At 38.1% G+C, this 72,089-nt stretch overlaps 1 protein-coding gene and 2 long non-coding RNA genes across 4 annotated transcripts in view; 1 reads left to right on the forward strand and 2 right to left on the reverse strand.

Annotated features, from left to right (window-relative positions):
• Positions 1–4,006: 4,006 nt before the first annotated feature.
• Positions 4,007–41,502, reverse strand: LOC121389739 (aggrecan core protein-like). Of its 2 annotated transcripts, XR_005960106.1 has the most exons (7): positions 41,198–41,502; positions 35,978–36,068; positions 31,343–31,513; positions 19,819–19,983; positions 16,785–16,976; positions 6,406–6,810; positions 4,007–4,406 (listed from the first exon to the last, which is right to left on the reverse strand). XR_005960106.1 is itself a non-coding variant. In XM_041521424.1 (6 exons), exons 1-6 carry the CDS (start codon positions 41,480–41,482, stop codon positions 6,599–6,601), a joined length of 1,116 nt encoding a protein of 371 aa, XP_041377358.1. In that variant the 5' UTR covers positions 41,483–41,502; the 3' UTR covers positions 4,007–6,598. The 2 variants fall into 2 exon arrangements, 1 of the variants encoding a protein (XP_041377358.1); XM_041521424.1 differs by having other exon boundaries at positions 4,007–6,810.
• An 11,740-nt stretch (positions 41,503–53,242) lies between these two features.
• On the reverse strand, positions 53,243–66,738 carry LOC121389875. Its single transcript, XR_005960117.1, has 4 exons — positions 66,589–66,738; positions 63,730–63,893; positions 58,827–59,035; positions 53,243–53,329 (listed from the first exon to the last, which is right to left on the reverse strand). It is a non-coding gene; the product is annotated as an uncharacterized LOC121389875 (long non-coding RNA).
• Positions 64,921–72,089, forward strand: part of LOC121389936 — a 25,611-nt gene continuing 18,442 nt past the window's right edge. Inside the window, exon 1 of the long non-coding RNA XR_005960131.1 lies at positions 64,921–65,101. This is a non-coding gene — a long non-coding RNA (uncharacterized LOC121389936). The remainder of the gene's footprint in view (positions 65,102–72,089) is intronic.

Genomic DNA, 72,089 nt, shown 5'->3' on the forward strand with positions numbered 1-72,089 from the left:
AGGCAGGTACTAAATATAAATTAATGTTTGTGGATTAAGTCGGTACATTATAACATAATGTATTAATACGTAAAATAACTTCTGCAAATATATTTATCTAAAGTAATTAAATGACAGATGAAGTATATTAAATTAGAACTGTCTAAATGGTAATGTAATTAACATTATGATTTCTTATCACTAAATACTAATGGGTTTTAACGTTAAATTAATTATGGTGTGATAGTTAACTGAGAGTAAGATGTTTGCACAGTTTGTATTATCTCAGAAGAGAGTTTATTTTATACTATGACTATTATTGCTATTAATATAATTATGGACTTTGGATCATAGTGTTTGTACGATACTTAGTGTGTTTTATTATTTTATTTAGATCGCTATTTCTGAATGCGTGTGTCCGTTACCGGCCAGGTGTTACAACTTTAGTTACACACACTTGGTATGTACATGACTGTGTTGTTATATGTGTATATTTTTATGACGTTGTAATGTATATGAATGTGTTAAACATTAGTAGTGAATGTATTAGGAAAGTATGGATTGTATAATTGTATTAAGGAATAAAAGATGGTGTCATGTCATGTGCATTGTGAATGTATTGTTTGATCGGAACCATGTATTAGTAATATGTGATTCGATACATAAGTTTAATTATTTATGACAGTCTAGGAAATGTCATGTTTCATATATATGTATTTCTGATCGTAATGTCATGTATTATATTCTTGTTGTATTTTAATTTAATGTTTTGATTGTTTCAGGGATTTAAAAATACTTTATGTATGATGTTAAATAAAATGCCATTGTCCTGAACCTGCAGCTGTTTGTCGTCTTTTGGGGAACAAATCTAATGCTGTTACATATGTATGTATGTATACATATATATATATATATATATATATATATATATATATATAGATATATATATATATATATATATATATATATATATATATATATATATATATATATATATATATATATAATATATATATATATATATATATATATACAAAGATAAAAGTGTATATAAATTCTCTGTATTGAATTTACCTTTATGGATAGGATTGATGTGGTCAGTTATCTGTATTCAACACGTGTCCAATATTTAACAATATGAATGTTCTTACTTATATATAAAAGGTGATGTACCTAATTCAAAATAGACCGTCCTATTAGTAGTGCTTGTTTTCACACCTTCATACCTTCTGAGCGGTATTAAATGTGCCATTATAATGAAGACAGATACCAATATAGTTATACCTGTCAGCAATTTCGAAATCGTGTTCGTGATAAATTCACCATGTTCGTCCAAGCCGGAAAGAAACAGAAAATAATGTTTTATTTAACGACACACTCAACGCATTTTATTTTACGGTTATATGGCGTCAGACATATGGTTAAGGACTACACAGATTTTGAGAGGAAACCCGCTGTCGCCACTACATGGGCTACTCTTTCCGATTAGCAGCAAGGGATCTTTTATTTGCACTTCCCACAAGCAGGATAGCACAAACCATGGCCTTTGTTGAACCAGTTATGGATCACTGGTCGGTGCAAGTGGTTTACACCTACCCACTGAGCCTTGCGGAACACTCACTCGGGGTTTGGAGTCGGTATCTGGATTAAAAATTCCATGCCTCGACTGGGATCCGAACCCAGTACCTACCAGCCTGAAGACCGATGGCCCAACCACGACGCCACCGAGGTCGGTCATCCAGGCCGGATTGGTTTCCCCATTTCTAAATAGGCATTGTTTGTGAAAGATAGTACAGGATTTTAAATAGTAGTTCCTTGTGTCTAAACAGACATTGCTAGAGATGGATGTTAATTTTTTCCTTCCCACTGTTAATGCAATATTTTAAATATTTTCCCATGTCTAAAGTGAAAGATTCCCTATGTCTAAAGTGGTATTGTTAGTGCAGAGTTTTCAAACGTTTCCTATGACTAAAGACTCTTTACTAGAGTAGGATTTTACTGTTTGCTATGATTGTAAATTACCTTGCTTCTGTAGGCTTTTGACCAATTCCTTCTGTCTGAAGAGACATGTAAAGGCTAAATCTTAGGACTAGGTGTAGGACTGTCTACCGTTCCCTGTGTCTAGTGTTCCATTGTTTGTGATGGGGTAGAGTTGAAAATGGGCAGAATTTTGAAAATAGCAATTAGTAAAAAAGTTAATAAAATAAATTTAAAAAAAAACAAAAACAAAAAAAACTTACAAGCCAAAAATAAAAAGAATTCACTGCTCGGCCGAATAATATTTATATAATTTGGAGCATTTTAGAAGGACGGTCCAAAATTAAATAAGAGAAAGAAGAGAGGATCGGACTATTTAATAATAATTTAAAAAAAAGAGTAATTTCGACGTAATCTTTTGAACGCAGATCTAAAAGTTTAAAGTCCGATCGATATGTCCACGTGAGTGGCCTCGTTAAGGCCGTTTGGGTGCACAGCTTATAGGGACGAGATAGGTTGCATCCCGTCAAGAAAACCCCTAGATTGACAGTCGATAGACGTTGAAGGTGTAGTGCTGTGCTGAAATACAGATCTTGAGAAGCCGGATCCGTCTGAACGAGAGAGAGTATCAGACTAGGTTATAGTCCAGTCGTCATGGGTTGGTATAGTGGTGCGGACGGGCCCGACTCCGGAGGATACGAGATGGTATCACTATAAAGCAAATCAAGTCTAGAAAAGAGTAGTAGGGGCCGACCCCGCTTCCTATTTCTTCTTAGAGTGGGGCGGTCAATCTTCCAGTGCTGCTAGGACAGGCTCGGACATGTAGAGACTAAACGCGAACAACCGTGGCGTTCTGCAGAATGGCCGTCATACGAGTCACGAAAAAACAAGTCAACATAGTCAGACGAAAAAATTACGTGGAGGCGAGGAATCACGCTAAAAAAGAATCCAACCTGGTGGTGCAGACTGTCGAAACGAGAAGCGTTCCTGCGTTCAATCAGTTCCAATGGCCGCATACATCCCAGTAGAAAACTTCATTTCGCTGACAAAAACAACAAAATGAAGGATCCCCAAGTCGAGCACACGAATGCCCGTGCAGTGTGCACCAGCGAAACAAACACGTCTTACCGCGTGGAGCTCCAGACTGGGAATCCTACGCTAAGGAAATATAATTTACTGACTCATTCAGAGCAATATCAGGTTTTATGGACCTAAGAAATTGATATTGACCAAGGCCATCAGCCGAGGTCAATATCAATTTTTCCGGTCCATAAAACTGTATATTGCCCGAAATATGGTCAATAATTGATGTATTACATAATGATATCCATAAGACTCGAAGATTCCTGGGTTTGTTTTATCAGAATCAAAATACGACGATTCTTGTAATTTCCGCATTGCGTTCTATCTGATGAGATTTAATGACGTCATGTAATGCGGAAATAAATGGTTAACACATTACCAAGACAAAAATTAAATTAGAGAAACAATGACCGATTGAGTGTTAAAATCATATGAATAACAAAATAGAAAACAAAATATGATAAATATGAACATACATTTATTTTTTATTTGTAACATAAAATCCATGCTGTGCCGAATCCATATTCGTACCAAGTATCCTGTACGTTTCTAAATCTGCGAGATATTCCTTACAAAATGTCACGAGTACTGACCTTTGTGGAATAAAATTCAGTATGAATAAAGTTATCTTTTTTTGTGGCAGAAGAGCAAAGAGTTTTGTCACAATTTGTTTTGTTGTTTACATTAAAATTAGCATTACTTTACCTACACATTAATTGGATATTTTTGTGTGTGTGTTTTCATTGGTTAAATCTCCCAGGGAAATATCACTTTTGACCGCACTGGTGGGACCGACTGAGGGCAATATCATTATTTTGGGAAGGTCATGTGACTGGTTTTCTACCAATAAGAATACATATATATTCTCATTATGTAGTAATATATATATATATATATATATATATATATATATATATATATATATATATATATATATATATATATATATATATAATTAGACAAAACAGTTTAGCAATTTGGTAATTTTGCGTAAATAAAAGAAACCCTGTGACTTACAAAATAAAACCAGGCAGTGCATTTAATTGAGGCACGGTGTGTTAATATAAGTTATAGAAAATGTTCAACACAAACTGAAATGTGTGACTGTCACATCGTTAAATGGTGCTTGTGGGTCCATATGCGAAAATCAAAAAATTGTCGGTAACGTGTCTCATCACACTGGACACTGACAGTGGTACAGCGTCCCTCATGCTCTGAACGTGACCGATGTGGTGGTGTTTGCGTCATGGTGTGGGCAGGAATTCGTGACATCGGACAAAACTACTTCATTTACATCGATCCATGGGAATCTGAATGTTCAGCATTACAGTGACATCGCGACACTTTTGCAAGATATGAGGCGGCCGCTAAGAAAGCAGACAAACAGAAATTTACATTAAAAGCAAATGAAACTTGTATTTAAAATTCTCTTTATGCATTTGTTTTTATTATTCTTGGTAATAAAATGTTTTAAAGTTTGAGTTTGCTGTATGTAAGGTGTTTTAAATTATAGAAATCCAATATGGCCAATTACTGAAATAAAATAGGCCAAATTCTACAAGTGTGTACAACAATCTACTACTATAACAATACGTACTATAACAATAATGTACGTGTGTGTGTGTGTGTGTGAGAGAGAGAGAGAGAGAGAGAGAGAGAGAGAGAGAGAGAGAGAGAGAGAGAGAGGAGAGAGAGAGAGAGAGAGAGAGAGAGAGAGAGTAAGTATGTGTGTGCGCGTGTGTGTATATACTGACGGGCAAAAGAAACTATACCGTTGATTTATAAAAGGAAGTTGAAATAACGAAAACATTTTTGTTATAACATTTAGATTTAATGAAAACTTGTATACATTGTTAGACTGTCACATGTAATATAACAGTTGAACACTACATAGAGATTGCATGATAATAGTCGACAGACACGTGGGTTCAATTTGTTAATTAACACAATGTGCTGAAATAAACACGGTCAACTTGTTCAATAATTGTGTGGACCATGTGTGTTTAATAACGGGTATGGCCACCCTGAACATCAATAGACACCACGACAAGACGTCTCATGGAACAGGTCAATCGTCTGATGACGTCATTGGGTATTCTTCTCCATTCTTCAGTCAGAGCATGTGTATGCTATTGTCTGTTTCCTGCGGGGTTCGGTCATCGTTTGATTCATGTGTAAAGTTGATCCCACACATGCTCAATCGTAGACATGTCTGGGGATCTAGCTAGCCAAGGTAAAACATCGATGTTGTTAGCGTGTATGAAGTTCTGTACTATCCAAGCAGAATGGGGCCTGGCGTTGTTATGTTGAAATATGGTTCCATGTTGCTGTTGTTGAAGAAATGGAAGAACCACAGGATACAGGATTGCATCACGATATCTAACACCGTTTAGATTATCCTAAATGACGATAAGTTCCGTCTTCTGGTAACCACTAATCCCGTCACACACCATTACACTGCCTCCGCCAAAAGATTCAAATTTGTAATTACCGGCTCGTGCTGGGGGTTTTTCCTCCTCTGCGTCTGTAAACTCGAACTCAGCCGTCGGACCTGTAGAGAGAGAACCTGCTGTCATCTGTAAACAGTACTCTCTGCCACTGTTGAAGTCGCCATCGAAGGACCTTTCTGGCCCATGTTAGCCTCCGGACGCGATGTTCAAGTGACAGAACTGTTCCTCTGTATTGTCTGTAGGCACGAATTCCATGTGTTGTGACACAGTACGTCGACTTACTACACGACCCAAAGCATTGGATGCAGATGACGTCACTGCTAAGAACCTATTCCGTAGATGTGACGTTCTCAGATAACGGTCTTCCCGCGGTGTTGTAAAACGTACTCGTCCGCTGCGTGGTAGGTTAGTTGCTTTCCCTATTTGCCTAAATCGTTTCATTAGTCTCGCTGTCGTTGTTTTGGTGCAAGCAAACCGTCGTGCAATATTGGTATTACGCCGTACCAATGGCTCGTTCCCTGTTCTGCGGTTAGATGTTGCATATTTTTTGGTGATTTTTCGAACAAGTGGTCTCTGCATATTCATATGTCTGCGTTTTTGTACACATTTTGCACACGTGAATTAAAAGGTCCGTACAAAACGTTAAAATCGATTTCCACAATTCATTGCGACAACAATGGACAATGCCCGAACATGGAGTGGTGTTAATATTATCCATTTTGTATTTTATGCACTTTGGCTATCGGTCTGATATAAAAACATATTTAAGAAATCGTCGGTATACTTTATTTTGCCCGCCAGTAGAGTATAATTAAATACTACTACTACTACTACTACTACTACTACTACTACTAATAACTATAACAATAATAGCAATAATAAAAATAATAGCAATATATTTTAATAATAGTAATACCATCAAAAATAATCATGATATGATCAGCGTTGTTTCTCACAGATGTATTAATTAAACAAGGCATGGTTGTTACCACCTTGATCAGGGTTGTTTCTCATAGATGTATTAATTAAATAAGGCATGTTTGTTACCACCTTGATCAGGGTTGTTTCTCGCAAACGACTTAAACAAAGCATGGTTGTTACTATCATGATCAGGGTTGTTTCTCACAGATGTAGTTCCTTGGTGTTGCGCACAAGGTGTCGAACCATGACAACGATGCCGATTTCAGCACCACGCAGTTTTCGTAACCGTTACGATTGTTTGGTTCACCAGGCTCCCACTTTGTGAATTCAGCGACAACTCCGTTCTCCCAGACAAACACTCCTTCTTTCTGTTTGTCGGTCAGGCCAATCAGGAAATAACCTGAACAGAAAATATTCACGCACAATGTAAGAACATTATTTTAAAAGTTCAATGGATTATCCTGAGTGTTTGTTACCCCCACCCCTCAATAAAATAAACACACACTACCTGTTTTTCCTTATTTAGTTCTGTTGTTGTTGTTATTTTTATTTCGTTTTGTTTGTTGTATTTTGGGGGTTCTTTTGGAGGGGAGTATTTATTTTGTTTTTGTTTTTATTACTTTTTTGGATGGGAGTGTGTGTGTGGGGGGGGGGGGGGGGGGGGGGGGGGGGGTTAAACACTATATTTCCTTAAACTTGTTTTAAATTTAAAGCATTGTACGGATAAATACATTTGGAATGTCCTTTGACCGAATTATTTTAAAAGAGTGGAATAGATAATGAATTCGTACCTACGAAATTAGTTTAGAGAAACATCGACATTGACATATTACAAAACGTTACGATCTCGAGAAATACATTTGGTTATCGAAATTAATTGTAACTTGTATTTTAATAATTTAAACATATTTTACTTTTAGAATGGCTACAAACTATCTTTAAACTATAGAGAGAAAAATATATACGTCGTTGAGTGTTGTTTTCTTTTACTGTTGTTGTTGTTGATGATGCACACACACACACACACACAGAGAGAGAGAGAGAGAGAGAGAGAGAGAGAGAGAGAGAGAGAGAGAGAGAGAGAGAGAGAGAGAGAGAGAGAGAGAGAGACATACATACATGCATACATGCATACATACACACATACATATATACATACACACATACATATATACATACATACATACATACATACATTCGTTCTATTTCTAAATCTCTGTTTAAAACCACAAATTAAAACTCTCAACGTTTCGTCAATTACATGTTGACATCGTCAGGAGAAAACTAAACATAAAAACAGGAGTTCAGCCTTTAAAACCAGTAGGATAAAAACAGTTCATGTGGAACACCTTTTTGACCCCAGATAATAATAATTATATCAAATCAACAATAAAAAAATAAAACAAACACAACATCAACAACAACAACAACAATATACATAAAGTGTGTTGATTATATCTATTCGTGTGTATATATTTCGTCATTTATATGTATGTATATAAAACTATGTATACCACATGTAATATAAAACATGCTGTGAGACAGTGAGCTCAGGGCACCCCAACCATGACAATGCCACTCCATATTCTGGGGACAATAAAATATTTAAAAACAAAAACAAAAACAAAAAACACGTAATGCCAGAATACATTTCCTGCCCATTTTACACTGACACCTAGGTGTGATATGAGCGTGATAATGCCACATACTCCCATAGTGGTTGTTTTCACTTATACAGACAGAGGAAAGAGCATTTCGTATACAACCGTTGGGGAGAATATAATTTGTTATTGTTATAACACACATGCGTGTGATAACAATTTAAAAATACACGATTGACTGCTCCTAGGTAACGACCAGATCGCCGTTGTCATGCCATCCACTGGGAAAAAACACACCTTAAATCGATTTGATGCGTACGTTGACCTGCAAAGACCTGAAACGTTTTCTCTGTGATGCACAAGCGCTAGTGCCGTAAATAGTTTTTAGTTGGAAAAGACGTTTTAAATGTATTTCACTAAGAACGACAAAATTATTATCTATAGTCACTGCACAATAGATTTTTGTGGATATGTAAGATATAGCAAACTACATTATTGACCGTTAGATATCATTTATTTTACTTTTGAAAACAACTCGTTGTAAGATAAATGAAGTCAAAAGGCCACTCATGTAGTATTCCCAGTAACAAACTAGCAAAGTATCAAACCTTTACAGGCACTGACCTAATTAGTGACCCAACAAAGTATTATCTGAAAATATGTTCATTTGATTTGTTACTATTTTATTTAACCATCTACATGACCACCATATCCCACATATTACTGATATTTTGTAAAAAAACAAACAAAAAAACAAACAATTATTAATAGAATTATGTTGACGGTCCATAATTCAGGGGAAAATAAAGTTTATTTGGAGCCAGAGGTGTGACGTATTATTTTTATTCACGTGACGGGTATCCCCAGAATAATCGTAGTGTCAAAACGATTTGCCAAGCTCATTAAACGAGAACACTTGGCCATCCTCTGCAAATCGAAACAAAAACAATAAAAATAAGTTATTAAAAATAATAAAAATATGTACTGCATCATAATAAGCTTATACATTAATTTATTTTAGTACAAGAGGCATTTTAAACGTCGACAATCCTGACTAGTTAGGTATTTGCATTTACAGGTAAATTTATCATTAGTCGTACACGGAAAAATCTCAACATTGGGATCAAACATCTTCCTTTTCCATCTTGTCAAATTCATATTATTCAAAATATTTCATAACCCCATCAGTTATTACAGCTAGCTTAGGATAGGAATTATTACATTTTAAAGAATACTGTGAACCAGACGGTGTTTATACACGAAATGGATATATATACGACGGTCGTGTAACGCGGAACATTATACTGTGTATTTTAGCAAAAACGATTGCGCCAGTGTTCTGCTGTGGGTGGAGCATGTCTCGACCTCACCCAACCGCAAACTTCGCTCGCCGCAGTCTAGACGCCCCACCCCCTGCTATCATCCCTGTGTGATACTGTATACGGTGAAACAAATACGAAACCAAAATGAAAGAAACAAACAAACAAACTTTAAATACAAAATAAATAACCCATGCCGCTCCCCTCCTCCTCTCATCCAAAAAAATAAATAAATATATATATATATATATATATATATATATATATATATATTGACACTCACACCCCTGTACACTTCGCTCGGCTCAGTTTAAACTCCCTAGCTCCAACAAAACCCTAAAAACCTAAAATAAAACAATAATAATAATAATAATATTTTATTTCAGCGTATTCACCGCTATTTTGTCATGAAATAATATATTTTAATTATTTGCCATGTATATATTATAGCCGTCCCTCTTTTGCTAAGTCTCAATACACAGCTGTTGTTTATATAAAATCCAAGGGTACATTGCACGGCTATTGTATTATAGCATCATCACTACTCGGGTTTGCCGCACCTTTTAAAAAATTTCACAAAAAGATTTAAACAAAAAACAAACAAAAAACGAAGCGTGCTCTTTGGCTGTCATGGGATTCGTTCGATCGTTGTTCAATCAAAAATATTTAGGATGATACATTAGCGAGGCTTGGTAATCCAAGTGAATCTAATGTCCATTTATAATCCATACTTAGAGAAATAAGGCCCATTAAATCAATGACTGAATGCCTTTGAAACTTCGTTTAATATGACTGCAGTAAAAATACAAACGTCGTGAATCATTTTCAGAAAATTCGGAGTGGTCATGGGGGAGCCAATTTTAAAACAATATGATGTAATCAGTAAAACCAGTAATAAGAAGCACTAGAATACACTTTTTATTTTTGTTTTGAAAAGTTTTGAAAAGAAGTAGGGGTGTGACGATGTCATATAATTGATGTCATAGAGCTTTCACAATTCATGATATCCCGTGCATGCAGTTATCTTCCCTTGATTGGTAATTATTTTGTTATTTGTTTCTTTCTTTTTGAGAGATGGGAGTGTTTTTGTGCGGCACGGGCAAAGTGGGGGCACACACACACACACACACACACACACACACACACACAGAGAGAGAGAGGAGAGAGAGAGAGAGAGAGAGAGAGAGACAGAGACACACACACACACACACACACACACATACACACACACACACACACACAGACATACATACATACATACATACATACATACATACATACATACATACATAAAATTTTTCCTCTCAGGCTACATGGAATTTTATTAATGTGTTGATGAATTCATTACTCAATAAAATTAAACTGTAAGATCAGATTTCAAAGATGTCTCTAAATGTCAAGATCGTGTGTGTGCCCTCCACGTGCGGCTTTGTAAAGCGTACATCATCTTCTCATAGAGGTGACATGGTTTTGGAAGAATGTCTGTGGAATTGCGTCCCATTCTCGCACCAAAGTGTCCTGTAACTGTTGCAGTCTATAACTGCTGCCCTCTGGACAGTTGCCTCCCAATTTCATCCCACGCATGTTCAATGGGTGACATATCAAGTGCCATTGCAGGCCATTGCATGACGTTGATGTGACTACGTTGCAAAAACTGAATGCATACACGTGCAGTGTGCGGACGAGCATTGTCTTGCTGCAAAATGTGTAATACTGAATGGGCACGAAAATGGGGGATAACTATCGGCAGCAGAGCGTTATCTCTGTAATTCACAGCAGTAACGCGTTCTCTTCAAATATACTCGGGGGTTCAGTGATGGTAGCTGGAACCTCCCCAAACCATTACGCTGCCGCCTCCACATCTGTTGGATTCTAAAACACAGCAATCTGCAAAACGTTCCGCACGTCGTCTCTAGACGCGTTGACGACCGTCAGCATGATAGAGATGGAACTTGCTTTCAGTTGTGAAAAGGATTTGCCTCCACTGCAATCCACGTCAGTTGTGATGTTGCTGTGTCCACTGCATTCGCTGATGACGATGCCTTTGAGTCAAAATTGGTCCAACATAAGGAAGCAGCCGTATACGACGGTCTTGGGTTTGTGTTGTAACGCGTTGTGCACCTGGTCTTGGTTGATCCTGGCTACGTCCAGTCTGTCTATACCTTACATCTAATCGTGTAATTGTCGTATGGTGACAATTAAATCGTCTGGCTATCTCTCTGGCAGAAATTCCTGCTACTAAAAGACCTATTGCTTGGTTGCGTTGATTTTCAGAAAGTCTAGGGATCGTGGATTTGTTACGGCGAAAGTTAGGTAAAGTAACGGCATAGATTCTTGATTGTGTTATTCTGTAAACTAGAATGTTGCAGGAGAATCTCGGATTGCCACATGAACTTGTGTTTTCAAGTGAAAAATACGCGTGTTGCCCTTTTGGCATCTTGCACTATTTCCACGTGCATTTCCATTAAAAACAATTCCGAAACAAACAAAGGTGAATTACTGAACTGCATTCCTAGCTTAATAATTTGCTTAAAACAACATATATCCGCACAAAAATAGGCGGTGCGATTTCAGTCTTTGTGTGTGTGCGTGTGTGTGTGTGTGTGTGTGTGTGTGTGTGTGTGTATATATATATATATATATATTAACATTTCATCTTTCTATTTAATAATTATTTGCCAATTAAATTGTTTTATTGACTCTTAGTTATTGTAATAGATGCGTATTCAGAGGCTTGAAAAAAATAATATATTAGAGTTCGTATGCTGTCAATTGTGACGTTACATCACTCTGTTATAAGTGGCATCATATTGAGGTATGACGTAAGTGAGTTATTTAAAATTTTAAACAAAGTTTTTGTTATCGTGTGTTAGAAGTTGAACACACCATCATTGTTGGAGAAGTGTTTCAGTTAAAAGGGAATAGTCTTTTGAACAAAGTGAATTCCAAACGAGCGCCGAAGTCATCTTTATGTTCATCAGATTTATTTAATTTTTTCCCACGACACTGATATTTATTTTACAGGTCTGGATTTCACTCGGCGTTTTTTTCCTCTCAGGCTACTCCCCAAGTTGTACTCAAATAGCATTAACTATGATGTTTTATTTCCAATAAGGTTTATAAAATTATTCAAAATTTGCAAAAAGTAAATGAACCATTGAATAATTACTCGTCCGTGTTTTTTCACCAACTGCGGTTGTGTTGTGTTCAAATTGAAAAAAAAGAAGATAAAAAATGACGTCACATCTATTTTCGAATAAACTTTGATATGTCTATACCGTACATGTAGGTATTTTGTAAATTACTTTGCGGGGCTTATGTGGCAGAAAGGTGGGATTAGTAATTTTCTTACCCGTTATTACAGCTACAAAGTAGGCCTACATGTACAGTAAAACAGATTGAAACAGTATATCACTTAGAGTAGGCATAAATAATGATGTATAACACAGCCCGTGTGTTTGAGAATTTGAGAGTCCGTGTATCACATATGTATCAGGCATAAACTAATGGTAACTTACTCTTATCTAAATCTACGTTCCTTGAAGATAAAAACATATTTTTAAGTGATGGGCACATACATTTAATAGGACGTTTACATATATTCTATGCAAGTATTTGAAATGTTATACTTTTAACAATGCTGACACCTGTTTTAAACAACAGGTATCTCCAAACAATAACGTCAGATATGTTATAGCTAGTAACGTTATATAATATTTATATATGTAACTATAGCATTTGTATTAGGGGTTTCTGTTTGAGGGTACCTGTGCTCCAAACCAATTCGTTATTACAAATACCTGGACTGTTCAGCTAATCATCTGTTTATGAACTGGTGTCAAGAAAACAGTTCTATTATAAATGTAATTCAGATCGGGTGGCATTACATTTTCCGTCACTTTAGCAAAATACAGTCTTCTAACCACAGAGTAGACCATTCCGTTCAACAGGCGGCATACATACCTGGTTATTTGTGAGAGAAATACTTCATTTTACACCACCAAGGTTAAACTCAACTCCAAAACTCAACTAATTGTAATAATCTATTATTTGTCCACACTGATGAAGTATCAGCCTTTCAAAAAAGTGCCCATAGAGATATATGTAGAGTTACCATTGGTGAGCCAATAGTTAATCGCCCATTACAAATTTAAAGCTATCTCCTATAGGTTTACGATCAAAGAAAGATGACACCTACACAGTATAAAATGATGACTGTGAAACGTGGGCCTCATTAAGTCAATCGTCACGAACGTGTACACATGCAATTCTGTAAACAAATCTTAGATGTAAAACGAAGCACATCACACATGATGTTTTTGTATTAAATTGGTTAAAACCAATAAACGCCGATAACTTGTTGATGAATGTATAATAAAAGTACACACAACTATATCTAACTGGGTCAGTCAAGTGCGGGATTTATTGTTCAACATTTGCATCACGGTTAACAGAAGTGCTGAGAAATATGTTTCTTCACAATTAAAACAGAGGATTGCAGTTCAGTTTATCTGGTCTGTGTTACTGTCGTGTTGAGAATCGTATTTATATCAGTTCCATCGTCTGAACTGTAGGAACAATTATTGTTAACATTTTCCGCGACAATCGATTATGAATTTTATAATATATCATCACATCGGTACAGCCAAACCGATCAGTTTTCAGTTATAATCAAGCACTGGAACTTCATTAGTTTGCTGTACTAGATACGTCACCGTAATGAAGTTACAAACATATTGCCTAATAGTTTAAATCCTTTAAATCTTATCTACAGACGCCTACTGCATTTAAATACAAACAGCTTTTGTAAATACATGATACCTGCATGTAGCCTTTCTGTATAAACAGATATAATATGGACATAAATGGTAGAATCAACTCTCTGTAATATCAATCGTGTAAAGAACAATTACCATTTCATCATAGTTTTAAAGTATTTATGAGGCAGATACATTAAACCAAAACAAATCATACCTCTGCACAACGCAGTCGAAAATATATTACGCAACGTATTTAATAGATGATTGCTTCCATGATCTAATATCAAGTGCTCATCCTTAGTAAATCTTTAGAGATTCGTAACATGTAGGATTACTGCCACTCCCAAGAATAGCTTAGAAAACCCACATTTCCTTTACAATAAACCATCAATATATAAATTAAATCAACTACTGCCCATTGATAACACGACAGTTGATTAAATTATGTGGATTTCTGATTAAGCTACCAAATACAAAACGGATCATCACACGTGAAAACGGAGTGTATACATGTGTAAATATTACATAAATGTAAGCTACACATTTGCTATTGATGTACAGTACATTAATTTATATATATTTCTTAGTGTATATCGTACCCGTTTGTGAACATCATTATAGTATATAATATGTTCATGTCGCGATCGAGATCGGGATGGACGTGCACGAACCTTCAGTCGAGTTAGGCACGTAAACACAGTTTTGGTTAGTTGGTATACATGTCTATCTTACGCCTATAAACTGAGGATCCAGCCTGGATGAGAGTTTAATCATATTTTCTATGTAACGAACCGGCAGTTTCTCGCTCAACAACAGTACCGTTTATTTATTTATTTATTTGCCTATTTATTGAATTGGATGAATAATTTCATTTACCCAGATCGCAGTTCCTATAATTATTGTACATTTTAATAAAGCAATCGAAATGGTAAATAGTTTGAGACATGGTACTTTAATAGGCAAGAGGGATATCAAATCAGCTTTTAATACTTTCAAAATTTCCATCAGATTTTGAACTTTTTTCAAGTTACTTGAACACATATTTGTTGATAATATTATATGTTTGCCAATAGGCTGTTTATTATGTGCCTTGTTCTTCATATTTAGAATGAATATTTAAATTCCATTAACAAAAGGCAACTGATCGATTATTTATATGATTATTTATTTGATGGTCGAAAAATACACAGAACCAATGGCGTAGCCAGCATAAGGCAGACAAGGCGCTTCGCTCTTCTGAAATTTCCTCAGATTTATTTATTTTTCCCATAACACTGATATTTATTTTACAGATCTGGGTTTTCTTCGGCGGCTTTTTCCTCTCTGGCTACGCCCTAGAGAACATATTTCATTGATTTTTAATTATGAAATTGAGGTTTGATGTACTTGAGAAAGCCAGAATTAGGGTTGCAGAATTAATCTTATGGATGTATGCATAAAATACCTTGAAATTATAGCATCCAATTCTAATTTACTTTCCCCGACCAGGTTCATTTATCTTCTCCTGGTAACAACTGCACATGTTTGCAGTGCTTTGTAACTACCACCGATAATGTGTTTCATTCATGTGGAGAAGTCGGTCCATTGCAGTTTTGTGGGTAGCCGCTGGCTGACATGGCATATAAACAATTGGTCACGGCGCGGTTCTGTTGGCCGTGGGTGAGATCCGCATGATGACGCTAGATCTCGCCATGTGGCGGTTTCTCGCTCAACAACAGTAACGTTTATTTATTTATTTATTTATTTATTTGGATTTTATTTGAATTGGATTTTGCTATATTTTCATTGATGATTTATTTGCATATTTTCGACATGTGTATATCTGGTTCCAGTGTACACTGTTGCTCAATTTATCTGTGCCCATTTATTTATATTTGGGTTGCCCAATTGCCCTATTTTCGGGTGGTAACCTTAAATTAAGCCGTGGCCAATTCAGCCAATAAACAAATAAACACAATATATTTTTAATTGTTATCTGATAAATATATACATATATACATGTATATAGAGAATAATGCATGAGTGGCCGTTAGGTACCGTTTATCTCACAACCAGTTGTTTTAAAATGTATCTAACGAGCGAAATCAAGTTTGATACGTTTTTGAACAACGCGTTGTGAGATAAATGGTATCTAACGGACACGAATGTGCTGTTCTATTCTTACGTATCCTCAAAAACTAGGTCTTAAACAAATTTTAACATCGTCATCAACTAAAAGATATTTACAACCCTTTACAATTTTAGCTGACTTACGACACATGATTCCCATTTTAACTACACGTCAGTCTAATCGATATCCATCGTGTTGTTTTTCATCGGATGTATGACACTGGTGACCTGGCCATCACCTAGGAGCATCCAGTAGTATGTATTGTAATTGTTAGCACACGTACGTGTGTAAACAACTATGTGCTATCAAAAATAACGAATGGTGTTCTCACCAACGGGTGTGTAAACTATCTAAGAACCATCGCTGCTGCTACGCCAGTGTGCGAGTTTTTATGGTGGTGTGGGTTTTTTGTTGTTAGTTGTTTGCGGGATTTTTTGTGAGTTTGTTTTATGGTTCTGTCTAGCGCATTATGAAATTTAAAAAAATTGTTTTTGGTATAAAATTGTGTTACAATCTAAAATGTGTAACGCTGTTAAAATAAACATCTACCTCCATTAAGAATGAATTCTCAATTTTCCACTTACCTACGAAATTATGGGACGTGAAATAGTTAATGATTTTTGCATTTTTCTCCGGCGTGTCTAAGACGATCAATCTGCTACCTGATTGGATGCAGGCGTCACGTGCTACAGCATATGGATTTTTGTCAAGGACAATCTTAAAGCATAATGCCGGTGATTCAAGAAACGTGTACCCGTCGTCCGTTGGGCAGCCACCTGCAAAAGTATTTCTATTTGTTATTTGGGTTATTCTTATCATGAAGCCATCACCTACAATCAATAACCGTGGTGTTGCTTGTGCTGAGGTGATGTTAGAAATTAATTCAATCAACAACTTTTCAATAGTCGATGTGTTTTTCTGCTGGAATATCATTAAATATTCATTTTGGGGGAATGGTTTGATTTTGGGTTTTTTGTGTGGCTTTTGTGTGGTTGTTGTTGTGGGTGTACCCAAAATAAACCTTTGTGGTTCAATTCTATATGTGTGCCTTCTAAAATATGTCGGCATGTACCACAGTTGCTTCGGTTACACTTTTTGACACTGCATTTATGTTCTACTGTTGTAGATTCAAATCGTGCTTTTGTCGGTATCTGTTTCAAGTTTCTCCTTTGTCTCTTACTATTTATAATTGAAATAGAGTCTAGTATGGATGACATTTTTTCATTTTGTTTTAAAATGTGCAATTCTGACAAGATCTATATATATATATATATATATATATATATATATATATATATATATATATTTATTACCCATATGGGCTCAAATATACGGGGTAATCTTTTTTCGATCTCTGCACAGTGTGCAGATTGCTTCTACAGTCACTGATTGGCTGGCTTTAAAAAGACAAGATTTGATTGGCAATTACATACTGCCGGGATTCTACTTTTTGTTCATTCATGATTCCATTCATCGGTCAAACTATTACTACGAACTTCAAATATTTTTTTACGATACGAACATTTACGGAAATAAAAATCAAAATATATGTACAAATGTTTAAAAATGTTTTTATTTTATTATTTTGACTGGGGTTTTTTGGAACTATTCTTTGGTGGATACTGCTGGGTGTGCACCGGTAACGGCGCGTATGAATATATTGTTATGGCTGGTAGAGCTTGTTAGTTGTTATAGCAGCGAGAACGTAAATATACTTTTAAAATCGTTAAAGATTGACAATGTGTAATAAAGAGAATAACCAACTCACTACGAGGAATTACGGATTATCTGTCCGTCGTGAATTAATGCTGTAAAACCCTCGCCAGAGGCTCGGTTTACAACATTAATTCACTCGGGACAGATAATCCGTAATTCCTCGTAACTCGTTAGTTATTATCTATATATATATATATATATATATATATATATATATATATATATATATATATATATATATATATATATATATATGAATGTATGAATGTACGTATGTATGTATGTATAGATGTATGTATGTATGTATAAAATACTCTTCAAATTAGTTTGGCAAACATTACAACCGGTAGTTCAATATCACAGTAGGTTCTATGACCACCAAAGATCTTGAACGACGATTGGGGTCGGAAGTGAAATTTGAAAGTTGACGTTTTTTTATCAGTAAATCGCTAATTCAAACAATAAAAATGACTAAAAACAAAACAATAACAACTGTATGGTCAACAGAATGAAAAAGATTGACAGACATAATGTTCCACAGTGATTAATGGACCTTCTTGGAAATTGTCAAAATCGAGAATGACACCACACGCACGTGTACGGAGCAACTGCGTGATGCATGTGCAAACTATGGAATGCGTTTCGGTGTGTTGATAAACAAACCTGAACGTTCTTTACTAGGATGTCTGTGGTCAAAACGTGTGTTCGGTCTAATGGGTATATACTACCAAAACAAATCCCATAAACAACAATAGTAACATGTGTTAATAAAACTCCTACCCGCAGCGTATCCATCGACATAAACGCCACGGATATAAATACTACCACCTCTGACCCTCAATGTGAATCAGAAAAAATTGGGGTTAAGCTGCACATTTCTGAAATAACGGGTAGCGTCTATGACTGCCCTAGTTCCGCACAAAATTCGATTACTCTTTTTACAGTTAGCCATACATGTTTCAAGCACAAGGCTACTTGACACAGTTGTATTAGATGAAATAAAATTGCATATTATTTTTACCTAAATGAAACTAATTTTTTTTACAACCAACACACTCACATTTATAACCAATCACAGGACTCGCAGTGTTCACTTCTCTATCAAAAGTTCGGTGCACCTCGAACTTTGAGCCAACCGCAAGTTATTTGTTTCGTACTACCTAATAGTTCATTTTAACATTAATATTTCAGGTTCCCCTACTTTTTTTTAAAGAATATATATGTATATATATATATATATATATATATATATATATATATATATATATATATATATATATATGTGCACATATAATTCTATAATGCGATAATTTCAAACCCACATACATATAATTATATACGTATGTGGGTTTGTTCTGTTTTTTAATTAAGGCATAATATTAATTTAAATACTCGGCCATAATTCTGAATATGGTTTGCAGAATTATAAATTTAAACTTAATGGCAGTTATTTTTAAAAACTGTAAACTGAATATTTACGTTTCCTGGTGTAGATTGTGTTGTTTTCTTTCAGCGTCTTAGTGACTCTTTACGGCATTTCAACAAGTATATCTATACAATATATAAATATTATCTATTTATATATTGTAAACATATGCATGACACACATGTTGGAGTGATATAAAGATTGCTACCAACTTATATTTGGTTTAGTACTACCATTATAACTATTCCAATGTAAATCCAAATCACTCTTATCTGTAGAAATTCAAAATGCATTTTATACGAAACAGGAAAGGTACATAATTCTGAAACTAGGGCCTACGGCTTTTCGAAACTTACAAATTATAATGTTCTAAACTATGATACCTGCTATTCACATGTAATAAATAAAGGTTGTGTGTATAAAACTTTATCACTTTTATCACAATATGATTAAAACAAAAACATGTTTTCTTTTACCTGAACATGTGAAATTCGACCAAATTCCTCCAGCCAAACACCGCATCTCGCCCGCTGGTTCATAAAAGGTGTTACACGTGTATGACAGCACGGTACCAACAGTGGAGTTGGGCTGGCCTGTGTATGCAGGAACGGCATTCGCCACAGGGGGTGGGGCGGGGCAATCTGTAAAACAAAGCCTAATGAACAGTTCTGTAAAATTTAAATGTGAACTCAATGAGAACCGAGGAACGAACATTAAAACGTTAAGCTAGCTGAGAGTGTCAGTGCAGTTCAAGTTAAAGTTTGTTTTGTTTAACGACATAGCTAGAGCACGTTGTTTTATGAATCATCACATATTGGATGTCAAATACTTGGTAACTCTGACATAGTTTTATATGCACAAGCTCACTTATACCAAATGGGCCCACCGACGGGTATCGCTCCTAGACCGACGGCGCAAAATGAGAGCGCTTTACCAAGGGGTGACTTCCCACCCATGTATTTCAAAGTTCGTGGCTTTAAATAGTACTCACGTCCCTTTGTTTAGGGAATCTGTAGAAAAGTCTTCGTCGTCGGTACTGATGTCCTCTGTAAATATGGCAACTATCCTTCAGATAAAAGCGTTATCCATAATCAAAACCGTATCTCTGCACAATGCAATGCCTAATGGGTATTTGGCTAAATTGTGGTTGATTCCAACGGGCGGGATGTAGCCCACTGGTAAGATGTTCGACTGATAAGTGGTCGGTCTCGGAACGATCGCTGTCGGTGGACACATTGGCTATTTGTAATTTCAGCCAGTGCACAATGTTTAACTTATCAAGGGTCGTAGTATGTGCTGCACTGTCTGCGGGATGGTACATATAAAAGATACCTGGCGTGGAAAAATGTAGCGGGTTTCCTTTCTAAGACTATGTCAAAATTACCAAATGTTTGACATCCAATAGCCGATGATGAATAAATTACTGTGTTCTAGTGGTGTCAATAAAGAAAAGAAAAGAAAACTTTAACTTTGGTTGATTCCATGAACTTTTATCTGGTGTACCATCCACAGGAAGACCCGAGGAGATTCTTTACTGAACAATACCGGCCTTGGTAGTGTCGTGGATACGCCATCAGGCATAATACTGGTAGGTACATGGTTCGCAGCCCGGTACCGGCTCCCACCCAGAGCGAGATTTAACGACTACGCCATCTTCTCTCTCACTAACCACTAACGACTAACGACTAACCCACTGTCCTAGACAGACAACCCAGAGAGCTGAGGTATGCCCAGGACAGCGTGCTTGAACCTTAATTGGATATAGGCACAAAAATAGATCAAATGAAATGAATACTGAACAATACATCTTTCCTCGAGGAGGGGCTTATTCAAAGACGGGCCTATTTCTGATGGCGTACGCTACAAAGAAACACTAACGTGTAAATATCGTAATATACAAAACCGCACCGTGGTTCGTATCAAGATAAAACATTGCGATATACCGGTGTAGCATTTAATGTACACTCCCTCGGAATATGCACTACTCAGTCATTATTATACGTATAATTTACACTCCCCAAGCTACTATTATACGTGTAATACATGCTCCCCTTGAACCACCACCACCCTAGTTACATGTATGTATATAATATATATATTAGCTAGAATATTCAGTGTCATCAAAGTAGCTGAGGCGTGTGCTCAGGACAGCGTACTTGAACCTTTATTGGATATAGGTACGAAAATAAGTTGAAATGAAATGAGATTATATCATAAACAGATTATTACCCTCGTGTTTCGGTATCGTCAATATCATATAGTAGGAATACAAATAATGTATTATGTACAATTTTTATTCCTAATATATGATATTAAGTTTACCGTTAAACAAAACAAACTAACTTATTGTTGTTCTTAAAATATCCCTTTTATATAACAGTAAACGTTTACTGTGGCCGCTTAAAGGCGCAGACACTAGTTTCAACCCGTAAAAATGGACACTAAGTTTAGATAAGTTACAAACCTATAACACATTTGGATAACGTTACAAAGGAGTGAAATATGAGTCTCTGAAGTTGAAACGGTAAAATACCGTTAGAAGTAGACTAAAACTCGACTCCAATAACGTTTACTTCTCAGACGCATTTTGTGGTATTAGAAACACTAGGATGACCATGAAAACTTCGGTTGTACGGAAATGAATAATCTAAACAATAAAATATAAGTAAACTTTGATTTCAGTGATCAAAAACGGCTCTAATAGTGAAAAATATTCCTATAATGTTTAAAAACTAGGTTATCTCCCTTTAATACAGGTATTTAAGCGATTTGGGATCCGATTTAGACAGGTGATTACAGGTATATTTACATTATATATCGTATATTATAATATATATGTATGTATGTATTGATGTATGAATATCTATATATTGTATGTATGTCGAGGTTGACAGTTACATACATAGATATTAACGCACTGGCACAAGGGCTAATTAAATCCTTTCTGGCATCACAAATTGTCCCATGCCATTGCTGAAACTGGAACCTATGGCACCGAATTGCCCGCAACTTTGCAGACTTGCCACGATACTTTATGAGCTATTGAGGAATCCATAAAAAGGATGCTCTTTAACTCAACTATATGCATGGGGTCTACACATTATGCGGTCCATCCCGCTTACGTGTATGAAACAGTGGGCAGACCTGGCACTGTCTAGTATGTATTGATGTATGAATATCTATATATTGTATGTATGTCGAGGTTCACTGTTACATACACAGATATTAACGCACTGCCACAGGGGATAAGTAAATCCTTTCTGGTCTTACAAATCGTTTCATGCCACGATACCTTTTGAGCTATTGAGTCATCCTTATAAGGGTGCTTTTAATTCAACGATATGCATGGGGTCTACAAGTTACGCGGTCGATCCCGCTTACGTGCATGAAACAGTGGGCAAACCTGGTGATGTGTGAATATTTTAATGTGTACAACGAACTACTGCTATAAGGAATTAATTAGCATGGTCGTTTCTACCTCTGTGTGTGTGCGTGTGTGTGTGTGCGTGCGTGTGCGCGTGAGTGTGTGTGTGTGTGTGTATATATATATATATATATATATATATATATATATATATATATATATATATATGTTCGAACCTGTATATAACGGCCATTCAATTGACCTGGCAAAAATTGCCATTTAATACAGACGGCCTTTATATACGGCTAATTGTTAGACCAGCCTCGACCGTATGTATTCAACCGGAAAATCAACCGGTTGGCAGAAACACTGACAACAGCAACTAGAGTCAAACAAATCGAACACACTGCCTGAAACTGGAACAAGTCCCAAGGGTGTACTGAGGAGAGTCACCCGCCTCGGTGCTGTCGCGGTTGAGGCATCGGACATATGGCTGGTAGGTACTGGGTTCGCAGCCCAGTACCGTCTCCCAAAGCTGGTGACCGGCCTTGTTGGTGTCGTCGTTAAGCCATCGGACATAAGGCTGGTAGGTACTGGGTTCGCAGCCCAGTACAAGCTCCCAAAGTTGATGACCGGCCTCAGTGGTGTCGACGTTAAGCCATCGGACATAAGACTGGTAGGTACTGGGTTCGCAGCCTGGTACTGGCTAGTACCCAGAATGAGATTTAACAACTCAATGGGTAAGGTGTACGACCAACCGCTAACAGCTATCAACTAACCTCATGTCCTGAGGTGTGTGTCCAGGACAGTGTTCTTGAACCTTAAATCGGATATAAGCACCAAAATAAGTTTAAATGAAATGGCATAACCTGGTACTAGACGCAAATCACTTGTCACTCGACTACTTTACTTCGGATTAGATGTTCAGCTGTATGGTTTTTGCATCGTTAATTTCAAGGCTGAATTTGACAAATATTTTGACCCAGTAACTGACTATTTTTCAGATGCTAACGTCATTATATTGTCTGAACTGAACTGAACTTTATTTTCACTCAGGCCGTATTCCACGGCATATGAGGACACGTTTACATAGAACAATTAATACATTGTGACAAGATGGTGAAAGTAGAATAACATACATAAATACAAAAACACACAGAAAATACCCAGAGGGTTTGAACGTATCCATAACTAAGTTACCAAATATAGAAAGTGTTCTAAGGACACCAGCTCTTTTTTTAGTTAAATAATTGATAAAATTTATATATATTTGTTTTTGATTGACAGAAAGCGGGTAAATAGCTACTTCTTTCATTCTTAAAAAACATGCATGTAAATATATAATGAAACTCATCTCCGATGTCGTAATTTTTACATAATGGACATATTCGATTGTTTAGTGATACATTTTTTCATCTGCCAGTTTCAATAGGAAGATTATGATTTGAAAATCTGAATCGTAATAATGGACACCAGTGTTTTCTTCTCTATAAGTGTGAGATATATCTCAAATGCAACAGTATTTTTTTTTTATAATTTATAATTTGAAGCTTTGGATGAGTTATTAACTTGGGTGTACCATGATTGTAAGTATTGATCAGTAAGCCTTGTGGAAATAGATCTTTTCAACAAGGAACAACTAGTAATACCATTGCACTGTGAGGACCATATATATATATATACAACCAACATCCTCTAAAATGTATTTCACAAACATAATCCATTTGTGATTAAAAACATTATTGTTCACATCATTTAGCAATAATTTATAGAATAGTAATGATAACTTGGACTGTTTTCCAGTGATTAATCGATACCAGAAAGAAATCATTCTTAATTTTACAGTGATATAAACTGGATAACGTCCAAGTTCTCCATATAGCATGTACAATGGTGTTGATTTCCTTACAGGTAATAACAATTTTAAAAACTGGTTACATAATTTTTCCATTAATGACAGAGTTTCAAAACCCCAAATTTAGCTACCATATAAAAGGACTGGTAAAACCATGCAATCAAATAATTTTAGCTGACACTGTATGGAACTATTATAATATATGGCTTATCTTCGATCGAAGTACATAGCCTTTTGTGCCTGTGTATATAACATGTTTCTTGCCTTAGTAAATCTGTTTGATTTGTGGAATATAATACCAAGATATTTGTAACTTTCTACATTATCAAGTTTCGTATTTCCAAGATAAAATACGTTCTTACTTTCTGTCTTATTGCCATTAAAAATTAAAACTTTTGTCTTCTTACAATTTACTGTTAGTTTCCATTTCGTGCAATAAGAATGAAAAACATTTAGTGATTTTTGCATATCTTGGTAATTATCTGCAAGGAGTACCGTGTCATCGGCATAAAGTAAATAAAAAAGAACAATTGACGTATATATTAAGGAATCACTGAACATTTCATTTATATCGATGCCATGGCAGTCATTCCTTTTAAATGTATCTTCTATATCGTTAAGAAACAAGAATAATAGCAGGGGAGATACATTTTCACCTTGGCTAACGCCAACACAGCAAGGAAAATAATCGGTTAGTGAATTATGTGCGCTGACACAAAACTTAATGTTCTGACACATATTATAGATTACTTGAAAACAATGCCCATTTATACCATTTTGAATTAATTTACCCCAAAGTACAATCCTTCAAACTGAATCAAATGCTTTAATAAAATCTATAAATGTACAAAAAGGTTTTTTCTTTCGTGCTTTCATCAGTTCGATCAGTCCATAGAGTGTGAAGATATGGTCGGATGTATTGAAATCACGTTTTGATGCACTGAACCAACATTATCCAAAACCAAAACGAAGAATTTATCCTGTTATAATGGGTCGCCGTCCAGGCTTAACGGAAAATCAACGTCATGAAGCAATGGGACGGCTTAACGCCGGCCAACGCGTACTTGACGTCGCTCAGTACTTTCGTGTTCATGACAATACCATATCACAACTCCGACAACGCGTACACCAAACTGGGCAAGTGCGAGATCGACCACGTTCTGGTAGACCACGATTAACTACTCCAAGGGAAGATAGGTATTTAGTGACGTCGTCTCGACGTCACAGGTTCGAAAGTGCTCCTCGTTTAGCCCGTACTTCGCAGCAAACCACAGGCACTAGCATTCATGCTCAAACTGTCCGTAACCGTCTCCATGCTGCTGGATTACAAGCACGTCGCCCTGTTGTTGCTGTTGCCCTGACAGCGCGTCACATTCAGGAACGTCTGAGATGGGCCAGAATACACCAACACTGGCGACGCAGACGATGGGATCAGACATTATTCACAGACGAATCCAGGTTTTCTGTTCAGTTTGCGGATGGTAGGCGTCGTGTATGGAGGCCACGGGGAGAACGATATAATGCAGACAACGTCATTCAGCATGACCGATATGGCGGTGGCAGCGTCATGGTCTGGACCGGCATTCATGGCTGAGGTAAAACAGATCTCGTTTTCATTCACGGAAACATGACTGCTCAACGTTACTGCGACGAGATCATTACACCAGTGGTCATTCCATTCCTGCAGCAGCATCCTGGCTTTCTGTTTCGACATGACAACGCTAGACAACATACCGCTAGGCTAACCACTAATCTTCTTGAGCGGAACCACATCCAAGTGTTGAACTGGCCACCAAAGTCCCCTGACTTTTCCCCAATTGAGCATGCATGGGACCTACTGGGCCGTAGGGTACGCGAAAACCATCCTCATATCCTTAATGTCCATGACCTACAAATTGCTCTGAACCGGGAATGGAACGCAATTACTGTTCCTGAGATTAATGGTCTCATTTGAAGCATGAGACGATGATGTACTGCTGTCATCAATGCCGCTGGTGCACACACACATTATTGAGCCTCTCTCAACATTTTTGGTAGATGTACCTCTCCGTTTCATCAGCTGACATTAAAGTGACGACGTTCACACCGTGACAACGTGTTACTGCTGGCTACATTCAGAAATGCTGTATCAATGAAATAATGTGTACAAATAAATTCAACATCCAATCAGGTTGTCTGTATTTCATATCTTGTACGTAATTGCTACACTTATTTCGCACAGTATATTATTTGTTTCAATATACAGTTTTAGTCTATTATTCAACACAGCGGTAAAGAGTTTTCCAAGACAGCTAAGTAATGTAATAGGTCTATAATTTTCTGGATTATTTTTATCACCACTTTTTTAAATTGGTTTGATTATACCAACTAACCATGAGTCAGGAAAAATACTGTTTTCAAATACTGAATTAAAAAGTTTTACATATATATGTATCATACAATCAATAGTTTGTGTAATATATTCATAAATTATTTTATCTAAACCTGACATTTTGTTGTTTTTAAGATTTGTTACAGCAGTAAGTATTTCTTTCTGTGATGTGGGGGAATTTAATGTACTGTTATTTTCCGACTCTGTTGTATATTCTGGTTCGGGAGTGGAGTCATCACTGCTGTTTACATCTTTAAAGTACTGATAAAGTGTTTCTAAAAGTGGTGAATTACAGTCATCTCTATTTTCCTTTAACAGTTTCCAAAAAGCCCGAGTGTCATATTGGTTAAGATCTGTAAGTTTCTGTTCAGTCTTCCAGTTGTGTCTTCTCAAGTGTTTCTTTATTACATTCTTGTACTGTTTGCTGGCGTTTAGAAGTCGTTGTTTGTTGTGATTTGTTTTCTGTTTCTTGTAGGCTGTCCTGGCCTCCGTGTGTTTTCTTCTAAATAACCTGCATTGATTGCCGAACCACGCCTTGTTATTTCTGCGCTTGGGTCTAGCATTACGTCGTGTGTAGCCAAATGTATTAACTGCTGTGTCCACAAATAGTTTGCTAATATTGCCCACTGTGACGACGAGTTCCATTATGTTTTTATTTGCCATTTTTTCCATAATTCAAGAGTTCAGTTGCTACACCCATATTATAATACGCGACCAAGTACTTATAAATTTAGAGAACTAATGGAGAATAAACGAATTAGTACCCTAAAGAAATGATCATATTTCAAAAATATAATAACTAATTAATTCAAACGCCCTCGACTACAAACACCATCAAAACCAAACATAATTAACAAAATACTAGCATTATCCACTGCACCATATATAAGTTTAACAATCTATTCGTTTATAAGTACTTGGATACCCGTATATTTGTATTAAATATCTGTATTATTACATAATATATTGATGTGCGTGATTGTATATGTGTGTATATGTGTTTGTGTATGTATTGTTATTAATGTATTTACTGTCAACCATCTTGTCACGTGTATATAACAAAATGTTTATGTATATATTCCTCCTATGCCGTTGTGTAACGGCCCGACTGTAAATAAAGTCTTGTCTTGTCTTGTCTTCAGCTGTTTTTTTGAAAACTGTTCACTCAGCTTATCTAGTTCCGAATTAACACAGTTGAGACCTCCTCTGCTTATATTTTCACTATATTTATCAGCCAGGTGTTTATTCAATGTTCGTGACTTTAATTCATATTCCTTGTAATCTTCTTCATCTTGTTGGTTCGTTGTTAAAACATTCAAGGAAATAAATAGTGGGTTATGAATGTCCGAAAATAAGGGTTCAAATTCAAGAACTTCAAATTTTGTAATTTTCTCCAATACACATATCAAGGCTATAGCATAATAACGACACTGGTTCCCTTACATGTAACTTTACCAATATTTTTATCCTCACAAACTCTTCCATTAACAATATACATGTTACTATTTTTGCAAAATTCAATTAGTTTATATCCATGACTATTTGGTCTACCAATGTTCTGGTTGTTTCTTTCTTGGGAAATTCCTATATTTAATAAATTGTTAGGCTCATTCATGAAATTAAATAACTCATTCGAAGGTTTTATCGTGTCCGTCGCTTCAATATCATTCATTGCATAATCTGCGAGTAACTGTGTTCTGGCATTAAAATCGCCAATGAGGAGAATATCGTTTCCAGGGGGAAAGTTATTAAATTCGTCTTGTAATACATTAAAGGTATCATGGTTAAAATAAGGAGAACCTTCAGGCGGTATATATACAACCCCTATGATAATATTAGAAATGTTTCTCGTTAAAACTGTATATTTAACATCAAACCATATTACATACTCCATATCTTGGTGAACATAAACTTGTGTAGTTAAGCTCGTTCTAACTGCTAAACATATACCACCAGATTTTGCGGACGATTTTAGTTTTCTGTTATTTGTATACTGTGTAACCTGGTATATCTATATTATCAATATCAACATGTTTGGTTTCAACAAAACATAAAATATCATACTGGTTAATAAAATTTAAAAACTCTGGAATATGCAGTCTAGTTTTCAAGCCACAAACATTTAAATATACAATATTTACATAGTCACAAATATTCACAGCGTTGGTGCGATCCTTCACTCGGTACCGTTTGGTCTTCGCCAACGTCGGTCCTCCGGCTGTCCTAGTTACGCTGTTCCCACGGAGAGGAGTTGTTACGGGCGCGCTTGTTGGGGTTTTGGAGTGGGGGAGCTGTGAGTGTTAGACGCGTTGTCTCCGTATCGTAGTTCACTATCTGAATACCATCGTCTGCCTTCGATAAAAAGTTTGTCAACCACTAGTGACGCACGAAGTCCTCGCCTTTTAGCTTCACTAAACTTAGGCCATAAACACTTTCTGCGTTTCACAATCTCGCGACGAAACTGTTCACTCAGACCGAAATGGGTCCCCTTCAAAATTTTAGAGCTTCTTCTAACGGTTTCCCGGTCTTTGTATTTTTCAAATTTGGCAACAATTGGTCGTGGTCTTGTTGGGTTTGTCGTTTTCCTATCGAGTCGGTGTACACGATCAAACTGGAACGTATTTTCATGTTTCATTTGTTTCTTAAAAAAATTATGTAGCACTTGTTCGTTGTCGTCGTCGTCTTTTTCTTCAATCCCGTTGAAAATGAGGTTGTCTCTCATCGACTGTGTCTGAACATCTAACACGCTTTCATAAAGATCTTCACAATCACGGCGAAAGCTACTGACATCGTCATACCCTTTCCGAACTCGGCTTACCTCTTCCTTCATATTATCCACAACGTCCGCCATTTTCTTTCTTTCGGTCCGGGCTTCTTCGAAGCTAGCGTTAACAAAGTGTATGCATGTTTCTAACTCAGATATTTTCTTGATACTGTCATTCAGCTGAGTTTTAAAATCAGTGACCTTAAGTTCAATAGCTAGAAGCCGTTTCTCAATCCCTTCTATTTTATCTGTCTTTTGTGAAATAACAGCAAGTGTATTCGAAATTTCCTGAAGTTTTTGAAATACCTGATTGGTCCATGGTGGAATTTATTGTTGTTGTAACGTTTGTCCCTGTAATATTGGCTGAACTTGATAGGTTGGGTTTCCATATTCCGGTGAGGGCGTCATCGAAGGGTTAAAGAAAACTTGCGACAGTGTGTTGGACGCACAATTCAAAGAAGCCGACGCCATCTTGTCCATTGCTTGCTTCGACTTGACGTTAATTTCTTTTTGCTTCCCACCCTTCTGCTTATTTGCTGATCCTGTTTTTGGCATTAAGCTATCCTGTTGTTTGAGACGCCATATATTCACAGTTATTATATACAATCATTATATTAAAACACACAGAAAGAATTAAAAGAGACCGCAGCAAAATTTTCTTCAACCTTCCACCATCTTGCCACGTGACAAAAGGTCACAGTGCTACACTTTCAGCTATATAACAGTGAAGTTTATATATTTATTTATTCATATGTACCTTAATTACAATTAGTTAATTGGTACTTTGACGTCTAGCACCTGATCATGAAGATGGTTTCTACTACGTTGGCGAGCTGCCTATTAGCCCAATTAGTATCATGCCATAATAAGCAATTAAGAAGAAGTTTGTTTTGTTTAACGACACCACTTGAGCACATTGATTTATTGGATATTGGATGTCAAACATATCGTCATTTTTGACACAGTCATAGAGAAGAAACCCGCTATATTTTTCCATTAGTAGCAAGGGGTCTTCTATATGCACCATCTCACAGACAGGATAGCGCATACCACGACATTTGATATACCAGTCGTGACACACTGACTAGGACATGAAATAGCCCAGGGGCCCACCGACAGGGATCGATCTCAGACTGACGGCGCATCAAGTGATCGCTTTAGCACTGGGCTACGTCCCCCCTTACGAGCAATTAAAGACGCCGTGTATTTTAATAGTTGCTTCGGGTATTACAGGCGTCTTAACTAGAACACCTTAACAACTATATAGCCCTACATAGACATGCTTTTAGTATGTGTTTATCAGTAAGTGTTCGTTACTTAGCAATAGATCTTCGATCCCCGCCAGTGCACCATGACTAGTAGGTCAAAGGCCGTGGTATGTGCTATCATGTGTAAGATCCCTTGCATCTAATGAAAAAAATGTAGCGAGTTTCCTCTCTGTCAAAATTACCAAATCATTGATATCCAATAGCCGATCATTAATAAATCAATTCGCTCTAGTGGTCTCGGTAAACAAAACATACTTTACCTTTTTAGCAAGGGATCTTTTATATATATCATCCAGCAGACTTGCCAACACATATCACGTCCATTTGATATACCAGTCCTGAGACAGTAAAGTAAATTAAGAATGCATGAACACTTACCAGGTTCACATCTGAAGTCAGACCACGTTCCGTTTGGGAGACAGGTTCTGTTACCAACTGGATGGAAGTTAACATCACACGTGTAAGACAGTTGACTTCCTACTTTTGTCGTCTCGTAGGTTGTGATGAAGTCGGCTTTAGCGTGCAGAACATTTGGAATGGATGGACAGTCTGGAGGATAAAATAACACAGTTTATAAAGACAAAATAAATAACTTTATTTTCACTTGTCTTCCATCTATCTGTCAATAATAATTAGTATTAAAAAACCTATGTTTCTAAACGCATTCCAATTAAAATCAGATATCTCTCCCACTACTATAACACAGCATTTTCTTATTTGGTTTCGAAGGCAAATTTTCATCTACCTTCTCGGCATATCGTCGTTTCGGCCATTCTATTGAAATCCATGTTTATATCTGTTCCTTTTAAAATACACTGCGATGGCAGTTCTATGCTATGTTTCTTTGGGTTTGTTTTGGGGTTTTTTGGTTTCTTTGGGGGGGGGGGGGGGTTCGTTTTTCATGGCTTTGTTTAGGGTGGGGTGTTTTTGTTTAGTTGTTTGCTTGCTTGTTTGCTCTGTTCTGTTTATTTATTTACTAGTTTTTTGTTTATTATTGGAGGTGGGAGGCGGTTGTTCCGTTCGGTTGTTGTTGTGGGTGGTTGTTTGTATGTTTATTATTGGAGGTGGGAGGCGGTTGTTCCGTTCGGTTGTTGTTTTTTGCTGGTTTGTTTGTACGTTTATTATTGGGTTGGGATTTGTTCCGTTCGGTTGAGGTTGTGGGCTGGTTGTTTGTACGTTTCGGTGGAGGTGGGAGGCGGTTGTTCCGTTCGGTTGTTGTTGTGGGGTGGTTGTTTGTACGTTTATTATTGGAGGTGGGAGGCGGTTGTTCCGTTCGGTTGTTGTTGTGGGCTGGTTGTTTGTACGTTTATTACTGGAGGTGGGAGGCGGTTGTTCCGTTCGGTTGTTGTTGTGGGGTGGTTGTTTGTACGTTTATTACTGGAGGTGGGAGGCGGTTGTTCCGTTCGGTTGTTGTTGTGGGGTGGTTGTTTGTACGTTTATTACTGGAGGTGGGAGGCGGTTGTTCCGTTCGGTTGTTGTTGTGGGGTGGTTGTTTGTACGTTTATTACTGGAGGTGGGAGGCGGTTGTTCCGTTCGGTTGTTCCGTTCGGTTGTTGTTGTGGGGTGGTTGTTTGTATGTTTATTACTGGAGGTGGGAGGCGGTTGTTCCGTTCGGTTGTTGTTGTGGGGTGGTTGTTTGTACGTTTATTACTGGAGGTGGGAGGCGGTTGTTCCGTTCGGTTGTTGTTGTGGGGTGGTTGTTTGTACGTTTATTATTGGAGGTGGGAGGCGGTTGTTCCGTTCGGTTGTTCCGTTCGGTTGTTGTTTTTTGTTGGGGTGGTTGTTTGTATGTTTATTACTGGAGGTGGGAGGCGGTTGTTCCGTTCGGTTGTTGTGTGGGGTGGTTGTTTGTACGTTTATTACTGGAGGTGGGAGGCGGTTGTTCCGTTCGGTTGTTGTTGTGGGGTGTTGTTTGTTGTACGTTTATTTCTGGAGGTGGGAGGCGGTTGTTCCGTTCGGTTGTTGTTGTTGTGTGGGCTGGTTGTTTGTACGTTTATTATTGGAGGTGGGAGGCGGTTGTTCCGTTCGGTTTGTTGTTGTGGGGTGGTTGTTTGTACGTTTATTATTGGAGGTGGGAGGCGGTTGTTCCGTTCGGTTGTTCCGTTCGGTTGTTGGTGTGGGGTGGTTGTTTGTACGTTTATTACTGGAGGTGGGAGGCGGTTGTTCCGTTCGGTTGTTGTTGTGGGGTGGTTGTTTGTACGTTTATTACTGGAGGTGGGAGGCGGTTGTTCCGTTCGGTTGTTGTTGTGGGCTGGTTGTTTGTACGTTTATTATTGGAGGTGGGAGGCGGTTGTTCCGTTCGGTTGTTGTTGTGGGCTGGTTGTTTGTACGTTTATTATTGGAGGTGGGAGGCGGTTGTTCGTTCGTTCGGTTGTTGTTGTGGGCTGGTTGTTTGTACGTTTATTACTGGAGGTGGGAGGCGGTTGTTCCGTTCGGTTGTTGTTGTGGGGTGGTTGTTTGTACGTTTATTACTGGAGGTGGGAGGCGGTTGTTCCGTTCGGTTGTTGTTGTGGGCTGGTTGTTTGTACGTTTATTATTGGAGGGGGGAGGCGGTTGTTCCGTTCGGTTGTTGTTGTGGGGTGGTTGTTTGTACGTTTATTATTGGAGGTGGGAGGCGGTTGTTCCGTTCGGTTGTTCCGTTCGGTTGTTGTTGTGGGGTGGTTGTTTGTACGTTTATTACTGGAGGTGGGAGGCGGTTGTTCCGTTCGGTTGTTGTTGTGGGGTGGTTGTTTGTACGTTTATTACTGGAGGTGGGAGGCGGTTGTTCCGTTCGGTTGTTGTTGTGGGGTGGTTGTTTGTACGTTTATTATTGGAGGTGGGAGGCGGTTGTTCCGTTCGGTTGTTGTTGTGGGGTGGTTGTTTGTACGTTTATTACTGGAGGTGGCGGTTGTTCCGTTCGGTTTGTTGTTGTGGGGTGGTTGTTTGTACGTTTATTACTGGAGGTGGGGGCGGTTGTTCCGTTCGGTTGTTGTTGTGGGGTGGTTGTTTGTACGTTTATTACTGGAGGTGGGAGGCGGTTGTTCCGTTCGGTTGTTGTTGTGGGGTGGTTGTTTGTACGTTTATTATTGGAGGTGGGAGGCGGTTGTTCCGTTCGGTTGTTGTTGTGGGGTGGTTGTTTGTACGTTTATTACTGGAGGTGGGAGGCGGTTGTTCCGTTCGGTTGTTGTTGTGGGGTGGTTGTTTGTACGTTTATTACTGGAGGTGGGAGGCGGTTGTTCCGTTCGGTTGTTGTTGTGGGGTGGTTGTTTGTACGTTTATTACTGGAGGTGGGAGGCGGTTGTTCCGTTCGGTTGTTGTTGTGGGGTGGTTGTTTGTACGTTTATTACTGGAGGTGGGAGGCGGTTGTTCCGTTCGGTTGTTGTTGTGGGGTGGTTGTTTGTACGTTTATTACTGGAGGGGGGAGGCGGTTGTTCCGTTCGGTTGTTGTTGTCGGGTGGTTGTTTGTACGTTTATTATTGGAGGTGGGGGGCGGTTGTTCCGTTCGGTTGTTCCGTTCGGTTGTTGTTGTGGGGTGGTTGTTTGTACGTTTATTACTGGAGGTGGGAGGCGGTTGTTCCGTTCGGTTGTTGTTGTGGGGTGGTTGTTTGTACGTTTATTACTGGAGGTGGGAGGCGGTTGTTCCGTTCGGTTTTTGTTGTGGGCTGGTTGTTTGTACGTTTATTACTGGAGGTGGGAGGCGGTTGTTCCGTTCGGTTGTTGTTGTGGGCTGGTTGTTTGTACGTTTATTACTGGAGGTGGGAGGCGGTTGTTCCGTTCGGTTGTTGTTGTGGGCTGGTTGTTTGTACGTTTATTACTGGAGGTGGGAGGCGGTTGTTCCGTTCGGTTGTTGTTGTGGGCTGGTTGTTTGTACGTTTATTACTGGAGGTGGGAGGCGGTTGTTTCCGTTCGGTTGTTGTTGTGGGCTGGTTGTTTGTACGTTTATTACTGGAGGTGGGAGGCGGTTGTTCCGTTCGGTTGTTGTTGTGGGCTGGTTGTTTGTACGTTTATTACTGGAGGTGGGAGGCGGTTGTTTCGTTCGGTTGTTGTTGTGGGCTGGTTGTTTGTACGTTTATTACTGGAGGTGGGAGGCGGTTGTTCCGTTCGGTTGTTGTTGTGGGCTGGTTGTTTGTACGTTTATTACTGGAGGTGGGAGGCGGTTGTTCCGTTCGGTTGTTGTTGTGGGCTGGTTGTTTGTACGTTTATTACTGGAGGTGGGAGGCGGTTGTTCCGTTCGGTTGTTGTTGTGGGGTGGTTGTTTGTACGTTTATTACTGGAGGTGGGAGGCGGTTGTTTCGTTCGGTTGTTGTTGTGGGGTGGTTGTTTGTACGTTTATTACTGGAGGTGGGAGGCGGTTGTTCCGTTCGGTTGTTGTTGTGGGCTGGTTGTTTGTACGTTTATTACTGGAGGTGGGATGCGGTTGTTCCGTTCGGTTGTTTTTGTGGGCTGGTTGTTTGTACGTTTATTACTGGAGGTGGGAGGCGGTTGTTCCGTTCGGTTGTTGTTGTGGGCTGGTTGTTTGTACGTTTTGGATTCTATATTACAATATTTGGGGCGGACCTTCCCCCAGTGGTAAAGCGCTCGCTTCATGCGCGGTCGGTCAAGGATCAATCCCCGTCGGTGTGACCACTGGGCTAGTCTCGTTCCAGCCAGTGCACCACGACTGATATATCAAAGGCCGTGGCATGTGCTATCCTGTGTATATGTGTGTGTGTGTGTGTGTGTGTGTGTGTGTGTGTGTGTGTGTGTGTAAGCCATCGCTGTTTCTACTGGATCAAGAAACATATATATATGTGTGTGTGTGTGTGCGCGCGCGCGTGTGTGCACACACACACACACACACACACACACACACACACACTTTCGACGCCACTAATATGCTAAATGGCATCTAATGGCCATTCATGTAGTATTATCTGTGTTTTGATTTTTAGAACTGTTCTTTTATCAATTTTCGTACCAGCATTGCAGGCAGCATATTATAGTCCACTAGATCTCTCCCTTTCTAAAAGGTTTTGGAACCGTCATTGTACTTACAGACTGTGACGCATTGCACTGAAGACTGGCTGGTCGGTTCACAAATGTCAGTGCTGAGACAGTTGTGGTTCGCACAAGGTCCGGCTATTCTCTAAAATACGAACAATCATAAATTAAAGCTACAAAGCAGCGATGAAACGGTCTTTTAGCTGTTATCTAATATAATCCAAATATGAAATTTCGAATTCAGCATCCAACAAAACCCTTAACACAATTATCTACTCTGATTGCACCGTTGCTAAAGATGAGGAATGACTGATCAGTTTTGAAGTGTAGCTTTTTTAATTCAGTATCCCACTAAACCTTTATAACAAAATGTTGTTCTAAAATAAGTTGCATGCTTGGTCTTAGAAGGCAGTCGGGAGAGAGAGATAGATAGAGAGAGAGAAAGGGGGGGGGGGGGGGAGGTACGAGCTCCTATTGTTGCAGGAGGGCAGGCCAAATTTTGCCCGAATTAAACAAAAGAGTCCGAATCTCGATTACAACATGTATTCATATTAACATTACTGCCAAATAGCTAGTGCTGCAACGATAAACCGGTATACCGGTATACCGCGATAATTGATCAGCTCGATACGAACCGCGGTACAGTTTTGCGTAGCGCGATTTTTTTTCCTTGTAACTTATTTGATTTGAAATAGGCAAACAAACAAACAAAAACCACATCATTTTATTAATTGGTGATGACAGGAAATGTAACAATCACGTCAAGCGTAGTCGGCTTACTTGTTGGCATACGAAGTGATAGGTCGGTTATACTTGGTTCTCACTTCTAAACAAAACGTGTCAAAAGTCCAGTGAAAATATCCAGTTAACGATAATTACAAATAAATGTTTTGTTACTTACACATTATCATTCGTTGTTCATTTACGTTGGAATACGGCTACGGCTACGGCTACGGCTACGGCTATCATCTTCAAAGAAATAAACCAACAAATGAGAATCACACTTCGCTGTTTTTCACTGAACTCGGAATACTTCGGCCGATCGTTCAAAATACCTCGGCTAATAACCTCGGCTCTGGTTCGGTCGACCTGGCGAAACATTGTGACTCAATACGTACATTTCCGTGTTAAGCGAGCAGCAACGGAAAAGCCCGATAGTAAGGATTTCCGAATGTGACAATTTATGAATAGTTTGACCATTCACAGTCTGGAGCTCCACGCGGTAAGACGTGTTTGTTTCGCTTGTGCACACTGCACGTGCTTTCGTGTGCTCGACTTGGGGGGTCCCTCATTTCGTTGTTTTTGTCAGCGAAATGAAGTTTTCTACTGGAATGTATGCGGCCATTGGAACTGATTGAACGCTGGAACGCTTCTCATTTCGACAGCCTGCACCACCAGTTGGATTCTTTTTTAGCAAGATTCCTTGCTTCCACGTCATTTCTCCGTCTGACTGTCGACAGGTTTTTTTCGTGACTCGTATGACGGCCATTCTGCAGAACGCCACGGTTGTTTGCGTTTAGTCTCTACATGTCCGAGCCTGTCCGAGCAGTACTGGAAGATTGACCGCCCCACTCTAAGAAGAAATAGGAAGCGGGGTCGGCCCCTACTACTCTTTTTCTAGACTTTACCTTGCTTTATAGTGATACCATCTCGTATCCTCCGGAGTCGGGCCCGTCCGCACCACTATACCAACCCATGACTGGACTATACCCTAGTCTGATACTCTCTCTTTCAGACAGATCCGGCTTCTCAAGATCTGTATTTCAGCACAGCAGTACACCTTCAACGTCTATCGACTGTCAATCTAGGGGTTTTCTTGACGGGATGCAACCTATCTCGTCCCTTTAAGCTGCGCACCCAAACGGCCTTAACGAGGCCACTCGCGTGGACATATCGATCGGACTTTAAACTTTTAGATCTGCGTTCAAAATTTTATGTCGAAATTACTTCTTCTTTTTTTAAATATTATTAAATAGTCCAATCCTCTCTTCTTTCTCTTATTTAATTTTGGACTTTCCTTCTAAAATGCTCCAAATTATATAAATATTCGGCCGAGCAGTCAATTCTTTTTTATTTTTGGATTGTAACCTTTTTTCTTTTTCTTTTTTTATTCTATTAACTTTTTTACTAACTGCTATTTTCAAAATTCTGCCCATTTTCATCCCCCCCCCCCCCCCCCCCCCTCCATCCCGAGTCAGGCCACCGATCTTATCGGAGGTCGGACTCGGGATGGGCGTGTTCGAAACCCTAGTGGTATATGGACACGTTAAATTAGTTATCATCATCATCATCATCATCATCATCATCATCATCGTCACGCCAGTGTTCTAGTAGACTAGTATTGTGTTAAAAAATAAAAATATGGCCTAAAACATTTAGCCTGACAGCTGAAACTAATAAAGATCATTAAAAAGTTATGCCTTCTATTTTCATTAAAAAAAATCAACAAAAAATACAGTTTCTTATATCGCAATATATCGCAATACGGTTTTGACCGTATCGTTGCACCCCTACAAATAGCTATATAGGGTTGCAATCGAATCATCACGAATTACACCTAATAATGTGTTAGAATGATGGAAATACATGATGAAAAGTGTTCAGGACAGCTCATTTTGCCGGACTTTGCGGATTTTCTCATCGTTTGGGCGGGGTGGTTGCACCCCCCTCCCCCCCCCCCCCCCCCCCCCCCCCCCCCCCCCCCCCCCCCCCCCCCCCCCCCCACGCCCCCATGCCTCGTACACTTATGCACAGACACACAAATTGTTTGTTAAAAAAACAAATAATAATAATAATAAGTTATATGTGTGGTCTTGGAGGGCACTAAAAAATCAGTCTTTCTCAACTTTGGTACCAAATACGAAATATCCATATGGAGTGTTGTATGCCCGGAATACTCTTAATGGAAATATCCATATGGAGTGTTGTATGCCCGGAATACTATTAATGGAAATATCCATGTGGAGTATTGTATGCCTGGAATACTCTTAATGGAAATATCCATATGGAGTGTTGTATGCTCGGAATACTATTAATGGAAATATCCATGTGGAGTATTGTATGCCTGGAATACTATTAATGGAAATATCCATGTGGAGTATTGTATGCCCGGAATACTATTAATGGAAATATCCATATGGAGTGTTGTATGCCCGGAATACTCTTAATGGAAATATCCATATGGAGTGTTGTATGCCCGGAATACTCTTAATGGAAATATCCATGTGGAGTATTGTATGCCCGGAATACTATTAATGGAAATATCCATGTGGAGTATTGTATGCCCGGAATACTCTTAATGGAAATATCCATGTGGAGTGTTGTATGCCTGGAATACTATTAATGGAAATATCCATGTGGAGTGTTGTATGCCTGGAATACTATTAATGGAAATACCAATGTTGTATTCTGAACAAAAGTATACTTATAGGGCTTCAAATATAGGGGAGGGAAATGATAAATAAAATACATTTTGCAATTTACGTCAATACGTTTTACTTTTGAACAAGTCTCAATAACAAATAAAAAAATTGGAATTTCCTCTAATTGTTTAATGAGAAACATATATTACTGATAGGAACAAAAAAAAATTAACCTATCCCCGGCGGCATTGTTTGTTTTTTCTTTGTTTTTGTCGGACTACCTCACTCACGCTATTATGTTTATTTGGTAGGACAAGCTGGTCACGTTACCTTTAAAGATCTCCATGACAGCGATTTAAATTTGGAGATATATCTCTTTAAGTGGAAAACACCGAAGTCCAAAATGGCCATTTATTACAATCAGCTCGAAATCACGGTGAAAGGGTCAGAGTCTGACTGATGGCAAACTGTTAGTCACATCATTGCAAGCGTTTTGAAGAAATCGCTGAATTAAAAGAAAAACAGCCAAAAAGCTTTATTGTGTAGCCTGCGTAATTCCACAGTGGTCGTTATACGCAAAATCGTATTATGTCAACTATTATGTAAGCCATATTTCTATCACACTGCCACATTTCAGGAGTTTTAAGCCATACAATATTTTTTTTATGAGAAAGTAAATTTACCTAGTTGCAAAAATTCATTATTTACATTATTACAATAAGCAAATTCGTATGAGACCCATCTTTTCATGCCTATTAGAGAATAAACGTCCGCATGTTCCATCACAATTTTACCAAATAGCCTTTGGTTGACCGGAATAATACAGAACAAGAAGAAAAAATTAAAAACAAAAACATGCTCTTCGCTAAAAAAAAACCTGGGTTTGCAGACCAATCGAATATATTAAATATGTGTCACTAATGATTGTAGATGTAGACATGTATTTAGCCATATAAATCCAATTATCTATAATAAGTATATGAAGCTATTATTGTAGATATTGATATTTAATTTCGTTCATCCTCAATATTACGTCGGCTAATAAAGTTATACTTGGAGATGTTAATATTACTTATATTATAGTTATTATTCACTTAAGTTATTACTTACTAACAACAATTGTTGTTGATGTTGATATTTACTGAAGGGTATTTGTACTCTTTGGAAAACGTAGCTCCCCCCCCCCCCCCCTCTCTCTCTCTCTCTCTCTCTCTCTCTCTCTCTCTCTCTCTCTCTCTCTCTCTCTCTCTCTCTCTCTCTCTCTCTCTCTCTCTCTCTCTCTCTCTCTCACCCAAGTGTCAAAGTAAACAGTCATTCTCTTAAAATATGTGCTAAAGTGTCATTTAAAAATATTCTTTTCCTCGTTTTTCCCATTAAACAAGTATTTCATTTTTTAATGCCAATGAATTTTCTGGTACAGCTGATGGCGGAGATGCCAATTAATCTTCTGTGTATGAGAGTAATGTAAACTGACATGATGACCGCGACTGTCTGTCAGACATAGTTCTCGTCTTTGTGTGTGGTTTCGGTAATTTACTCCGAATGGAAGTCCAAAATCGTTGCACATCTTCGCCATTGCCTTCCTCTGGCAAGGTCAACCTAAGCAATTGTTGTTGATGTTGATATTTACTGAAGGGTATTTGTACTCTTTGGAAAACGTAGGCTATCTCTCTCTCTCTCTCTCTCTCTCTCTCTCTCTCTCTCTCTCTCTCTCTCTCTCTCTCTCTCTCTCTCTCTCTCTCTCTCTCTATATATATATATATATATATATATATTACTTATTGTTGTAGATGTGGTCTTTACTGAAAGCCGATTCTCTTTATTAGATATATTACTGTTATTATAGTAAATGTTGCTAATTATTGAAGGCCAGTCTATTTTACTTATTTTTGTAGAAGCCAGTTATACTTACAGAAGGCCAGGCCACAATATTTTGTATGTCAGTTCCAACCTGTGTTGCAACTGAGTTCCCGGCTTGTTCGATTGTAATTCCAAAAAGTTTACATTTTCCATTAGAACGCTGAAAGCTGAATGATGTGCACTTGTTACGGAGTTTGCATTCCGCCGCACAATCTACAACCGAGCTGTGCTCTATAATGTCTATGCCCACGTCCATTATTTCTTTATTCCTTATTCTAGAGTTTTCCAGGTTTGTACAGGTAGGTTGAGAAGCACTGATGTGCAACAAAACATTCATACAGAAAACTGACACAATATCCACGGTTTTCATCTTAAAATTATTGGCTTTTTCCTCGTGTTTTTCTTTTCCTGTTGGTGGTGGTGCTGTTGCTGTTGCTACTGCTGCTGCTGCTGCTGCTGCTGCTGTTGTTTTTATGGCTTCGTTTCAAAATCATATATCACGGATTCCTCGACACGTCACAATATACGGACAAACTGCATCATGTTTGCGCCACAGGTGTGTTGAACACGGCTAAATTAAATTATTCATAAAGCTTCTTTTTTTAAAACAAAATTAAAACAGAAAAACATCATCAGTCGAATTGATTCTGAAATCAGACTGTAAAACTCTTCACCTTCGAGAATAGTTGCGTTTTACGGATGTGTTGACAAACCTCAACATAGATACCAGCAGACAGACTTTAATCAATGTTTCGTTATGTTTCTCTAATTAACTATTAATCAGGTCCATTCTTTGATGTCGATGGGGTGGAACAATACCACTATTGCAGCCAATGAAGGATCGAAAGGTTTTATTTAACGACGCACTCAACACATGTCATTTACCGTCATATCGCGTCGGACTTATTGTCCAGGACTACACAGATATTGAGCGATGAAACCCACTGTAGCCATTCCAAATGCTATTATTTTCGATTAGCATGCTTTAGAAAAATGTAGTGCGTATCCTCCGATGACAACATGACAGTATTACCAAATGTTTGACATTCAATAGCTGATTATATTAATTAATATATGTGCTCTAGTGGTGTTGTTAATTACATTTTACTATTTGTTAATTTTACTCCTCAATGTATATATTGATGTTGATTATGAATTCATCTATTCATTTACCTTAGTTTGACACTCACTATCCGATGTATTATTCGTGTTGGGGAGTCGTTAAACATATATACATTAATTATTAATTCATTAATTCATTCGTTCATTCGACCGGCCTCGGTGGCGTAGTGGTAAGGCCATCGGTCTACAGGCTGGTAGGTACTGGGTTCGGATCCCAGTCAAGGCATGGGATTTTTAATCCAGATACCGACTCCGAACCCTGAGTGAGTACTCCGCAAAGCTCACTGGGTAGGTGTAAACAACTTGCACCGACGGGTGATCAATAACTGGTTCAACAAAGGCCATGGTTTGTGCTATCCTGCCTGTGGGAAGCGCAAATAAAAGATCCCTTGCTGCTAATCGGAAAGAGTAGCCCATGTAGTGGCGACAGCGATTTCCTACCTCAATATCTGCGTGGTCCTTAACCATATATCTGACGCCATATAACCGTAACTAAAATGTGTTGAGTGCGTCGTTAAATAAAATATTTCTTTCTTTTTTTCGTTCATTCGGCATGTAGTTTAGTTAAACTGGTATTATATAACTAAAACAGTTTAAATGTAAATGTTAACGCAAACTGTTTTAGTTAATCTAGTATAAGGCGGAAGTGACAGTCAAAATAGCAGTAAGTGTGTTAGCAACGGCCTAATAGACTCGTAGTCCCTTTGTGTTTGTATGTCTTGGATCACTACACTTTCATATTATGTTGGTATAGCTATAGCCTGGTCGATGAAGGGTTTGACCCGGAAACAAAATGGTATAGAAATTATTTTTATTCAAAGCGTATGTTCTGGTAAAACAACATATCCAAAATCCGCTTGGGGCAATTTTGTTTAGAAGTGATTGATTTTTTTGTCCTATATAGTACTATCCCAATGTGATTGTGTATACTATTAAGGACGTTGTTCAGTCTTAGGAGACTACCACCTTCAATGAATACAAAGGCTATATACGTGGAACTCAGTACACTAGTCGAAATCATGATATTAATTATTATCCGTATAGAAATGTAGTTCTATTTGTTTTATGCTTCCCTACTTGTTTTCGGGGGGTGGGACGTAGTCCAGTGGTAAAGCGCTCGCTTGATGCGCGGTCGATTTGGGATCGACCCCCGTCGGTGGGCCCATTGGGTTTTTTCTCGCTCCAGCCAGTGCACCACGACTGGTACATCAAAGGCCGTGGTATGTGCTATCCTGTCTATGGGATGGTGCATACAAAAGATCCCTTGCTACTAATCGAAAATAGTAGCATATGAAGTGGCAACAGCGGGTTCCCTCCCTCAATATCTGTGTGGTCCTTAACCATATGTCCGACGCCATATAGCCGTAAATAAAATGTGTTGAGTGCGTCGTCCTTCCTTCCCTATTTGTTTTCAGGGGCGGAGTCATGGTTTATGGAAGGGGTAACCGGGGATGAAATGAGGCCCCAGAACATGTGTTAACTGGAATACTGGTACTAAATATGAGCGAGAGACAATGTTGTTAAAGTTCAATGGGGTGGACAGTCATGATCTGGCCGAAGGGGCGGATCCAAGAAATATTTGGGGGAGGGCCAAGGCAATAAGGCCGCATGGACCAACACGTAAAATCGCAAACCTGATGATTTCTTTTTTAAACCCGAAGAAAGTGACACATGAATATATTTAGGGGAAAACTAATCGCCTGCTTCCCCGCCCGCAAACCTGTATGCCGGGCCTAACTAAATCCACACTTAATTTATGCGCATTGGAATCTTAAGCACAAGTATTAAAAACTGGGCGTTTAGCATCATAATCCGTTAATATATGACTGAATGTATATAGAAAATAATGTATTTATAGTTATAAAATAATTTACTTTACCAGGCGCGGATTCAAGTGTATATCTTATCCCTGGCCTTCAAAGTGTTACATGGTGTATACTACAAAATCAAATCCCATAGACGACAATAGTAACTTATGTGGCTAAAACTCCTACCTGCAACGTATCAATCGACATAAACGCCACGGATATAAATACTACCACCCCTCACCCTTAAAGTGAATCACAAAAAAGTGGGTGTCAAGCTGCTCATTTCTGAGATAACGGGTAGCGTCTATGACTACCCTAGTTCCGCACAAAATGTGAGTACTTTTTTTTACAGGTACCCCATACATGTTCCAAGCACAAGGCTACTTGACACAGTGGTACTAGATGAAATAAAATTGCATACATTTTTAGCCCAGATGAAACTATTTTTTTTTACAACCAACACACTCACATTTATAACCAATCACAGGACTTGTGGTGTTCACTTCTCTATCAAAAGTTGGGTGCTCCTCGAACTTTGACCCAGCCGGAAGTTATTTGGTTTAGTACTACCTAAAGAGATGAACGGATGAACATATAATGAGTTTTAATTTCTGTTTAGTAGGTGCAGATACATGCATACTAATACTCTTCAAAAAAGTAGGGGAACTCTAATAAGAATTTACAGTTGCCAAAATTGTAAGGTATATTAGCTGTGGGGAATGGTTATCTGATAATAGAGAATTAATTGGGCAAACACTACAACCGGTAGTTCAGTATTACTGTAGGTTTTATGATCGCCAAAGATCTTGAAGGACTGTGACGGTACATGCTCTTAATCTCTTTTCGCCTGTGGCGATATTAATTGTTTTAGAAGGCCGTGTGCAGTTCCAAATTACACTTAAGCCCAGATGGGCAACTTGTTACGTAATACCTCCGCGCGACCGTACACACTTAGCGAGGTGCGGAGGCCATGTGGCGAGTAGTTACGTAATACCTCTGCGAGTGCGGTTTTTACAACCGTGATTTGGCGACGATGGCGACAGCCAGACTGACGATCAGAGAGAAATATACCGACTCTGGTAGAGGTGGAATATCAGATGATAAGATTCGGTGCCGCGATTTACCCCCAGGCGATATTCTGATTTATAATAAATAGCTAGTTTTTTTTTAGATATCGAGGAGAAGCAAAAAGGACAGAACAAGGAAAGCTTCCCGGGAACGTTGTCCGTTTGGACTTTAGTAAATATTTTATTTCTGCTCTGTTGTATAACCTTGATGTGATTGATGTGACTTTTAAATATTTTAATACTGTATTATACCAGTATTCTTTAGACAGTGTCTTCGGTCATCTGACGAAGTAAATCGTAAACTTTTTGTTCTAACATTATACGAGTATTTGGTAATATAAAGATTAGCCGGTCATCCTAGAAGACCTAGGTAAACTGTAGGTTATTGTCTTTATTGTGATAGGTACCAGTATTAATTCTGTGTTACAAGGTTACTGAATGAGTAGTTAGGGTTAATTAAAAATTAACCAGTTAGGAATAGAGTGGTAATTCCTTTATTAATTAACTTCTCCTAGAAGCGTTTCTCAATTATCACACGTGTGGGTGTTGTGTCACGGTGAAGTGATTCGCATATTGTGTAACCTAGACACCTAGAGATTAACTAATTAAGTGATCAGTTCTGGGTTGTTATTATTGTTGTTATTAATTAACTACTGCGGCTGTACATTTGTCAGCGTAGGTTAATACAGATTCCAAAGTGTATTGTGTTTTGTTGTGTTTTCTAGTGAACTAAACGTGCTATATTATATATACTTTATATAAGATCGTATCTCTGATCATACCTAGACGAGCCAAAGCGGTTTTGAACTGCCTGTTACAGAGAGATCTAATAGATATACAGTTAGGAGAGACATTTTGATAATCGTGTTTTATTCAGTTACGGGTATTATAGAATCCCCGTGACAAGGACGATTGGGGTCAGAAGTGAAATTTGAAAGTTGACGTTTTTTATCAATAAATCGCAAATTCAAACAATACAAAAATTACTAAAAACAAACAATAACAAATGTATGATCAACAGAATGAAAACGATTGACAGAAATTATGTTCCCCAGTGATTAATGGACCTTCATGGAAATTGTCAAAATCGAGAATGGCACCCCACGCACGTGTACGGGGTAACAGCATGATGCACGAGCAAACTATGGAATATGTTTCGGTGTGTTGATAAACAGACCTGAAACTTCTTTACTAGGATGTTTGTGGTCAAAATGTATGTTCTGTCTAATAGTTGATATTAACATTAATATTTCAGGTTCCCCTACTTTTTTAAGAGTATATATTAAATTATGATATGATGTGATGTGATGTGATGTGATGTTATGTTATGTTATGCAATGCGGTGCGATGCGATGCGATGCGATGCGATAGATGGAAGAATGGATGACTATATATATATATATATAGATAGATAGATAGATAGATAGATAAATATATAAATAGATAAATAGATAGGTAGATAGATAGATAGATATGCATATATTCTTCAACAAAAGTGGGGAATATAGAAAATAACAGCCAATTAAAGAAGTACCGAGAGGTATCGCTGTCTATGAATAGATGCATGGGTATGATGAAGATATTGGGAAGAAATGACAATCAACAGTTCATGTTGGTAGTAGATTGTATGGCTGCAAACGACCGTGAAACAAGATAAGGATGGCATGTAAAAATTGAACATTCACGTCTTTTGATCAATAATTGGTAAAACTCCTCTTCATCTTCCAAAATAGTTGCGTTTTACCTTCACGATTCGTCAAACATTCGTTTATTCGACGCGGCATTCTACGTAGCATACTGAGTATCAATCTCCCAGTGACGATTTGAGGAAGTCTATCCCACTCCTCGTGCAGCGCCTAGTCAATTTCATCTAAGATAGCCTTGCGCGTCTCCCGACAATATCCCAAACGTTATCTGTGGTGAAAGGGTCAGGGCTCATTTGCAGGCCACGGCATTCTGGTAACGTTTTGCTGATGAAGGTAGTCATTAAACACACACCGTAGACCAGCAAGGCGAGCAAACAGGGCAACAATCGGTGCCAGTATGTTATCCCGGTAGTACTGACCAGTGACCCTTTCGTGTTTACTATGGAGTGGTGTTCTGTCAGTCATAGTTATGTCATCCCACACATTAACTGAGCTACCACCAAATATGTCACGTGGCCTGAGGATGATTTTTGCTTGGCTTTCATTTCGACGTCGTCAAACGCGACCACGCCTATCCAAGAAGTCCAGAGTGAATTTGGACTCGTCAGAAAACATTACACGAGACAATCGACGATTCCCCCAGTTTCTACGCTGTATACACCATTGGTGCCTGTTTACCATGTGGCAATTCTTTAACGTCGGCACAACACGTGGTGCATGCAGATGAGCTGCATGTAGACGCTTTCAAATCGTCTGACCCGTAACTGGGATACTCGTAGTCTGGAATAACTATGCAGCGATTTAAGTCAATGTTTGGGTTCGAGTTTGTAGAACCTGCGTTCTAGTGAATCGATCCTGGACTCGTGTGGTTGACTGGAACGCCCTGAATGAGGCCGATCATAAACATTTTGGGTTTGCTGCTATTACTTCCATAGTCTGCTGATCACAGACGGCGAGGCATTGAACGCATCGGCTACATCACGCTGAAGCATGCCAATAGCCCTAAGGCGTTCTTCACGTCTCAGACGCCACATTACTAATTCAAAGGCAAACAGTGCATAGTATCCAAAGAACAAAAGCTTAATTGATCATGAGATTCAGCAAAAATAACAGTAGTAATCACTCAAACATTTTTATCGACAGCTCTGTGAAGTGTGAAAATCGTGAATAACTCCCTACCAACGTGTACAGGGTTACTGCGTTTTACATGTGTGCATATGTGGCTGTGTTTCGTTGTAGCGCCATGACTGTTCTTTTCTAGGCAGTCATTTTTAAATCTTAAATTTTTAAGAGCATATATGCGTTTACTTAAACATGCATCTTCTCCCAGTAAGTAAAAATACATTTTGGTTGTTTGAAAGTCATTTATTATTGTGTTGTTACTGTTGTTTTTTGTTGTTTTTGTATTTGTTATTGGGTTTCGTTTTTGACAGGTGAACAGTTAAAACTGAACATCTTGAAACACATTGCACAAGATTTGCTAAACATTACAAAATTAAGTTTGTTTTGTTTAACGACACAATTAGAGCACATTGATTTATTAATCATCGGCTATTGGAGGGCAAACATATGGTCATTTTGACACAGTCATAAAGAGGAAACCCGCTACTTTTTTTTCCATTAATTGCAAGAGATATTTTATATGCACCATCAAACAGACAGGATAGCACATACCACGGCCTTTGTTATACCAGTCGTGGTGCAATAGCCCAATGGACAGGGATCGATTCCAAAGCGACTGTACATCAAGTGAGCGCTTTACCACATGGCTACGTCATCTTTGCCTTTTAGATGGAGAGTTGTATATGAAATATCCCTATGTAAGAAAACTAGTTACAAATAGGTATTAAAGGCGCTCAGTCACGGATGGTTGACCTAATTAATGACTCTACAAAGTACTATATGACAATATATACATTTGATTTGTACATAAAAGCACTTTATTGACATAACTACCATATCCCGCTTATTATTGATATTTTATAAAAATAATTGAATTATGTCGACGGTCCATAATTCAGAGAAAACAAATAACGGCTATTTGGAGAGAAGAGGTGTGAAGTATTATTTTGAGTCACATGACGGGCATCCCGAATAACCGCAGTGTCAAAACGATTTACCAAGCTCGTGTAACGAGAACGTTTGACCGTCCTCTGCGACGTAGGGAAAAGAGAAAAAACCCACAATGGAAATAAGTTATCAAAATTAATAAAAATATGTACTGAATGATAACAAGCTTATACATTAATTTATTTTAGTAACAGAAGCATGTCAACAATCCTGACTAGTTAGGCCTTTGCATCTGTAGTTAAATTTATCGTTAGTCATAAGCGAAAAAATCTAAACATCTGCATCACAAACATCTTCATTTTCCACCTTGTCAAATTCATTATTATGCAAAATATGCCATAACAGCTGACTTGAACTAGACGGTGTTTATATACAATGTGACTATATATACGACGGCCGCGTAAGCCTCCGCTAACGAGGGCTGGCTATATTCACAGCAAAAATGTATATAGGCGGCAAATAAGTATTTGACTGATCCATATTACCGAACCATCTGAAACAGGACGAATACATACTAAGTACTGTACGAAGAGTGCATTTTCTGAACAGGGGAGGGGGGGGGGGGAGAGATTGTTTATGAATCTAGTGGACTCTTTTGTGTACGTTTTCCATAGACATATGAATAGCGTAATATCGCCCCTACAGTACTAAAAAAAAATAAAAAAAAGAAAAGTTAAAAAATAATAATAATAAAATTAAAATAATAAATAAATAGATAAATAAACAAATAAATAAATAAATAAATAAAATAATAATAATAATAATAATAAATAAATAATTAATAAATAAAATTACAAATTATCAGCTGCTGGGATAGATTATCTGAAAGAGAAACTAACTACGGACAGTACACAAACTAACAACAGGGCTTGATCTTAATAATTTTTCACTGATTGCAATTTTGAGGCTGCTTACGTAAAAAAAAAATTAAAAGTTAATTTTACCGCAAATAAATATCACTAAAAGGTTATTTTACTGTATTTAGTCATATTTCAAATGCGCAAAATTGCAAGTGACAAAAAAAACCTCATGTCATGTCATGTCATAGGATTTTACGTGCACATTCAGAACAAGCTGTTGTAGCGCACGCCTGTCGTCCATAACAGGAAAGGTGGGGGAGGGGAGAGGAGGGACCGCTTGCACTGGCAGGTGCAAGGGAGCGCCAGCAACCCGATCCAATCGGTAGCAGGCGGGTGGGGGTGGTGGTGGTGCTATGGAATTTGAATGGAGCAGTTAAATGCCAAAGACAAAAGGGTGCGCAATTTTGATTTAGAGAATTTGGCGCAATTTTGAACGGTCGGTCGAAAGGTAAATGGCCGAGATAATATAGGTTTTGATATTAGTGAATCGAGAGAAGCTCGTTAATTTTAGACCTTTACGATGATGTGGTGTCTCCCTAGGTTGCCCAGAGGGCACTTATAAAGGGCCTGACCGCTTGTGGTCGAGGCATCACCAAGTACCAAGTTATTACCAGCAGCAAGTATTGAGGGTTTGGGTGGGGGAGGCCGATATTATTTTGTTCAGCTTCCCCCGGGTGCATTGCAATTGTGTACTCGGAACAGTATTCTTTTGTCCGGTTCCTTATTAGAGTACGTGCTGGGCCATTAAATGGGGGCGGGTGCATTGTTATCATTAGTCAATGCACCCTGTGTACTGATGTAGTGAGCGTGTAGTCTGTGTGTGAATCCTAGTTTGGTGTTAAGGTTGTACCTATTGTCTTAAGTCCCTATTCTAGTGAGTTCAACGGTCATTCATGACCACCCATCCCCCTCCGTCCTTGTATAGCATTGAATACAATGACGGAGGGGGAGTTAAACTAGCCTAGCTATCTAATTTGAAGGGTTAAACCCTTATAGTGTAGGTATTGGTTTAAAAGGCCTAGTGCTTGGCATACTTAACTTTATTGCCAATGCAATAAAACGAAACTAACGGTGGCAAGTAGCAATTGTATACATATATGCACCAATCTAGGTACTTAGTTTGGAGAATTCCCGCCCCCTAAATTTAGGAGTTTAGTAGGCTTACTTGGTTTGCCTTCAGGCTATCTGGATAGTTGGGTATCGGTTTTCCTGCATGTCTTTGCTTCTGGAACCCTAGTTGACTTACCTTAGTTAGCAAAGACAAATTCGTGCAGTTTATTTACAGTTATAAAAAAACTCAAAATATATTTCTTTTGATACCGTAACGCTGAGACCACTCCCGGGTCCCCCTCTAAATGTATGTAATGTTTCTGTAACTGGATTCAACTGGGTTAAGTAATAATTAAGCCAACATTTGGACGGCAAAACATGCGACAGTACACTGTTGTTATTATGCTATACATTAAAGGGACATTCCTGAGTTTGCTGCAATTTTTAAAATGTTATCGACTAACAGACTTTTTAACAATTGTAATTACATAGCAAATATGTTTTTCTTCATAAAATATTAGTGATTGTATATTAAACCTGTTTCTGATCGTTCTACTATTAGTACTAGGTTAAATTACATTTTATTTCCTAAAATACATTTTAGTTTGAGCTTCTTACAAATATTAAGACGATCAGAAACACATTGAATATACAGACACTGATATTCTAAACAAGAAAATATATTTAATATGTAAGTTTAATCGTAGAAATATTTTATTTTTCGGAAACATCTTACAATCAGGAATGTCCCTTTAAACCGAATGACCACTTTGCGAATCAGTTAAAATAATTTGCAAACGTTTAAAGGGACATACCCTAGTTTTTAAACATTAAGGCATATTTTTTTTACTATTAGAGCCGTTTTTGATAACTGAATCATACTTTACTTAGATTGTATTGTTTAGATTATCAATTTCCGTACATTCGAAGTGGTTTGGGTCATTCTAGTGTTTTTAATATAAAAAAAATGCATTTCTCACATTTTTGAAAAAAGCACGTGCGTCTGAGAAGTAACATTTATGGAGTCCAGTTTTAGTCTATTTTTAGAGAGTATTTTACCATTTCAAAGTCACAGACTCATGTTTCACTCAATTGTAACTTTATCCAAATGTGCTACAGGCTTATAGATTAACTGAACTTAGTGTTAATTTTCACGGGCTGAAACTAGGGTATGTTTCTTTAACGAAAAACGACTGTGGTCGTAGGCCACATTGGTGATGCTGGAACCAAGCACTATAAAGTTGTAACCGTCTAGACTTTCTCCCCTGCTAAATTCCATGCACGCGCGCCTGATAATAATAATAATAATAATAATAATAATATTAATAATAATAAATGGTGAGTTTATGTTCCGACTGTTTATTATTTTATTTCAGTGTATTCGCAGTTATTTTCGTCATGAAATACTATATTTTTTATTATTTGCCATGCATATAGTCGGCCCTCATTTGTCAAGTCTCTATACACGGCGGTCGTTTATATAAAATTTAAAAATACATTATACGCTTGTCGTATATATAGCCTCATCACTACAAATCTGTTTTGCCGTATTTTTTATGACTTTTCACAAGAAGAGATCCAAATTTTAAAAATGAAGCGTGTCATGGAATTCCCTCGATCGTAGTTCAATTAAAATGTTTTGGATCATAACATAACTAGGTTTGGTATTCGAAATGAATGTAATTTCCATTTGTAATCCATATTTAGAGAAACAAGGCCCACTAAATCCGTGACTGAGTGCCTTTAAAGGTAAAATTATCAAAATACCGTATGAAGTGAAATTTTGGACATAGTCAGTCTATATCAGAGTTCTGTTGAGATATAGTGGATCATTCCACGGTATAGAAGAAGCAACCAGAAATGGCGGTGTGGGCATTCAAATCGAACGTAAAGATGGGGAAAAGATTCGGATGTCCATTGCAGGAGGAAATTACTTCTCCAATTATAAGGCAACAAAGCTGATCTTCACAGATGCTCTCTCTGTACTCCAAGCTCTCAAAGACCCCCAAAACAAAGACCTGAATGAACTCGCTTCTACTCTTTCCGCACTGAGCTGCACCATTGAACAAACAACAATACAATGGATGCCCGGTAATGAGGAAGCAAACAAGTTAGCAAAAGAAGGAGTGAAAATGTTCCAAGAAGAGCTACAAATGACCAACGATGAGTCGAAGGTCATTGTAGCGCACGCACAAGAGACGGTGGCTCCTTCAACACCCTGATCATAACAGCAGAGACAGTTACTACCAACTTTCAAGAGAAGGCCAGGTGATAATGATGCGACTGAGAACAGGCCACTGTAGATTCAACTACCACATGTATACCAAATTCCGTGTGGGAAACAGTGGAACCTGCCAGTGTTGTACAGCAACCATGACTGTGAAACATTTCCTGCAACATTGTCCCACCTACCAGAACTAGAGGAAAGCAGTCTGGTCTTCAGATGAACCCATGAAGGAGAAACTCTTTGGCACCTTGGAGAACGTACGAGATACAGCAGCTTTTGGTCGAGTCACTGGGGTCCCTGTCTGAGCGTACGACGAAGAATTCCACAGTATTAGCTGAATGTGAAAATGTAATAAAAAAAAACATGTTTTATTTAACGACGCACTCAACACATTTTATTTACGGTTATATGGCGTCAGACATATGGTTAAGGACCACACAGATATTGAGAGAGAAAACTCGCTGTCACCACGTCATGGGCTACTCTTTCCGATTAGCAGCAAGTGATCTTTTATATGCACCATCCCACAGACAGAGTAGTACATACCACGGCCTTTGATATACCAGTCGTGCTGCACTGGCTGCAACGAGAAATAGCCAAATGGGCCCACAGACAGGGATCGATTCCACACCGACCGCGCATCGAGCGAACGCTGTACCACTGGGCTACGTCTCGCCCTTATGAAAATGTAAATATACACAGACAAAAACAAATGTAAAACACACAATAATATTACACGAAAACATTAACAGATATTTTAGCACGTTTATTACCCAAGAAACAAATAGGGTAGTGTCAGGGATGGGGCCCTGTTATTACTACCTTACAGTCGCTATGAGGAAAATGTTTCTACAGAAGATGAATTATATAGATACAATCATAATCATAGTATATTGCAACAGAAATAACAAACATTAATATATGGAAACATAGAAATTGTGTATTACCCCAGCAGGCACTTATAACAGGGAAAATAAAAATCAAAATTTGTCACTGAGATATTATCATGCATTGTTTTAACGTACACTACTATTGGACAATTTGACGTCAACAAACCAATCACCTTGTCAGTACTAAATATGACGTCATCACGAATTGGTAAAGCACACACAATGACGTCACGTACTTTAAAGCGTTTGCGTTTGCTCTTTCTGGTTTCAGTGTTAAACTTGTAATCAAATGGTAGTTTAATGCAATTCATTATTTACAGAATATATAGAACTTTAGGTTTTGAAAATTATTTGTGATCCGTGAATAAAATACAAAGTTAAAGCAATACTCCGAACAGTAAAGTACATGTAGTTTCCGACGTTTCTATATACATGGACGTGTAGCCGATGTAGGGTATATCGAAAATAAAGGATTTAAAAAAATATATATAGCTGAGGTAATAAATAGAACAACAAACTCGTGAAATAATGTTCACTTGTCACTCGCTAAACCTCGTGATAAGTGAAAACTATTTCACTTGGTACATAAATTTAATAATAACTGGAAACTCGTTTATTATCATCTATATATTTGGGGCTGACAGTGAAAACTGGAGGTAAAGAAAACATATTTACAGGTTGGAAGAAGAGAAAGAAAAGACGAGAGAGAGAGAGAGAGAGAGAGAGAGAGAGAGAGAGAGAGAGAGAGAGAGAGAGAGAGAGAGAGAGAGAGATGTTTTATTTAACGACGCACTCAACACATTTTAGTTACAGTTATATGGCGTCAGACATATGGTTAAGGACCACACAGATATTGAGAAACGAAACCCGCTGTCGCCACTTCATGGGCTACTCTTTTCGATTAGCAGCTTTGAAGATCTATAGAAGTTAGTGCCTTTTGTAATGTGATAAATTAATCTACCGAGATGGCAGAAATAAATTACTTATAAGCATATTGGTGTGATTTGAGCTCTATACTTAATTACCATATGTTTGCATGCATATGTACAGTTTCTGTCTTTTTCCATCTAAGAGAGATTATTATCCGTGTGGTTCAACATAACCGAGTTAATAATAATCATACTAAACACACGTGTAATAACAAATGTAATGACGTAATTTTGGGAAGCTACGTCATAACATGACGTTGCTTCTCTAGTCCTAGCTCAGACTGTGCATTTGAAATATGAGTTGGGTCTTGTTATTCATAAAGAAAACAACAATAATAAAATGAATAATAAAGAAATTATTACATTCGCGGGTGAGTCGTACTACTTTTACTAAACTCGTGTCAGGATTCATAATTTACACTGCTCTCCCTCGGGGAATATAGAAATGATGTCACACGTTTCGTAAAATCAGTACAACACACAAGCTCGTATAATAATCTCTATTTATTACATACCTATTTAAGTTTACTATAGTGATAAAGACAGTTTCAAGCCGTGTGATAAATGTATCTGTATCACTCATATGTGCGATCTGGACCGGAATTTGTAAATGGAGACTTCCCTTTTTACTTTTATTAAAGTTAGCACCTTTTTTTACTGACGTCATGTGTGATTTATATATTACATCATAAGTATTTCAAACATTACATAAAATTGCCGCAGAGTATGATTCTAAACGTTAAGTAAATCCATGAAAGGAGTTTTGATAATACATTTAAGAAAGTGTAGTTATGACGTTAAATTAAAAACCGATTTGTAAAAAAAAAAAAAGGTATGCAATAAATTCAGAACTTCACATACGTTGGTTTCGCTTCCTATGTATTGCACTAGTTAATTTTGCGCAAGAACATAATATTCAACCACTACGCGGTCTCATGGTTTATATATTATTGCGCAAAATAAACGCAATAAATAGGAAGCGTAAACAACGTATGTCAAGTTCTGTATACCGTATTTCCTCTAATATGCCCCAGCCTCCAATAAGCGTCGGGTCTGTAACACGTTGCAACAAAATAAACGCCGGGCCTCTAATAAGCGCCGGGCGTCCAATAAACGCCGGGTAAGACAGACAAAAACTGATTACGTATAGGATAATGTACGAAAACTCACGATTAGTTGCGCGAGATTCACGAGCGCAACTAATTGTGAGTTTGAGGACATTATGCTACATAAAACAAAGTACCCTCACAAAATTCACCAACCAACTAATGTGCATCCAAAAATTACATAACCCACAGGTAACTGAAACTGATGAGACACGTGACTGAATACCGCATGTTGTCCGTGCATAACTATATGAGGTGACACCCAGAGCGAGATTTAACAATTCATTGGGTAGGTGTAAGACAACTACATCCCTCTTCTCTCTCACTAACCACTAACAACTAACGACTAACCCACTGTCCTAGACAGACAACCCAGATAGCTGAGGTGTGCCCAGGACAGCGTGCTTGAACCTTAATTGGATATAGGCACAACAATAGTTCAAATGAAACGAATACTAAACAATACATCTTTCAGCGAGGAGGGGCTTATTCAAAAACGGACATATTTCTGATGAGATACGCTACAACGTGTAAATATCGTGATATACAAAACAGTACCGTGGTTCGTATCAATTTAACAAAACATTGCGGTATACCGGTGTAGCACTTATTGTGCACTCCCTCGGAATATGCACTGCCTAGTCATTATTATACGTATAATTTACACTCCCCAAGCTACTATTATACGTATATATATATATATATATATATATATATATATATATATATATTAGCTACAATATTCAGTGTCATCAAAGTAGCTGAGGTGTGTGCTCAGGACAGTGTGCTTGAACCTTTATTGGATATAAGTACGAAAATAAGTTGAAATGAAATGCGATTATATGATAAAGAGATTATTACCTTCGTGGTTCGGTACCGTCAATATCATATAGTAGGAATACAAATAATGTATTATGTACAATTTGTATTCCTAATATATGATATTCAGGATACCATTAAACAAAACAAACTAACTTATTGCTGTTGTTAAAATAGCCCTTTTATATAACAGTAAACATTTACTGTGGCCGCTTAAAGGCGCAGACATTAGTTTCAACCCGTAAAAATGGACATTAAGTTTATATGTTAGAAACCTATAACGCATTTTGATAACGTTACAAAGGCGTGAAACAAGAGTCTGTGAAGTTGAAACGGTAAAATACCGTTAAAAGTAGACTGAAACTCGACTCCCATAATGTTTACTTCTCAGACGCGTTTTGTGGTATTAGAAACACCAGGATGACCAGAAAAACTTCGGTTGTACGGAAATGAATAATCTAAACAATAAAATATAAGTAAAGTTTGATTTCAGTGATCAAAAACGGCTCTAATAGTGAACAATATGCCTATGATGTTTAAAAACTAGGTTATCTCCCTTTAATACAGGTATTTTAGCGATTTGGGATCCGATTTAGACAGGTGATTACAGGTGCATTTACATTATATATATATATATATATATATATATATATATATATATATATTGTATGTATGTCGAGGTTCACTGTTACATACATAGATATTAACACATTGGCGCAAGGGATAATTAAATCCTTTCTGGCATCACAAATTGTCTCATGCCGTTGCTGGGACTGGAACTTATGGCACCGAATCGCCCGCAAGTTTGTAGACTTGCCACGATACCTTATGAGCTATTGGGGAATCCATAAAAAGGATGCTTACGTGCATGAAACAGTGGGCAGACTTAGCACTGTCTAATATGTACTGATGTATGAATATCTATATATTGTATGTATGTCGATGTTGACTGTTACATACATAGATATTAACGAACTGGTAGAGGGAATAATTAAATCCTTTCTGGCCTTACAAATTGTCCCATGCCGTTGCTGGGACTGGAACCTATTGCACCGAATCGCCCGCAACTTTGCCGACTTGCCACGATACTTTTTGAGCTACTGAGGCATCCTTATAAGGGTGCTCTTTAACTCAACTATATGCATGGGGTCTACAAATTACGCGGTCGATCCCGCTTACGTGCAGTGGGCAGACCTGGTGATGTGTGAATGTCACACACACACACACACACACACACACACACACACACACACACACACACACACACACATATATATATATATATATATATATATATATATATATATATATACATATACATATACATATATATATATATATATATATATATATATATATATATATATATATATATATATATATATATATTCGAACCTGTATATAACGGCCATTCAATTGACCTGGCAAAAATTGCCATAGTACAGATGGCCGCTATATACGGCTAGTTGTTAGACCAGTCTTGACTGTATGTATTCATTCCTGTTTTATCAATCGGAGGTTAGAGATGCAAGGAGTTGGTGGAGAGATTCTGGGATCACGATACAAGATGAGTTATTATTTTAAATTTTTATTTTGCATATTTGCAAGGGCGGATTTGCAAGAAATATGTTTGTGCCTTGGGGAGTGCATATTATACATATAATATGGACTGTGTAGTATATATTACATGTGTGTTACACACTGGGGAGTGCTTATCCTACGTATAATGTTGACTGGAGAGTGTAAATGCAAGTGAGTGCAAATTATATGTTAAAGGGTTTATCTTTGCAGCACTACAGTTCATATCATGACAGTATACGTGTATGTAGACTTCTATACTGATAATAACGTGTATGTAGACTTCTATACTGATAGTAACGTGTATGTAGACTTCTATGCTGATAGTAACGTGTATGTAAACTTCTATACTGACAGTACAGTATAATATGCATTAATTATAATTATGACAAAACGCATTGTGGAATGTACTCGTAACTAATAATGGCTGTTTTCGATATTGTTGTGTTAAGATATCTTTAAATATCAGGGCCAGCTAAGCCAGTGATGGTCGTGCATTTAGCACTTACCCGGATAAATTCGGCATATGTACAGGTGTACCTCGTTGCAATCTCTAGTTTCGTATTTCCCGCTAGTACTGTCCCAGATCACGCAGTGTTTATTAGGGTCAGAAGAGGACGTCCCCCATTTTTAGAAACTGACGGTTGTTCCATCTGTCCACGTCCAAGCGTCGACGTCATTGATGTTATTAAGGCCAATCCAAAATATCTCTCCTCTCCTACAAATAGAGAAACAAAAAACACAAAATAAATAATAAAGGACAAGATGGTCTAACTTAGATGGTGTTTCGTTGTTGTTTGTATGCTTGGTTGTTTTGTTGTTGTTGTTTGTTGGGGTTTTTGGGGGGGGGGGTTTGGGGTTTTTTTGTTGTTTTTTTCTTGTTTTTTTTTACTGATGTTGTTTGTGGGGATTGATGTTGGGTTTCTTTTGATTTTGATTTTTGTTGTTTGTTTTGTTGTTTATTTCATTCATTTCAATTTATTTTCGTGCTTATATCCAATTAAGGTTCAGGCACACTGTCCTGGGCACACAAGTCAGCTATCTGGGCTGTGGGTCAGTTGTAGATTTGTAGATTTACACCTACCCATTGAGTCGTTAAAACTAGCTCCGGGTGGGGTGGGAGCCAGTACCGGGCTACGAAACCTGTACGAACCAGCCTTATGTCCAATGGCTTAACCACGACACCACCGAGGCCGGTTGTTGTTTATGCTTCTTTTTTTTCGGAAAGGGGGGAGGGAGTGTGTGCTTATTCTGGTGTTTTTGTCTCCGTTGTTCTTTTTGTTTTGTGTTTCATCACTGGGAAATGTAGCAGGAATGTCTTTGCTCTCCTACAAATGGGAAACCAATCATACAATAACAATACCTAAATTTAGGAAGAGGAAATGTGTTTAGGACAGAAAACACACGTGGTCAGTATAATATCAAACGATATGATTTTGTCTTCAAAGTAATAGAAAAGAAAAGGCATCTTTAGTTGTTTATATAATAAGAGAAACATACCTTTGGTCAATGTAATACGAGATAAAATATATGTTTGGTTAATTCAAGACAATTATGTATTTTTTTTCGGAAAGGGGTGGTGGGGTGTGCTTATTTTGGTGTCTTTGTCTTCATTGATGTTTGTGTTTTGTTTTTCATCATAGGGATATGTAGCAAGAATGTCTTTGCTCTCCTACAAATGGGAAATAGCTAAATTGAGCAAGACGAAATGTGTTTAGGACAGAAGAAACACACGTGGTTAGTGTAATATAAAATGATATGATTTTGTCGTCAATGTAATAGAAAAGATAAGGCATCTTTACGTGTTTATATAATAAGGGAAACATACCTTTGGTCAATGTAATACGAGAGAAAATATATGTTTGGTTAATTCAATACAACAGGAAAGGTATGTTTCGAGTGAAAATGTGAGTGTTGTTAATATAATAGAAAAATATTATCTGAGGTTAATGTAATATGTGTTAGAAAGGTATATATAGGTGAATGTAATAGGAGATAAATATGTATTTGGTTTATGTAATAGCAGTGGAAATTTATCTTTGATCAACGTAAGATGAGAGAAAACGTCTAATTGCTCAGTGTAATAGGAGAGAAAATGTGTGTGTTTTTTTATGTGATAGGGGCGGAAAATGTGTGTTTGGAAAATGTAATAGGACAGAAAAAGGTAGGTTTGCTTAATGTAATTTGAAGAACACAGATATATTTCATCAAAAACGAAAGAAATGGTATAGTTGGTCTATGTAATAGGAGAGAAAAAGGTATGTTTGTTTAATTAATAAAACAGGTATGTTTGTTTAATTTAATAGGAGAAGAGGTATGTTTGTTTAATTTAATAGGAGAACAGGTATGTTTGTTTAATTTAATAGGAGAACAGATACGTTTGTTTAATTTAATAAGAGAACAGATATGTTTGTTTAATTTAATAGGAGAACATGTATGTTTGGTTAATTTAACAGGAGAAAGGTATGTTTGATTACTTTAATAGGAGAACATGTATGTTTGTTTAATTTAATAGAACAAGTATGTTTGATTAATTTAATAGGAGAACAGGTATCTTTGGTTAATTTAATAGAAGAACAGGTATGTGAGTTTAATTTACTAGGAGAACCGGTATGTTTGATTAATTTAATAGGAGAAAAGGTATGTTTGGTTAATTTAATAGGAGAACAGGTATGTTTGGTTAATTTAATAGGAGAACAGGTATGTTTGGTTAATTTAATAGGAGAGCAGGTATGTTTCTTTAATTTAATAGGAGAACAGGTATGTTTGGTTGATATAATAGTCGAACATGTGAGTTTGGTTAATTTATTTCATTTCAAATTATTTTGGTGCTTATATCCAGTAAGTTTCAAGCACGCTGTCTTGGGCATACACCTGAGCTATTTGAGCTGGCTTTCCAGGGCAGTGGGTTAGTTGTTAGTTGGTTAGTGAGAGAGAAGAGGGGGTAGTGGCCTTGCACCTACCCACTGAGCCCTTAAGAATTCGCTCTGGCTGCGAATCCTGTACCTACTAGCCTGTAGTCCGATGGCTTAACCACTGCGCCACTGAGGCCGGTTGCTTAATTTAATAGGAGAACAGGTATGTTTCCTTAAAATAATAGGCGAAAAGGTATGTTTGGTTAATATAATAGAACAGGTACATGTATGTTTGCTTAGTATAATAGGAGAACAGGTATGTTTGGTTAAAGGGACACGCCCTAGTTACGGCTAGTTGTTAACCATTACGGCGTTGTTTTTCGCTATTAAACTCATTTTTTTCACAAATAAAATTGCACTTTACTTACATTTTATTATTTAGAATACACATTTCCATTCACCTGTGGTGCTTTTTGGTAATCCTAGTAATCCTGATGTTTGTAAAACCACGAAATTGCTTTTTTGTATTTCTTAAAATGCCGCGCGCACTCGAGAAAAAAAACGTTAAGCAAGCGAGGTCCAATCTATTTTTAGAGGGAATCTTCCTGTGTAAACGTCACAGACGTTGGTATACCACGTGACCGTTATCATTTTGGTTCGGTTTGTTTTCTCGTGCACGGTGAGCGCAATCAACATCCGATTTGTTGTCGTTTGCTTGTTGTTCATTTGTGAGATATTTCTTCACAGTTCGTGAAAATTTTCAGTAACAATAAAGTTCAGACAAGTAAGTGTCTCAATACAAAACGTTACAAACCCTTAAAACCAATAATTTTGCTAAGTCTTACGATATTTGGAGAGGGGATACTACCAGGACAGAACAGTTGGAACATGTCCAGGAGAGGTGAAATGAACGCACCCCAAGTCTGTGAAATTTGTCGTGACGTAGGCATTGTTGTGCTTCGAGCGACTAACTTTCAAAATTATTTCAAGCAATTGGGACATGGGGATTCCCATGGTATTTATCGATATAAAACCTGCTTTTTCACTCCATTTGATACAAACGTGATCTAAGTGTGTTACAGGTTTGTAGATTAACCAAATTATAATTTATTTTCGCTGGATGGAACTAGGGTGTGCGGCTTTAACTGGTGTGTTTGGTTAGTATAATAGCAAAGAAAAAATATGCTTGGTCTAAGAGAGAGAAAAAATGCTTGGTTGATGTAAACAGGAGAGAACGATATTTTCTTGTTCAATCAACCAGTAGAATGTGCCAAAACGTCGTGCTAGAAAAACCGTCTAGCACACGTCCCCTCGAGTGTAATGCGCCCTTTTCATTGGTCAATTTGTAGTGCTGTTTGGTAGCTAGACGGCCGTTGCAACCTGTTGATTACGTCATTACATAAGCAAAAGTAGTACCTGACGTCATGCACTATGTAACGCTGCATGTATTCCTTTTAGTGACGTAACATATATCAGCTGAGAGGAGTGACGTCACGGTACCAAATATTATCAGTATCATTTTTCCAAAAAATATTTCTGTGACTCGTCCTTTTGAAGATGGTTTTTCTGACACTCTCTCAAGAAAATTCATCCTTCTAGCGAGCTTTAGTGAGCGAGAATTCATTTACCCACTGTACTAGAAAGGGTTGCGGTTGCCAATGGGTGATCAGAAAGAATCAATGTACGTGCTGAAAGAGTTATATGGTTGTTAGTGGATGCTGAGATGGACGTTCCCCTGGATTCCTAGGAGGTTAGGAATACAACTCCTAGATAAAAACTCATATATGAAAGTTTGGTTATAACTACGGTTCCTAAGACTACTCCTTATAGGAACCACGGACCTACGGTCAGGACTTTCGTTTACATCAGTAATAGGATGCAAAACCAATAGTTATCAATGTCACTGACACCAGCGTTAGTCTCAAAGATAAAATAATTATGATGTTCCAAATGGTATTTTAGAATACGGTAATGTGAACAAAACGATGCATTCCAGGGGCGTAGCGTGATCTGGACCTGGGGGGTTCGAATATGAACCAAGTGGACCCTTTTTCCATTTTGTTTTTGCACCGGTGAAACTCCATATGTATAAACCTGTATGTTTTAGTTCCGAAAGCGGACCATTTGCTTCAGCGGTGGGGTTTGACCGAACCCCCCGAACCCTCCTCCCTCCCAGCCTACGCCCCTACATTCAAAGGGTCATGGTCCATCCAGAAATTATCTTATAATATTTACGTGATACTGACTTTTACTCTAAAGTTTAAGTTGATCTATTTGTGATATTTTTATTTTTGCAGTTCTTTATACTATGTTTTATTTGACTATAGCATTTTTATATTGATATTGATCATCACTTTGTTTTTTCCATTACCACAGTTTGACACCCAATAGCCGATGTATTTTTCATGCTGAGGTGTCGTTAAACATTCATTCATTCATTCAAAGGGTCATGGCTGCTCGTCTTTGAAAGTAGTGGGACTTGTCACTTCCAAAACCAGTTTAAAGTCTCCACATGACAGACCTCAAACAAGTAATGTTTTACCATTGACATACTCACCACACTGTTTTGTTTAAGAAACTGTAATCCGAGGGTGTTTTTATATCAACCAGAGATCCATTGACCACGCAGGTTGCTAGGGCATCAGTCCATGTTTTTTTTCTCATCATAAAAGATGGAGTAACACTTGTTTTGTGATGGGTCACAGAAAGCAGGACAGACATCTACAAATAAAACATATCTAATTATCCAGAGAAATAGAATCAGGCGCTTGCGTCGCGGGATCGAACCACATCGGTGAATCCATTCAAATGGCTGGTATTTTTTTCGTGACAACCAGTGCACCACGACTGGTCAAAGGCCATGATATTATGTGTGCGTTTCTGTCTGTGGCAAAGTGCATATAAAAAATCCCTTGCTGCTAATGTAAAAAAAATGTAGCGGGTTTCTTCTGGTGACTACATGTTAGAATTACCAAATGTTTGACATCAAATAGCCGATATTGAATTAATCAATGTTCTCTAGTGGCGCCGTTAACCAAAACACCCTCTCAAACACAAGGGCTGCACTAAAATTAAAAGCATGGTCAATTTGTTGTGCATAACTACGATAGGGAAAAATCCTTCGTGGTTTATATGGAAAATCACACCATCCCACCCCACCCCATTTTCGGGGAAGGGGAGTTGTCCGTATACTTACTAAATCCATAATTTGGAAATACCGCTGCCTGCAAACTTTGCAATACTGATATTGGCGATTAATACCATTGTTTATTAAATTGTAAAAATGATAATATTGAACACATTAGAAGATAATATATAAAACAATATCATAGAATTCATCCCAGCGTTTCCAAAAAGAAAGCTATGCTGTCATTATGCAATGCATCATTATTTAATAAAAAAAGAAGCTATATTTATTAGAAAATTATTTAGTATTGTGAACTGATGTTTCTTCGCACATTTAACTATTTTGATTGCATATCTTGTGTTTAATCTTAACTATAGATACTGCTATGTTGACGCCTGTTCTTGTCATGTATGTTAATTATGTATTTGAATTGTCCTCTTGTTACGCACTGTCATGTGTCTGGTGTTGTTTAATAACTCTTGTATAGGCGGATTGTGACGATCGATCAAAGCAAAATAATATACCTTTGTTTGGAAAATCGACCGGTTGGCAGAAACACTGACAACAGCAACTAGAGTCAAACAAATCGAACATACTGCTTGAAACTGGAACAAGTCCCAAGGGTGTACTAAGGAGAGTCACCAGTCCCGGTGCTGTGTCGGTTGAGCCATCGGACATATGGCTGGTAGGTACTGGGTTCGCAGCCCGGTACTGGCTACCACCCAGAACGAAATTTAACAACTGAATGGATAAGGTGTACGACTAACCACTAACAACTGGACAGACAGCCCAGATAACTGAGGTATGTGCCCAGGACAGCGTGTTTGAACCTTAATTGGATATAAGCACGAGAATATGTTGAAATGAAAGGAAATAACCTGGTACTTGAAGCTAATCACTTGTCACTCGACTAGTTTACATTGGATTAGATTTTCAGCTGTATGGATTTTGCATCATTTATTTCAACGCTGAATTTTACAAATACTTTGACTTAGTAACTGATTATTTGTCAGATGCTAACGTCATTATATTGTCACAGTGCTACACTTTCAACTATATAACAGTAAAGTTTATATATTTATTTATTCATATGTATATTAATTAGAAGTATTTGGGGCGGGACGTAGCGCAGTGGTAAAGCGTTCGCTCGATGAGCGGTCGGTCTGTGATCGACCCCCATCAGTAGGCCCATTGGGCTATTTCTCGTTCCAGCCAGTGCATCACTACTGGTATATCAAAGGTCGTGGTATGTACTACCCTGTCTGTGGGATGGTGCATATAAAATATCCCTTGCTGCCAATCGAAAAGAGTAGTCCATGAAGTGGCGACAGCGGGTTTCCTCTCTCAATAACCGTGTGGTCCTTAACCATATGTCGTTAAATAAAACATTTCTAAACATTTCTAATTAGAATTAGTTTATTGGTAATTTGACGCCTACCATCTATGCATTAAGATGGGTTCTACTTAGTTGGCGAGCTGCCTATTAGACCAATTAATGTCATGCAATAATAATAATTGACAAGCAATGAAGGAAAAGTTGTACGATGTTTCCGAATAATTAAATAGTAAATGCATGTTCTTGGTTAAAATAAGCTTGTTTTGTTTTACGACACCACTTGAGCAAATTGATTTATTAATCATCGGCTATTGGATGTCAAACATATGGTCAATTTTGACACAGTCATAGAGAGAAAACCCGCTACATTTTTCCATTAGTAGCAAGGGGTCTTTTATATGCACCATCTCACTGACAGGATAGCGCACTCCACGGCCCACCGACAGGGATCGATCCCAGACCGACCGCGCATCAAGCAAGCGCTTTACCACTGGGCTACGTCCCGCCTTACGAGCAATTATTTTAATACTTGCTTCGCGTATTGCAGGCGTCTTAACTAGAATACCATGACACCTATATAGACCTACATAGATATGGTTTCGGTATGTGTTTATAAATAAGTGTTCGTTAAGATCTTCGATTCCCGCCAGTGCACCATGACTGGTACATTAAAGGCAGTGGTATGTGTTATCCTGTTTAGGATCCCTTGCTTCAAATGAAAACAAATGTAGCGAGTTCCCTCTATATGTCAAAATTACCAAATGTTTGATATCCAATAGCCGACAATTAATAAATCAATTCGCTCTAGTGGTGTCGGTAAACAAAACATAATTTACCTTTTAGCAAGGGATTTTTTTATATGCATCATCCAGCAGACAGGCCAACACATACCACGGCATTTGGTATACCAGCCGTGAGACAGTAAAGTAAATTAAGAATGAATGTAGACTCACCAGGTTCACATTTGAAGTCAGACCACTTTCCGTCTGGGAGACAGGTTTTGTTACCAAATGGGTGGAAGTTGACAACACACGTGTAGGACAGTTGACTTCCTACTTTTGTCGTCTCGTAGGTTGTGGTGAAGTCTGCCTGGGCGTGCAGAACATTTGGAATGGATGGACAGTCTGGAGGATAAAATAATACAGTTATAAAGACAAAATAAATAAATATATTTCCACTTATCTTCCTTCTATCTGTCAGTAATTATTATTATTTAAAAACCTATGTTTCTAAACGCATTCCAATTCAAATAAATATATCTCCCACAACGGTTTTGCGAGTGCGAGTGCGAATAATTTTAACATGCTCATATACCACTAGATTTTCGAGCATGTCCGTCCCGGGCCTGTCTCTGGATAGCCAGTGACTTGCTCCGGGACAGAACTATATTAAGGGGACAATTTTGAAATTTACATCTAAAAATTAAATAGTGGGCCTTTAAAATTTTGATGCGCATCTCTAATTACTATAATTAATAAAGAAAATTCTACTCATTAAATTTGGTCGCTAGATTAGATTGGGCAGTCAAAATGAAATTAGATAGATAACACGCCTGATTTGGGATGGGGGGGGGGGGGGGGGGGGGGGGGAAATGGACAGAATTTTGAAAATAGCAATTAGTAAAAGAAATTAGTAGGATTAAAATTAGAAAGAAAACAGTTACAAGCCAAAAATAAAAAGAATTGACTGCTCGGTCGAATATTTATATAATTTGGAGCATTTTGGAAGGGCAGTCCAAAAATAAATAAGAGAAAGAAAAGAAGATCGGACCATTTAATAAAATTAAAACAAAAAAGAGTAATTTCGACATGAATTTTTGAACGAAGGTCTAAAGGTTTTTAAAGTCCGATCTATACGTCCACGTGAGTGGCCTCGTTAAGGCCGTTAGGTTGTTACGTCGGCGAGGCTGGAGTGTCCCGGAGGTTCGGCAGCAGATGTTGGCGTCGTAACAGGGTACTGACTACCGTACCGTAGTCGGGGCCGCAGACCGCTCGGATCATCTTATGTAGATTCCGGTTGTCCAACTTGTTCGAAAGTATGGCCTGTCTATAGGTATGCTCCCTCAGGTGCGTCACGACTACGGTGTGGTGAATACCGAACATCTTGCTGTTCGTACTCGCTGCCGTCCTCCAGGAGTTTCCAGTCCGCGTTGAGGTAACTGCCACGGAGCTTGGTCGGGTCTGTCGTGTCCCCCTGCATGTACTGATGAAGGTGTTTCTTCAGTCCGCTCACTGCGACGGTCCACTCGGACTCTTCAAGGGGGGGGGGGGGGGGGGCGACTACCGGCGCTGGTCTCTCGGTCTTGGCTGGCTGGTTGGTCGCTGATGTTGGCTTCCTCTTGCCAACGGTGGCTGATCGGGCCTGTGGCGTGGCGACTGGCTGTACCGGCGATACCGGCCAGTTCTGCCTGGGCCACGTGACGGTCGGCGATGGAGTGTCGTCGTGGGGTGTCTCACACACCGCAGTGTTGAGTCGGTCCCTCTCGGTGGTCGACGGTTCCCGCAGGGCTGGTCTCGTCAACTCAGGCTGGGCTGGGGGCGGCGTCGCAGAAGGGACCGCCGCTGGCGGTTGAGCCGCCAGCTTTGGTCCCCCCCCCCTCCCCCGTGCCGTTCCTGGCGCGCTTTTCCTCTTCCTCCATCTCCTATTCGTCGGTGCGATCGCGTCACCGTACACCTAAGTCACGAAAGCCCGTGACCCAGTGTACGAGACGCGATACTCTAAAAGTTTTCCATAACTGCATAAGAGTCCCCTCCAGGTGTGTGTGTGTGGGGGGGGGGGGGGGGGGGCAACTCGAGAGTACAAGGCGACACGTCTGTTCTCATCGTGAATCAGTTCGGAAGTTGCAACAGTTTTGAAAGCTTTTTCTGAACTATAAGACCATATTGGCAAATTTTTATCTACCTCTTCGGCTTACCGTAGTTTTGGCCATTCTATTGAAATCCATGTTTATATTTTTTCCTTTTAAAATACACTGTGTTGGCAGTTCTGTGCTATGTTATTTTATTTTTTGTTTTGTTTTGTTTCCTTTCTCTCTCTCTTTTGTTGTTTCTGTTTAGTTGTTGTTTTGTTGTTGTTTTTTGTTGTTTTTTCGTTTTTTCGTTTTTCATAGGTTTGTTTAAGGTGGGGAGTTTTTTTTTTTTTTTTTTTTTTCCTTGTTTGCTCTGTTCTGTTTATTTATGTGTTAGTTTTTTGTTTATCATTGGAGGGGGCGGCGGTTGTTCGGTTCGCCTGCTGTTGTTTAGTTTTTTGTACATTTTGGATTCTATGTTATATTACAATATTTTGGGCGGGTCTTCTTCCAGAGGTAAAGTGTTCGCTTGATGCGCGGTCGGTCTATTTTCGTTCCAGCCAGTGCATCGCTGGTATGTGCTGTGATGTCTGTCGGATGGTGCATATAAAAAATCTCTGGCAACTAATGGAAACATGTAGTGGGTTTCCTCTCTAAGACTATATGTCAAAATTACAAAATGTTTGACATCCAATAGCCGATGATTCATAAATCAACGTGATCGAGTGGTGTCGTTAAACAAGAAAAAATCAACTTGTTTTATTACAATACTATTGACAATAGTTGTGTACACTGTTTCCATGGTTTGACCATAACGGTTCAAACTGGAAACTAAACAGCCGGCATCAACGCGTGTGACTTCCAACGTCCCGGCACTAGTCATAAATACTTGCATTGATAAGAGATTTCACCAAAATCCAACCATAATTACTAATTGGTTGTAAAGAACATACAATATCCGTGGCTTATCTATACCATTCACTTTAAAACTCGTTGCGTGAAGAGTGTGTCTGGTATTGATTTAAGAACATTCATCTCTAACAACGAGAAGGTGTGCACTTATGACTTCATTGAACTGCCAATTCACTCTGCATGTATTTACAGGTGCGGATCCAGGGGCATAAACGTACGAGACGGGTTGGGCAACAATTGAGTCTCTGTCGTTCAGACGGATCCGGCTTATCAAGACCTGTATTTTAGCACAGCAATGCACCTTCAATGTCTAATGACTGTCAATCTAGGGGTTTTCTTGACGGAAAGTAACCCATCTCGTCCCTACAAGCTCTGCACTCTAACGGCCTTAACGAGGCCACTCACGTGGTCATATAGATCGGACTTTAAACTTTTAGACCTTCGTTCAAAATTGTATGTCGAAATTACTTTCTGTTTTAATATTATTAAATAGTCCGATACTATCTTCTTTCTCTTATTTATTTTTGGACTGTCCTTTTAAAATGCTCCAAATTATATAAATATTCGACCGAGCAGTCAATTTTGTTTATGTTTGGCTTGTACTTTTTACTGATTGCTATTTTCAAAAGTCTGTCCATTTTCAACTCTACCCACCCCACCCTTTCTGTCACGGACCTACTCACGGACCTACTCACTGGCGAAGTCAGAGGTTGTGCCCGGGAGAAACGTGATTTAACCTAATTGGCACGTTAATATGTTATCCAATGCAACGGCTGGAGCAAATCCAAAAACGATAGCGATGTTCAGGAAAAACTAGCTGGTTTGATAGTTTTCAGCATGTAAATGCGTAGAGTTTCGTTTGCAGCCTTAAATACACATGTTTGGCAGTAATACTATGAATAAACGTTGCTATCCAGGTTCGGGCATTTAAATTTAATTCGACCAAAAATGTGTTGACTGCCCCATCCCCATCCCAAAGCAATTTTTGTTTTAATAATTAAAAAAAACTACAAACATGTCAAAATATAATACAAGAGGCCAATACGTGGAGAGAGAGAGAGAGAGAGAGAGAGAGAGAGAGAGAGAGAGAGAGAGAGAGAGAGAGAGAGAGAGAGAGAGAGAGAGAGAGAGAGAGAGACTCTTTTGACATGCCTCTATACCACTGAGGGTTCGGGCATGCCCATCCCGGGCCCGGCCTCTGAATAGCCAATGGTCTGGTCCAGAACAGAATAAGGTGCATAGAACATCATTTGAATTTCCATGTTTCCAAAATATTCAGTTCTTGGAAAATTAATACAATGTATTTATTTGAACCTCCTCCTTGAAAATTGTAGATACACTTTTTAAACGTTACACCCCTCCCAGCATCCACCACTGAGTTATCATACGCATTTAACCCTTTCCGGAACTGATTTATAAAACACACAAAAAATCACACTAAAGATAAGTTATCATTGAACAGAACAGAACAGAACTTTATTACACTCGTGGCCATCGTTCGATGGCATCAGAGGAATACATAAATAACATAGCATAAACAACATCAATATGACAATATCTGAATAAAAACGAATAAAACATATATACACAATAGAAGTCTTAGGAGGAGCAGAATTGTTTGTTAGTAATAACAATAAATTTACACAATTTCTTAAGGGTGCCAATATTGTTACAACTGAACAGCTTTTTAACAATTTGACAATAGCTAGGCATTCTGAATGACGAGAATTCAAGTGCATTCTCCTAATATCAATAAGTGATTAGCAGGAGCTATCTCAAGAGAACGTTGTCTAGTACGAAGCATTAAGTGTGTATCCGTTATAATGTACACACGGAATAAATCAATTTTGCATAGCTAACGCTATAATAATTCTGAACGACGAAATCGTTGTATGCATACGCTGGTAAAAACCTGACTTTGATTAATGGTAGTAATCATGACATTGCCAATACATCAGTTTGACGCAGGCTTGTGTAGATATATGCTTTTGGACTTAGTCACTGGTTTGTCTTTCAAATTAGTGTCGGATTCAGCGCCGGTTATGTAACTGCTGTGATCGCATCGCAGTACCAACTCCAAGCCAGAGTGAATTTTAAAGGGACATTCCTGAGTTTGCTGCATTGTAAGATGTTTACGATTAATAAAATATTTCTATGATTAAACTTACATATTAAATATATTTTCGTTTAGAATATCAGTGTATATTCAATATGTTTCTGGTCGTCATAATATTTGTAAGAAGCCCAAACTGGATTCTGTCTTCGAATAATTTCATACGTTACAAAAAATCATATTTTAGGAAATAAAATGAAATTTAACCTAATAAAAATATTAGAACGATCAGAAACACGTTTAATATACAGCCGCTAATATTTTATGCAGAAAATGTATTTGATGTGTAATTACAATCGTTAAAAAAGCTCTGTTAGTCGATAAAATATAAAATGTTGCAGCAAACTCAGGAATGTCCCTTTAACAGAGCAACGATGATGATGTACGGCAACTTCATAGATTTATGATACCAACCACCAGTAAACACAGCCCTTTCCAGTGTGGCGAGTAAATGAAGTCGATCTATCCACCCGCGGACTGTCATAACTCTATCCTGAATTGCCATCATCATCATTAGTGTGAACTGTTTGTGTTTTGCAAATCAGCTCCGTAAAGGATTGAATGCGTATGATATGCACTTTATTCTGTTCCGGACCAGACCACTGGCTATCCAGAGGCCGGGCCCGGATGGGCATGCCCGA

Source organism: Gigantopelta aegis, chromosome 1 (genome assembly GCF_016097555.1).
Source record: "Gigantopelta aegis isolate Gae_Host chromosome 1, Gae_host_genome, whole genome shotgun sequence".
NCBI lineage: Eukaryota > Metazoa > Mollusca > Gastropoda > Neomphalida > Peltospiridae > Gigantopelta > Gigantopelta aegis.

Excerpts from the sequence above, each read along its gene's own strand:
- LOC121389739 (XM_041521424.1), bottom strand. The coding sequence starts at position 41,482 with ATGAATGTTTTGTTGCACATCAGTGCTTCTCAACCTACCTGTACAAAC. Across the intron at positions 36,069-41,197 it reads ATATTGTGGCCTGGCCTTCT|AGAATAGCCGGACCTTGTGC; the intron begins GTAAGTATAACT and ends TTCGTATTTTAG. Across the intron at positions 16,977-19,818 it reads GTCGAATTTCACATGTTCAG|GTGGCTGCCCAACGGACGAC; the intron begins GTAAAAGAAAAC and ends ATACTTTTGCAG.